Here is a 72,089-nt window from a genome sequence, read left to right on the forward strand (position 1 = left end):
CACCTAACGCTAAAGGTAACTTAATACGTACGGTATAAAGATCACACAGGGGGCTTTAGTACTCCTTTTTGTGCCACCGTTATTTTTTCTTCTTTCTATTTTTTACAGCTGCGCTCGCGTGAAAGAGTAAACATCAGATGTATTTCGAGTATCACCAAAGGTACTTTTATTAACGAAAATTGGACAATAAATGTGCTCCTGAAGGTTTGTAAGATTACATCAAAAATATTAATAATTAATTACTCGGAAAGACCCGGTGGAGACATTTCAACTTCATATGGAATTCCTGATTTTTCATCTTCGTGAAATTCAAGAAATTTTACTTTCTGTTCGAATTCACGTTTTCAATATACTTTAATTCATGACTTCATATCACTCTTGATTGAGTTCACTGGAGTTCCAACTGCACCAATTTCAACTTCGCAATTGTACATCTTGATAAATTCAAAATTTTAACTTTGTGAAATTCAGTTTTTCACATCCCGAATTCAAACGTTTTCAAAACTTCACGAATGCACTTCAAGTTCATTGGATTCATAAGCGTTGAAAAACGTGAATTTAATGAAGTTGAAAATCGTGAAGTTTTCGTGAGATCCGCATGTTGAATAACGTGAATTCAATGAAGTTAACATTGTAAAAATTGTATATAAGATGAAGCCGAGAATATCAAGTGAAGTTAAAACTGTCGCCACAGATCAATAGGTTTTTTTCGAAAATATAACTGTTACTGTTTTTTTTTTATAACTTAGTAATTTAATAAAGATAGCTAAATGTGTGTGTCCTATCTTTGAGATCATTGTTACTCTTGAACGTGGTGGTATTCAACACGGATTTTACACAAGTTAAAAATAAAAACAGAAGTCGTAACTGTGATATGTTTGTGGTAGCTGACACGGACCCGGTCCTATAAGATTTCCAGTTGTTTTTTTGTTTGTTTTGTTTTATTGTTTTGGGTTTTTTGGATTTTTTAAGGAGAGGCAATGCGTATGAAATTTTCCGAGAAATATAAATGAACAGGGAAGGGAGGCAAATATAGCCTTTACTGTGAATGCGTAGAATTTTGAGAAGTATATAATAGAACAAGGGAAGGGAGAAAATACGCTTTATTCCCTCTTATAAAAATTCGTACCTAAAGACATCAGGTTGCGGTTTCGGAATCTGGGACACGATGCATCTTACTAGTTGTTCGCGAGACGGAGGGGTGGGTGTATATTATGAGTCATTTTTGCATTAGTTTCTCTTTAATAGTGCGCTTTGAAAATTTTACAGCGAAACAATTTTAATAGCCAATTATTTACGTTCGTATTTTAGACGCCGATATCGGGACGGATGTAGGAAGGGCGTATGCGACAGATGCGACAGAGAAGACAGATCTGTTGTGAGGACCATCGCTTGTGTATTGGATGATTACTGGACTTTGGAAAAAGACAAAAGTTCTTATTTGAGTAAATATATATGTATCCGAACAATGGTTATTGTCACTCGAAGCATGTTGGTATGTTAACTACTTATGGTCAATTTTAAAGTGGCTTTTGTCTTCTAATGAGTGTGCTGTTTGTTGGGAAATTAAAAAAAAAGTTTAACCTTTTTTTTTAAAGTTTCACACTAAGTAAATCAAACTTTGTGGACTTGACAATTTGCAAAGCACAAGGAAAACACTTATCAAATAGCAAAAAGAAATGCAATTTCTTTTAAATAGCAACTAAACTCCGCACGTTAATGGATAGAAACTTGGTGAAAAAATAGTTAACTTTCGATCTATTGATTGTGAAATATTTGATAAAATTTGATCTAAGGATTCAAAAGCATTTTATTTCTTGTATATTTTTTTGATTTTTTCTTCGCTTTTTTTTCTTTTTTTCTTTTATTCAAACCATTAATTATCATACTTATATTATTCCGCCCATTGAATTTTCGACTTTACCCTTGTTAGTTTTTGGGAGTGCCTGCCTGAACTATTTAACAAGTATGATTAGCAAGACGACATTTCACCTGGAAAAAATACTCTCGTTATTGATGTCAAAGCTGATATATAGATATATATAATTAATCATTGTTTGTATTACTTTTTAAATAAATTTTTAATTGTTTTTAGCTAAAAATCAATCTTAATTAATAATAATAATTAGGGAAAGATGAAGTATGAAAAATATATCAAGTTTCTTCTATAAATACAGGTATCTTATTTTTCATCGGAATATAGGTTTTTGGGGGGTTTTTTGGCCATGAAAAACAAATATTTCACTGAGTGGCAGAAAACCAACGAGTGGAAAATAATGATAATTTTCATACCACAAGATGACATATAACTTGCTCTGGAGTAATTAATAGGAAAAAAGGACTTGAATTTTCTGTTTATTATATATTTTTTCTCTTTTTAACCTAATGAATAGGAAGAAATTTCCCCAGTTAATTTTGTATACTTTGCTGAAATTAGAAGAAAGTAGTCCGGCAAGACATCAGTGAAAAATACGGAAACGTGAGGGTATTTTCTGGCAATTGAAAATATTTATTTTACAATGAAAATACGGAAAATAAAATACGTATTTCATTTTGTCAATTTTTTTTTAATATTTTATTTATAAGTATATAATATATGTTTTTACTTTTCACCTGTAATTGATAAGGCTACACGTTCGGTTTACTCTCTCTTTTTTTTTTCAAACAGGTCGCCTTATATAACAAGGGCCAATCCAGAATACCGACTCTGTGCTGTGATATTCGGGGTGTGGCGGTTTGTTGTAGAATGGGACATACCCGTGAACTCGGAACTTCAAGAATGATTTGAAGAGAGATGCTATCTTTTGATAAACTGTTTAAAGGTGCAAAATATAGACATATGTTAACACTCATTCTTTTTCTATCTCATTTTGTAAGCCCCTATTAATTTGCAATGTTTGTGAGGCTTTTATAAAATATAAAGTATAACTACAGAAACATACAGGAAAGAGTACGATTGATATAATCGTATGTTTGTGCTATTCTGCTGTCCGATTCGAGTGAAAAGCGTTTTAAACGCTTTTCAACTTATGGGCCACTTTTATTTACAACTATTATAACTATTAATTTTGGAAAAAACGGAACAACGCTAATGAAATCTCATGGAATTTTGCACAATAGATTATTAGCAGGCAGATCTACATCAAATAGAGTAATAATTCTCAAAAAAATATTTTCCAGTTCCCGTCATGTCATAAAACCGTCCAGTGGGAGTCTCGCCTTTAAAGTATTAAGACATTTAATTGTCCATATAATGATATATGTCGATATTAATTCTGAAACTTATTTTAAAAATCTGTTTAAAGAGTTCTAGCTTGTGACGGGTTATATAAAATGTTTTATCTTCAAACTTGAATCTGTTTTGGTACAATGTAATATTATTTTGTACTGTTTTGCTATCATCTTAATGAGCCGTGTCATAACAAAACCAACATAATGAGTTTTGCGACCAGCATGGATCCAGACCAGCCTGCCGCATGCCGCTGCAGTCTGATCAGGAGCCATGCTTGTTCGTCTTACAAACCCTATTACAAGTAGAGAAACTGATGCGAACAGCATGAATCCTGATCAGAACTGCGCGGATGCGCAGGCTGGTCTGGGATCCATGCTTGTCGCAAACCCATTATGTTGGTTTTGGTACGTGACGCGGCTCATATATAATTTACTTGGATTGGAATATGCTTATAAGAACAACAATAGGAGGCTTGTTTAATTACCGTTTGCTATTTAGAAATTTCAATAGTATAAGACATAATTTATTAACTGTTTTACGGATAACGTATGCAGCAGTCCTTATACAATTAGTTATATTACATGCTCTTTTCGGTGGAGTTATAGATATATATCGGTGAAATAAAAACTGGTAATTTCACTGTTTGAAACAGTGAAATTATCAAATTGATAATTTCACTGTTTTGAATATTTGAGCCCGTTGCGTAGTTTCAATGAAATACAAGCGTTCACGGTACGTGAATGGCGTCACGTTGTATTATTATGTGGCGCCATTTTCATTTAGTACTAGGTTAAAATGTCTTTTTAAACGTTTTTTTGCATATAATAAAAAGAAAATTTGTCTAGTTTAATGTAAGATCGAAATATATTTCACCTCGTGAACACCAAAAGTTCATATTTCACTCGTGGCTGCGCCACTCGTGAAATATACCTTTTGGTGCTCACTCGGTGAAATATATTCCGATCTTACACTGAACTAAACAAATATCCTCTAATATAGTAATAGTAATAGAAAAAATAGGTTTTTTTCTTTGATATTTTGAAAATTTTCAGACAAAAACCTGAAATGCTATAATTTCATTGTTATTCAATCATAACTTGATTATTTCTTGAATGTTTGCACACCTTTTTACCAAAACACGTCATAATCTTTGCTGTAAAATTTACCATAATAAGATATATACCTGTTTTGCATAAAAATGGCGGCCATATTGGACGCCATCTTGGATTCTGACGCGTTGTGAAAGCAAAATTTTGTTAGATTTGGCTTTTTGTAGGAGAGACTATATATTGACTCTAGTGTAAGTTTCAGATTTGGACAAAACATTTGATTAAATTGCCCTTGGCTCTTAGGCTACTTTGTGTTTGTCCGTGTTCTCAACATAGGATTAAAGAGAAAGTAGCCGTGAATATTAAATTACGTTTTCTTTCCAGAAACAAAAATAATATGTAATAGATGGTGAACAGTTTTTTTACTTGTGACATTTAAAATTAAACATCACCTGGGGAATTCTTGAATGCCCATGTGCAATAACTAAGACCCCATTTCAGGTAAATCAATACTTTGAACAATATATTTTCAGACGACATGGATTAGGTTGGGAAGTTCATTTTTTTTTATAAAAATTGCATTACTTCCTGGTACCGAATTATATTCACAATAAAAAGGGCCGAAAAGCTGCTATGAGATTTTGAATAAAAATAAGAAAAGGCGTTCGTCCAGGCTTATATTCCAATTAATAATTAAAGTAAAAGAGCAACATTGACTGGACAGGTACCTATCTTTGTTCTAACAAATTACTCGTCCGTATATTTAATTTGTTTAAGCAGTAAACACAATCCTTCGTCCCAATGTCCTTATAAACATCATAACTATAAACATTTCACATAATCCTTGACCATCACAGCTAGGCGGTAAAAGAGCAGACGTCGCCGATATTGACAGGCATGATTTTTGTGTTTCGGGGTGTCAATCAATATCGCGTCGGGGTGTCAATCAATATCGCGTGACGAAAGAGGGCAGAGACATCTTGAAAGTGTTCAAAAATAATTTAAAACACTAAGCCGGTTAAAATTTATTAGTACGCATTTACAAAAATAAATTGGTCGCGCGGCTGCGCCGCGCCTGACCAATTTATTTTTGTAAATACGTACTAATAAACTTTAACCTATACTTGAGATCTTTGACATATATACTATATATAACAAGAACAAAGTTATCTTACAATGATTTTTATGCACAATGACCCCGAATGGAATCTTGAAATGCGCATTTACGTCAAAATCATAATCAACAAATATCTAAATACACTGTACGAGTGTATGCGTCACTGCCCTAGTGATTAAGGTATTTGACTTTAAACAGTTTGCCCCTCACCGCTGTGGGTTCGAATTATACCACCACACATCCATGTGAGTTAGCTGTCCATGTCGCATATGGAAAGTCGCTGATTCAATCTATGGAATGCCATGGCTGTCTGATATTGTTCTTTTTCAATTTATTTAACCATTTGGATAATGTATAAGTTCACTTCGACTATATATGAATTGAAAACATCTTCTTAGTTTACCGAAATCTATTATATCAATCCACAGTTGCAATATATGGAACCATGCCGTCAGTGTATGAAACCAAGGTAGCTATATATAAGTTGATTTTATCAATATATGATACCAATTCTTCTATTTATTATATACTTATAAATGAAATATTGAGAAATATTGATGAAATAAAATGCATATTTTCATTTTCCGTATTTTCATTGTAAAAATTTATTTTTCACTGCAGTGAAACATATTTTCCGTATTTTCACTGGTGTCTTGCCGGACTACTTTCTTTTAAATTCTGCCAGTACACAAAATTTAAGGGAAAGTCTTTCAAATTTTATCGCAAAAAAGAGAAAAATGTATATAATAAACAGAAAATTCAAGTTTTTTCTATAAATACATGATTTATTTTCATCTTGTGGCATGAAAATTACCATATTTCACTCGTGGCTACCGCCACTCATGAAATATTTATTTTCACACCACTCGATGAAAATAAATCATGTATTTATAGAAAAAACTTGAATATCCTCTATATATTGTACCAAAGTAGCCATGTATGAAACCGAATTATCAATATATTAATTCATTTTTACAATATATGAAACCATTTTATCAATGTATGGAGCCGAAGTATCAATATATAAATTGATTATCACATTATATGATACCAGATCTTCAATATATGGTAGCAATGTATGGAACCAGATGTCCTTATATGAAACCGAATTATCAATATAAAAATTCATTTTTACAATATATGAAACCATAATCAATGTATGGAACTAGAGTAGCAATATATCAGTTGATTATCATATTATATGATACCAGATCTTCAATATATGGATCATAGATAGTCATGTATGGAACCAGATGCACTAATATGAAACCGAATTATCAATATATTAATTCATTTTTACAATATATGAAACCATAATCAATGTATGGAACCAGAGTAGCAATATATCAGTTGATTATCATATTATATGATACCAGATCTCCAATATATGGATCATAGATAGTCATGTATGGAACCAGATGCACTAATATGAAACCGAATTATCTACAGTCGACTCCACTTATAACGAACTCGCTTATAACGAATTATCGTTAATAGCGAACTAAATCTGACATCCCCGGCCGATTCCTTCTTTATTTTATATTAAATCACATCGCTTAATACGTACTCGCTTATAGCGAATTTTCGGCTATAACGAACCATTTTTCAAGGCCCCAAATGACGGAAAACATTTAAATTTCCTCGGTTATAACAAACTGTAATAATTGAAATATCGGGATGCGCTCGATAAGGATCAGTTCACGAATAACACTATCCGATAATTAAACAATCGAATGATTGCACAGGTTAGTTATGGCTTCAGGGAAAATTTGCATTTCACACCCTCAGTTGATTGATGTAAATGCCCGATAATTGCCAAGTAATCGATTTTTTGTGTTTGCAATATTAACTAAACGATAATAAACAAATAGCAAAAGAAAACAAATGGTAAGAACTTCATAGACAATACATGAATAAATTTATGTACCATGTACATTATATATTGCTCAATAAAATGCCCTGCATTAAATAACCATTAAATAACCGCTGCACTAAAATTCCGGTTACACAGGTGAAGAGTATGGCTTTTTCACGGCATATTTCCCCATCCAAACAAGTCAGAAAATTGTTGCTAATTCGCGTTTAGCGAACATCGGATATAACGAACGATATTTTAATGTCCCAATGACTTCGTTATAACCGGAGTCGACTGTATATATTTATTCAATTTTACAATATATGAAACCATTTCATCGATGTATTGATCAAATATCAATTTATAAGTTGATCCGGCCCTGATGTGGTACCAGTTCTTCAATATATGGTACCAAAGTAGCAATATATGGAACCAGATGTCCTTATATGAAACCGAATTATCAATATATTTAATCGTTTTTACAATATATGAAACCATTTGATCAATGTATATGTTGTTTTTTACATTATATGGCACCAATTTCTCAATATATTGTCATAGGTTGCTAGTATATGAATCCACTTTTCCAATATATGGAACCAAATGAGCAATGCGTGGAACCAAAATGTCATTATACTGACGGGACTTTTTTTAAAAATGCACCGGTAGTACAGTTTCGCGCCAATATTCCTTATTGAACTGTCAAAAATCAGCGTGCTTCGCTGATGGCATACTGCCCATTTTCTAAATAAGGAAATATTTGAATTTAACATCACATTCACTTTGGCTTTAAAATGGGCTGGGCAGGCAAAACTTATCATCGTTATATATGTATGTAAAGTTTCAAAGTCATAATTTAAGCTACTGAGTCTTACCGACCATTAACAAAAACATATTTAAAAAATAAGTTCATCTCGACCTTTACCTTTGATAAAAAATGAGCATGGCCAGTAGGACACATAAAGATTAATCTACTCACAAAAGTCAAATAATTATTGATTTCATGAAAAAGTGTATGCATTGTAATTACAGAACCCAGTGACCTTGGCCTTTGACTTGTTGACTTGTTGACCATATATTGAAGAATTGGTATCATAATTTTAATGTAATAACCAACTTATATATTTCTATAGGCTATTTTGGTTCCATATAATGAAAATTGCTCTTATAGAATGTAACATCAACTTATATTCTGCTACTTTGGTTCCATACATTAATAAAATGGTTTCATATATTGTAATCAAAGCACTGAATGTACTGATCGGGAGGCTATGACAGAATGTTCCAGACTTATAGTTTCTTTTATTTTTGCTTCAAATGTGCTGTTATTTCAATTATTACCAAAATAAGAAGATATGCACATTGTGTCATTTATCCATACTGTTGTGTTCAACCATTCATATATATGGTTAATATGGTTGACTATTCATTTTGTTAATATTCCAGAACATTTCATTGAGGTCTACATTCGGACTGCTAATCCTGCAAATTTTGAAAAACCTAAACTGTCAATAATAATTAAATGACATACCAGAAAGTATGACGACTGTTCATTATAAGATAACAATAACATTTTACAACTGACTGTTCCTTATCAAAATATTCTAGGACTGTTCATCATAAATACTTAATGTCATTTTAATATCATTCAATGATAATAACAACTGCAAGTTATGCAACATTTTTTATTGAACATAAAAATTATACATGTTTACATGTCATGTACCATAATTGAGATCAATAAGATACTGTCTTGTGATGAGTATTAATATCGATGCTCTACGGACAGAAAGATGTCTTCTTCCGAAGCAAATCTGGAATAAAATCACGTTTCAGAAAATTATTCCCATTTCATTACTCGTCGCTGACTTTGACGGCTTCGGATATTTATTAAAACTAAATATTTCTTGAAAAAATACATATCTACAAAGCTTATTCAAAGTTGAATCAACCTAAGTGAAAATTGATCAGGACGTGATATCTTCTTTTTTTTACCGCCAACACTCAACCAACTTATGGTAGTTAATAGATAGATTCTACATGTATTTTTTAAACCTCACTAGCTTGAAATATAACTGCGGAAATTCTATTGTTAACAGGGTGTGCGGTTATTACGTAGGGTTTTCCCTGTCGACCATTTCCCGCAAATAGATGAGAACATCGAAGCGTCAGTGCTATGAATGGTGTTATAATTTATAAATAGCGTGTTTTGGAAGTTTTTTGTTGAAACTTCTCCAAATCCCTCCAGAGGCGTGCACGTCGCGGAGAATGCACACGGCAGGTCAAGGTCAAGTCATCTCAAGTACCAGAGGTGATTGGTTGTCCTTTCGTGACTTACTCTGGAGGTTTGGCGCTAATGAATGCCGTTTTTGTTGTCGTTAGTCAGGAAGTTGATGCCTTGCCAGTATTGTCGTCTCCTTTACCACCAACGAACGAAGAATGGGCTACCAGGAAGATTCGGCTTGAAAAAGACGTCCTCGATTCTATAATCTCGGACATATGGTTATTCCGGCCCCGAGTATAAATAAACTTAAAACACACACACTTTTGTTGAAAACAAAACAAAAAAACAACAACACATTTTCTGTAGTATTTTTTCAAGTGTTGTAAAATGAATACGAAATTCCTCTTATGCCGCCGATTATTTTTAGAACATAAACATATAAGTTTTTTTATTTGATTTATTCAAATAAACATTAATCACTTCAGCGCCCGCAAATATCGTTTTCAAATTAAAGTTTCGTAAGATATGTTGATGAATTCCCGATGCTAAACTGTAAGTCATTCGTATATATATATATGCGTTTTTTGTTGTTGTTTTTTAAGCCTCTTATTTTTTAATATTTTTTATGTATCTCATTATCTGTATTGAAAATTTGAATTTTATTACACATGGACTAGCAAATTATGATGCGTTGCCCTAGAATTGAATAATTTTTCTAATTACACAATACGGGATCATTCATTTGATTGAAGACTGATCTTTGCGTCTTTCTCTGAAATAATTATTTCCTTGTTAAAACATATTTGACCACATATTTCTGTCATTTAACTGTTCACTTTACAGCTATATGATATGGCGGTTTATGAGCGTTTTCCGCGTACAGCCTCCTAGGGTGTACTAATAAATTAGTTTTCCTTAGTTATCACGCAAGCACGATCCATGTCTCTGATGTAAGCGACAATTTACCATTATTTGTCTTTAAAAAATACTAAGGACTATTAATGGTTTATATCAACAAAAGAACATGCATGATATTGAGACTACGGTGTTGCAACGTTCTAGTTAATGACCCGTCATAAACAGTTGGTCGCTGCGTAGTAATTGGAAAATTGTTATCAAAAATAATAAAGAATATTTGCCACCTAATAAAAGCATTTACTTATAAATTTTCATTTATGCTTTTTGTTAAAAAATTATTGATAAAATTATTATGTAGAAGGGTTTTCATACCAGAACTATTTATTACAGACGTACGTATGCCTAAACCTGATTACCGAGGCAGTATGACGTCACGGAGTAGTGATTTTGAAAAAATAACAAACAAAAATCAAGAATTTTTCAGAGAATTATTATCTGATATGAAATTAAAGAATGAAAATATTTTCATATTGTAAATGTCTGTGATGAGTGATCAGTCAGCTTAGAAAAAATCAAGGTACTATTTTTTGACCTGATTACCGCGGCAGTAAGATTTGACAGATGGTATTAACATTGGGTCGGCATAGCCTCCCCAAAAACGATTAAATACATTGATAATTCGGTTTCATATAATGGCATCTGGTTCCATATATGGTTACTTTGGTACCATATATTGAAGAACTGGTATCATATATTGAAGAACTAGTATCATATAAAGTGATTATCAAGTCATATATTTCTACTTAGGTTCCATACATTGATAAATTGGTTTCATATATTGTAAAAATGAATTATATATTGATAATTCGGTTTCATATCAGGACATCTGGTTCCATATATTGTTATTTTGGTACCATATATTGAAGAATTGGTATAATATAATGTAATAACCAACTTATATATTTCTACTTTGGTTTCATAAATTGATACATTGGTTTCATATATTGAAAAATGAATCAATAGATTGATAATTCGGTTTCATATAAGGATATCTGGTTCCATACATGGCTACTTTGGTACAATATATTGAAGAAATGGAATCATATATTGAGAAAATCAACTTATATATTGCTAACTCGGTTTCATACACTGACGGTATGGTTTCATATATTGTAACTGTGGATTGATATAATGGATTCCGGTTAAATAAGAAGGTGTTTTCAATTCATATATAGTCGAAGTGAACTTATATATTATCCAAATGGTTACATGAAATGAAAAAGCACAATATCAGACAGCCATGGCTTTCCATCCCTGAGGTCTTTTTTCCACATGTTAGGCCAGAAAATCACCAAATGACCTTTAATGTGTCGGTCTGACGTAAAAACGAAACAAAACAATATGTGTATAGTTATTGTATTGGTGCATTTTAGTAATTCATTATATCCGTATGAAATGCAACACCCGGGCTTTATGTTGTCAAGTATAAACAATATAGTGTATGCAGATTTAGCTATAAATATTAACCACTGCTTGAAACGACAGGTACACAGCTGTTTCCAAGCAAATAACATTCAAAACATTAATTTGTATTCTGCAAGAAGAAAAGACAATATAAAAAAAACGATTTGTGTGTGATTCTTAGCCTGATTTGAGTGTAAAGCGTTGCAATGTTTTACTTTTTTTCAAACGCACAAATATATATATATATGTTATTTTGTCCCAGACACGTTATAAATCACTTCAACATTGTTGATTTCAACAAAGTAACAGATGTACACCGTGTAAATATATGTATAAACACGGAATATATTCATACTGCTGCAGCATTCACGTCAGTTTCCGGACTAGGACCTGTGCTTTCGGTTTTGAAGTAAGTTTGCGTTCTATTACATTTTTAATTATTTACGATAGATTATACATGTATTCATATTTTATTATTGAAATTTTTGCATACTGAACAGTAATCGTATGTTCCGATTTTATGATATACTTATATTGAGAAATATTTATGAAAAAAATGCGTATATTTATTTTCGGTATTTTCGCAGTAAAATTTTTTTTTTTCACTGGTGTCTGGCCGGACTAATCTCTTCTTAATTCAGTCAATACACAAAATTAAAGTATAAATCTTAAGAATTGTAAGGTCAAAACAGAGAAAAGTACACAATAAACAGAAAATTCAAGTTTTTTCTTTAAATACAGGATTTATTTTCATCTTGAGATATGAAAATTATCATATTTCACTTGTTGCTACCGCCACTAATTAACTATTTATTTTCATATCATTCGATGAAAATAAGCTCTGTATTTATTGGGAAAAAAACTTAAATATAATCTATTTATCTTATTTTTTTTTCTCACATTGTAAAATTCATATTTTATTTGACCTAAAATTTCAAATGAAAATCGCGCAAGTACTGTTATTACATGCCCGAAAGGGCATATTATGTTGTACCCCCTGGCGTCCGTCTGTCTGTCTGTCCGTCCGTCCGTCCGTTAGCAATTTGGTTTCCGGAGCATAACTTAAGTTCCATTTGGCCCACAATGATCAAACTTCATAGGATGATTGTCCATATTGGGTAGAAGACCCCTATTGATTTTGGGGTCAAAAGGTCAAAGGTCAAGGTCACTATTACCTTAAAACTGAAAACACTTTCCGGAGCATAACTTAAGTTCCAATTGGCCCACAATGTTCAAACTTCATAGGATGATTTCCATATTGGGTAGAAGACCCCTATTGATTTTGGGGTCAAAAGGTCAAAGGTCAAGGTCACTATTACCTTGATACTGAAAACAGTTTCCGCGCATAACTTAAGTTCCATTTGACCCACAATGTTCAAACTTCATAGAATGATTGTCCATATTGGGTAGAAGACCCCTATTGATTTTGGGGTCAAAAGGTCAAAGGTGAAGGTCACTATTACCTTGATACTGAAAACAGTTTCCGGAGCATATGTTAAGTTCCATTTGGCCCACAATGTTCAAACTTCATAGGATGATTGTCCATATTGGATAGAAACCCCTATTGATTTTGGGGTCAAAAGGTCAAATGTCAAGGTCATCCTTACTAAAAAAAATACTTTCGGGCCTAGCGGTGCTCTTGTTTTTCTTTTATTATTATTATAATTTTTATAATAATTATTATTATTTTTATTATTTCTATTATTATAATTATTACTATTATTATTATTATTATTGTCATTATTATTTTTATAATTATTATTATTATTATTATAATTATTATTATTATTGTCATTATTATTATTATTATTATTTTTATTATTATTGACATTATTGTTATTATTATTATTATTATTATTATTATTATTGTCATTATTATTATTATTTTTATTATTATTATTGACATTATTATTATTATTATTATTATTATTATTATTATTATTATTGTCATTATTATTATTATTGACATTATTATTATTGTTATTATAATACACAATTATTATATTAATAAAATACATTATATCGTTATATTTTGGCGAAATAACAGCACGAATTTAAAATAGTAATACTTTTTTAATTTTTGAAAAAAGATAGATAATTATATTCTTACAACTGAAACGAAAAGTTATGATGCCATTATTTTGAATTTTAATTACATCAATTTTTTTTGAATTTTAATAACATCATTATTTTGAATTCTAATTACAGAAAAGAGAAAGAAAACATGTCGAAACATCAACTTGTCGCGGCATTATTCCTTGTAGCACTAACAGCTAAAGTGGCACACGGATGCATGTGCATGGGGACATTGGAGGAACGAGTTCAAAGTGCTGATTTTGGTGCGATTTTTTGTTGTTGTTGTTGTTGTTTGGTTTTGTTGTTGTTTTTAAATTAAATCAAAGCCTCTTTAATTGGATGATGGCATGCATTATTTGCTACCTGTCCTTTCCTGCTAGAAATTCCTCTTGAACAATAAGCTGAAATCTTTAAGGAATGTGATTACACAGCAAACATTAAAATTTGGTCCGACAATACTTAAGCTAGCTAATTTTTCTTGTTTCCCCGCTGGAGAGGTTCTGTAGAGATATATAGATATGTTGGAAAGTGCTTTGAATGATTTATCTAAATATTTTGCATGTTTTTAGAATAATACCACAGAAACATTGTAAAGTGAAACTAAATTGGAGATCGTCGGCCTCGTTTTTTGAATTGCATGACCTTATGCCTATTTAAGGTCATGATAGGGATTACTTCATGTGGCTTGAATTTTCACCTGATAATTAAAGGTAACTAAATACGATACAGTATTAAGATCAACACACGGGGTTTAGGTACTTTATTTATGTCACTGTTATTTTTTCTTCTTCCTATTCTTACAGCTGCGCTCGCTAATGTAACGTCAGATGCGATTTCGTCACCAAAAGGACTTTATTACGAAATTGACAAGGAATGTGTCCTTAAGGTTTGTTACAATTATTAAAATATTAACAAATTATTACTACGAAAGACCGGTGGAGACATTTCAACTTCATGAATTCCCGATTTCATCTTCGTGAATTCAAAATTTTAACTTCGTGAATTCACGTTTTCAATATACTGAATTCATGATTTTCAAGAATTCACGACTTCAACTTATTGAGTTCACGATTCCAACTTCACCAATTCAACTTCGCAAATTTACGTCTTGAAATTCAAAATTTTAACTTTGTGAATTCACGTTTTCAACATCCCGAATTCACGTTTTCAACTTCACGAATGCACTTCAAGTTCATGGATTCATAACGTTGAAAACGTGAATTTATGAAGTTGAATCCGTGAATTCGTGAATCCGCATGTTGAAAACGTGAATTCAAGAAGTTAAAATTGTAAAATTGGTAAAGATGAAGCCGAGAATTCAAGAAGTTAAAATGTCGCCACAGGTTTTTCGAATATAACTGTTACTGTTTTTTTTTATAACTTAGTAATTTAATAAAAATAGCTAAATGTGTGTGTCTATCTTTGAGATCATTGTTACTCTTGAAATGTGGTGTATTCAACACGGATTTTAACGAAATAAAAACTGAAGTAACTGTGATATGTTTTTGGTACGACACGGACCGGTCTAAAGTTAAAACTAAGGGAGGTAAATGCGTAGACATTTCGAGAAGTATAATGAACAGGGAAGGGAGACAAATACGCTAACAGTGCAGATTATTCCCCTTTAAAAATCTTAACATTAAAAAAACATCAGGTGCGGTTTCAGGAATCGGGGACTGTTGCATCTTACTAGTTTTCGAGAGAGGTAGGGGTGGGGATTATGAGTCAAATTTTTGCATTAGTTCTCTTTTAATAGGGCGCTTTAAAAATGAAGGAACAATTTTAATACGCCAATATTTACGTTCGTATTTTAGACGCCGTACGGGACGGATGTAGGAAGGGCGTATGCGACAGACCGGCCGAGGCCCGATGGTGTGAGGACATCTTGTGATGGGTCGGACTTGGAAAAAGACAAAGTTTATTTGATAATAGGTAAGCGAAACATGGTTTGTTTCGAAGCATGTCGGTATGTTAACACTTTGGTCAATTTTAAAGTGGCTTGTCTCTAGATGAGTGTGCTGTTTTGTTGGGGAATTAAACAAAAAAGTTAACCTTTTTTTTTAAAGTTTATAAGTAATCAATTGTGGACTTGACATTTGCAAAGCACAAGGAAAACACTTATCAAAATAGCAAAAAAATGCAATTTTTTAAATAGCCCTAACTCCGCACGTTATGGGATAGAAACTTGGTGAGAAAATAGTTAACTTTCGATCTATTGATTGTGAATATTTGATAGAATTTTGTCTAAATCAAAAGCATTTTATTTCTTATTTTTGATTTTTTTTCTTCCCTTTTTTTTCTTTTTTCTTTTATTCAAACCATTATTATCATACTTATATCTATTCCGCCCATTGGATTTTCGAAATGGAATAATCCTGCTGTGAGTTTAGAACTTTCCATTGTTAGTTTTTGGGAGTGCCTGATGAAATTTACAGTAGATTAGCAGACGACATTTCACCTGGAAAAAATACCTCGTTATTGATATCAAAAAGTGTTTAGATAATATATATCATTGTTTGATATTACTTTTTTGAAAATTTTTAATGTTTAGCTAAAAATCCACTTTAATAATAATAATTAGGGAAAGATAGAAATAGAAAATATTCAAGTTTCTTCTATAAATACAGGATTTATTTTCATCGAGTGGCATGAAAACAAATATTTCACGAATGGCAGTAGCCACTCGTGAAATAATTATGATAATTTTCATACCACAAGATGAAAATCAAACCTATATTAATATAAATAACTTGAATTTTCTGTTTATTAAAAACATTTTCTCTATTTTAACCTTATGAATAGGAATTTCCTTTTAATTTTATATACAGTATTGGCTGAATTTAGAAGAAAGTAGTCCGGCAAGACACCAGTGAATACGGAAAATATGTTTCATTCAGTGAAAAATATTTTTTTTACAGTGAAAATACGGAACATAAAAATACGCATTTTCATTTTATCATTTTTTCTAAATATTTCATTTATAAGTATATAATAAATGTTTTATTTTCACCTGTAAATGAAAAGGCTACATGTTCGGTTATTTATATTTTTTTTTCAAACAGGTAGGTTATATAACAGGGCCAATCCAGATACCGACTCTGTGCTGTACTCGGGGTGTGGCGGCTTTGTTGTAGAATGGGACACCGTGCATTCGGACCTAAAGAATGATTTGAAAGAGATGCTATCTTTTGATAACTGTTAAAGAGAAAAATATAACTCATAAACCAATTTTTCTCGTCTCATTTGTAAGCCCCTATTTTTGCATGTTGTGAGGCTATATAAATAAAATATAACTAAGAAACATACAGGAAATACATTGAAAATCGTATGTTTGTGCTATTCTCTGTCCGATTCGAGTGAAAAGCGTTTTAACGCTTTTCAATTATGGGCCATTTTTCACTATTATAATTATTATTTTGGAAAAACGGAACGAGCTAGTGATCTGGAATTTTGCACATAAGTTATTAGCACAGATCTACATCAAATAGAGTAATAATCTCAAAAAAATATGTCCAGTCCCGTCATGTCAAAAAACCTCAGTGGACTCCCTTTAAAGTATTAAATATTTAATGTGTCATTAATATATTCATTTATTTGAAATTTTGAAAATCTGTTTAAAGAGTTCTAGCTTGTGACAGTTATATAAAATGTTTTATCTTCAAAATTTAATCTGTCTGGTACAGTGTAATATTATTTGTAGTGTTTTGCTATCATCTTAGCTTCATACCATTTATATGATATATAATTTACTTGGATTAGAATATGCTAATAAGAACAAATAGAAGGCTTGTTTCAATTACCGTTTGCTTTAGAAATGCAATAGTATAACATAATTATTAACTGTTTTATGGATAACGTATGCAGCAGTCTTATAAAATTAGTTTATTACATGCTTTTCGGTGGTTTATAGATATATATCGGTGAAATAAAAACTGGTATATTTCGATCTTACACTAAACTAAACAATTTTTTTTATTATTATATGCAAAGAAACGTTTTAAAAAGACATTAAACCTAATGCTGAATGAAAAGCGCGCCAAATAATAATACAACGTGACGTCATTTACAACGTCACGTCATTAAGTTGGTTCCTAGTACTGTGCACGCTGGTATTTCACTGAAACAACGTAAGGGGCTGAAATTCAAAACAGTGAAATTATCAAATTGATAATTTCACTGTTTAAAACAGTGAAATTACCAGTTTTATATCACTGATATATTTCTATAAACCACCGAAAAGCATGTAATAAATTTACATATTTCGGCGAAATTTTTTTTTCCGGTTTTTGGGTAGAAATTACCCCACCCACTTTAACCAAGTATAAAACTTACAAATTATGCAATTTCTTGCGTTTTTTATGATAAATACTTAAACGCACACAGTATTTATGAAAAACAAATCAATATTAGAATTTAAGTAGCTACTTGGAATATTTTTTGTTATTTCTAGGTAACCATCATAGAAAAGTCTGCAAAAAGTAGGGTTTTTTCTTTGAAATTTTGAAAATTTTAAGACAAAAACCTGAAATGCTATAATTTCATTGTTATTCAATCATAACTTGATTATTTCTTAAATGTTTGCACACCTTTTTACCAAAACACGTCATAATCTTTGCTGTAAAATTTACCATAATAAGATATATACCCGTTTTGCATAAAATTGGCGGCCATATTGGACGCCATTTTGGATTCTGAAGCGTTGTGAAAGCAAAATTTTGTTAGATTTGGCTTTTTGTAGGAGAGACTATATATTTACTCTGGTGTAAGTGTCAGATTCGGACAAAAAATTTGATTAAATTGCCCTTGGCTCTTAGGCTGCTTTGTGCTTGTCCGTGTTCTCAACATAGGATTAAAGAGAAAGTAGCCGTGAAAACAAACCTGATTATTAAATTACCTTTTCTTTCCAGAAACAAAAATAATATGTAATAGATGGTGAACAGTTTTTTTACTTGTGACATTTAAAATTAAACATCACCTGGGGAATTCTAGCTTGAATGCCCATGTGCAAATAACTAAGACCCCATTTCAGGTAAATCAATACTTTGAACAGACATGGAAAAGGTTGGGAAGTTCAATTTTTTGATAAAAGTAGCATTACTTACTGGAACCGAATTATATTCACAATAAAAAGGGCCGAAAAGCTGCTATGAGATTTTGAATAAAAATAAAGAAAGGTGTTACATCCAGGCTTATATTCCAATTGATAATTAAAATAGAAAAGCAACATTGACTGGACAGGTACCTAACTTTGTTCTAAAAAATGAGTCGTCCATAGATTTTATTTATTTAAGCAATAAACACAACCCTTCGTCATGAATGCGAATTCCAATGTCCTTATTAACATCATAACTATAAATATTTCAATAATGGGGTTGGAAAAGCTATACGGGAATGACCAATACAGAAAAACAATAGAAAATTTGTGGAAAATTAAATTAAGAATCTATAGACCATATGGAGTTAATACCAAAGAATAACGCACCAGACGGCGGCAAACTACGCCACGGCGGGCGTCGTTCATTGACGTCACGTCACTTCCATTGTTTTGTTTTGATATATTTGTATGTGTAATAGATTACCAAATTTACTTTATATAAGTACTATACTTCTATTTAATTCTGATATCTTAATTTCCATTATGCTAGTACTGATACTTTACAATCAGTTTTGAAACACTAAACGATCACCTTTGAAACACTATACGATCACTTTTCTTGTTTAAAGTTAGGCAATATTATTACGCTACTAAACAATAAGTATTTGGAATCATTTGGCACTTTTGCCAACTTCAATTTATCCCATCCTGTATGTTAATTGCTATTAACAAGTGTTCTGTTAATGAACACGTTTATGACGTCACTTAATGACGTCAAACTTGAACGAACACTTGGACGTGAAGGTTTGACGTCATAAACAGGAGAAGCGCTCTGACCACCATTGCGGTAAGCCGTTGTTTTTATTTCTCGGAAGTTTTCCGATTTTCTTTTATTTCCCCTACCTTATTTATTTTATATGTCTGATAATTATGAAATATGATGACTTAAATACTTAATACAATACATAAAACTTACATTTGCCTTTATTCTCATTTCTTTTGTTTAATTTACACAAACGGTCCTGTGATATCGAACCGAAAGACTGTTCCCCGTTTACAATATACATATAAATGAAATATTGCAAATATTGATAGAATAAGATGCTTATATTCATGTTTGGTATTTTCACTGTAAAAATTTATTTTTTCACTGGTGTCTGGCCGGACTAATCTCTTTTTAATTCAGTCAATACACAAAATTAAAGTATAAGTCTTCAGAATTGTAATGTCAAAACAGAGAAAAAGTACATAATAAACAGAAAATTCAAGTTTTTTCTTTAAATACAGGATTTATTTTCATCTTGTGATATGAAAATTATCATATTTCACTTGTTGCTACCGCCACTTATTAACTATTTATTTTCATACCATTCGATGAAAATAAGTTCTGTATTTATTGGGGGAAAAAAACTTTCTATATAATCTATCTATCTTATTTTTTTTTCTCACATTTTATTTGACCTACAATTACATATTGAAAATCGCGCAAGTGCTGTTATTTTTTTCTTTTATTATTATTATTATTATTGTCATTATTATTATTATTATTATTATTATTATAATCACATCATTATTTTGAATTCTAATTACAGAAAAGAGAAAGAAAACATGTCGAAACATCAACTTCTTGCAGCATTATTTCTTGTAGCACTAACAGCTAAAGTGGCACACGGATGCTCGTGCATGGGGGCATCGGGACGTTGGATGACATTGGAGGAACGAGTTGCAACAGCTGAATTTGGTGCGTTTTTTGTTGTTGTGGTTATTGTTTTTTTAATTTAATTAAATCAAAGCCCCTTTAATTGGATGCTCGAAATTCCTCTTGAACAATATGCTGAAACAGAAAGAATTTAAAAAAAAAAAGAATTAAAAAAAAAAGAAGAATTAAGCTAGCTAAATATTCTTGTTTCTCCGCTGGAGTGTGTCTGTAGAGATACATACATATAATGAAAACTTTTTTAAAAGATTTATCTAAATATTTGCATGATTTTAGTATCATATCACAGAAACTTGTAAATTGAAACTAACTTAGAGCTCGTCGACCTTATTTTTAAGTCGCATGACCTGATACTTATTTAAGGTCATTATAGGGATTACATGTACTACATGTAGCTTGGGTCTGATAATAAAAGATAACTAAATATGATACAGTATTTAGGTTCCGGGGGTTTAGGTACTATATTTATGCCACTGTTATTTTCCTTCTTTCTATGTTTACAGCTGCGCTCGCTAATGTAACGTCAGATGTGATTTCGTCACCAAAAGGACTTTATTACGAAATTAACAAGGAATGTGTCCTTAAGGTTTGTTACAATTATAAAAATATTAACAGATTATTACTACGAAAGACCGGTGGAGACATTTCAATTTCTTGAAATCCCGATTTCATTTTCGTCAATTCACAATTTTAACTTCGTGAATTCAAGTTTTTTAGTAATTATACGAAATTCACGATTCCAACTTAACGAATTCACAATTTCAACTTCACGAGTTCATGATTTCAATTTCACAAATTCAACTTCGCAAATTCACGTTTTGAACTTCACGATTTCAGATTCGTGAATTCATGATTTCAACTTCCCAAATTCACGTTTTCAACTTCACGAATTCACTTCAATTTCATAAATTCATGAAGATGAAATTTTTAATTCATGAAGTTGAAAACGTGAATTCATGAAGTTGAAAACGTGAATCCATGAAGTTGAAAACGTGAATTCGTAAATTCCGTATGTTGAAAACGTGAATTCAAGAATTTAAAATTATGAATTCGTAAAGATTTAAGAAGTTGAAATGTCACCACCGGTCTTCCGTATATTACTGTTTTTCATACCAAATAATTTAATGAAAATTGTATACATGTAATTAAGTGTGTCTGTCTGTCTGTCTTTGAGATCATTGTTACTCGGAAAATGTAGTGAATTCGACACGGATTTTAACTAAACAAAGTTATTCCCTGCGGTCTAGAGACCGCAGGGTATTGGTACGCGTTTAACTTTTGAGGCATGGAGGAGCACGTGACCTGTTTTCGGTACATGGAGGAGCATGTGATCTGTAAACCGTACATGATTGGTTAATTGACCTTTTCGAAAACCTAGCTAAATACCGTGTGCCGGTACGTTACGGATTTACCTCTAGGATCAGTCCGGATGTAACCTAATAAAGAACAAAAACTATTACGTTTCATATTTCTAATTTTCTATAATTATTTTACCGTTTAAGGTGGAAAAACTTGAATGATGTGTTTGAAAATTTCAATGTTTCTATAATATCTATCTCAAATTTTACAAACAATAAATTGTTTATACTGAAAATCTACAAAATTAAAATATTCGTAGTGGCATCTGCCATAATAAATTGAGATATTTTCTGCGTAAACTTGTGTTTTTAAATTAATTTTTTTTGCTCGGAATAATTCATAAAATGGTAGGCATATTTAATTATTTTCTTAAAAAGAAATAATTGTTTTTATGTTCGGCCTTCTCCGGTCTTTAACGATCACCAGTTTCCAAAGACCTTCTTCTATATTGATCGATTATTGTCAACTATATTCCTGATACAAACGTTTATTTACCCCCCACTCCCCAAACAATGTTGAAAATAGTTAAATGAAATATCTTTATATCATTAAAAATGTTCCCCGCAGGTAACCATTTTACTTGTATTTATGTGGAACGACACAGACCGGTTAAACTAAGAGAGGCAAATGCGAAGTATAGTGAACAATGAAGGGAGACAAATGCGTTTAACTTAACACTTAACTGTGTAAATTATTCCCCTCAGAAAAGCGTCTTGCTTATACTAATAAAAACAATAAAAAAATCAAAGGGCTGCAAAGCACTGTGGTATTTTCTGATCTTTGCAATCTAAATCATTACAGCGACTGCGTTTAGATTTTTTTTCTATAACAGTTTGGGATTGATACATATGGAATTTTGCATGACTAGAGTTGCATCAAAAAATCATTTTTCATTTTTTATGACAGCCACACTTTATCCTTGCATATCGTGGCTACTTCCTTAAAAAAGACACTTCAAAAAAAAAAAAGTTGCCTCGACTAGGATTTGAACATTAGGCCTCTCACACCCTAAACGAGCGCGCTACCTCTGCACCACGGTGAAGTAATACGTATGTAGCTTGAATAAAAACAAATACATTGTAATTCTAAATTGAGAATTTCCATTTCGTGTTTGTAATCCTTATTAATTTCGAGGTATTTTGTTCACGATAAACCTGTTGTTTAACACTGATGAAAATAATTTAGCGAAAATCTTCTCGCCAAAACAGTCCGACATGTATATATTCCACTACTCGACAGTCAGATTTATTTGTGTACTACGCTCTGGAGTATTCGGTAATCGACATAGCTAAAAATAGCATTTTCATTGATTAATCTTTACAGAACTAGCCGAACATTTTTCATTGGGTAAAAAAGATAATCATCCGCGAAATTTGTGATTGTAACCTCATATTTCTATTGACTAATCTAAACTTTTAATGCACTGTAATTCGTTTAATGCCTACATTAAAAATGATTCTTTCTTTTAAATTGCTGGGTTTTAAGCAGTTTTGAGTGAGAACTACTTTGCGTTGTTACGACTGTTAGGAAATTTTGTGTTAGGTCGTGGATGTTAGTTTTGTATTTACTGATCTTGCGATCAGAAAATACAAAAACATCACGTGCGGTTCAGGTATTTTTTTTAAGTGGGATACCAAAAAAGGGGTAAAAGCATATTTCAGGGTGGGTGGTGTTGGCATCTAACTAGTTTTCGGGAGAGGTAGAGGTAGGGATAATGAGTCAAATTTTTGTTTAAGTTCAATTTTAATAGGGCGCTTTAAATATGAAGGAACAATTTTAAAATTACGCCAATAATTACGTTCGCATTTCAGACGCCGAACGGGACGGATGTAGGAAGGGCGTATGCGACAAGTCGGCTGAAGCCCGAAGGTATGAGGACATCCTGTGATGGGGCGGACTTGGCAAAAGACAAAGTTTATTTGATAATAGGTGAGCGAAACATGGTTTCTCTGATCAAATTAAAAGTGGCTTGATGAGTGTGCTGTTTCGTTGAGGAATTTAGATAATGTAAATGTGCCGCGTCACGACAAAACCAATATAATGGGTTTGCGACCAGCATGGATCCAGACAAGCCTGCGCAGGCGCGCAGTCTGATCAGGATCCATGCTGTTCGCTTACCAACTCTATTACAAGTGGAGAAACTGATAACGAACAGCATGGGTCCTGATCAGACTGCGCGGAAGCGCAGGCTGGTCTGGATCCATGCTGGTCGCAAACGCATTATGTTGGTTTTATCGTGACGCGGCTCAAATGTTAATACATTTAAGTTTATTTGGAATCAATAGTGGTCTTGACGTTTACAAGGCACAAGGAAAACACTTATCAAAATAGCCAATTTTTCCCCTTTTTTAAAAATAGCCCTAACAACGTACGTAACTTGATAGAAACTTGGTGAAAAAATTGTTTAATTTCGATCAATTGATTGTGAATATTTAATAAAATTGTGTCTTAATTAAAAGCATTTTAATTTATAAGTTTCCTTTTTTTCCCCTTTTTCTTTTATACTTTTTTTTCTTTTCCTTTTTTTGGGGGGGGGGGGGGGCGTTTTGTGGGGTTGGGTGGGGGCATATCAAATATATCGCATCAATTTAAACATTCATGTATTTCAAACCGTTATCATACTGATATCAATTTCGCCCATCGGATTCTCGAAATGGAAAAGTCATGTTTTTATTTTCACCTGTAACTGAGAAGGCTACACATAATGGGTTATATATTTTTTATTTTTTCAAACAGGTGGCTTATATAACAGGGACAATCCAGATACCGACTCTGTGCTGTATTCGGGGTGTGGCGGATTTGTTGTAGAATGGGACAGAGTGACCTCGGACTTCAAGAATGATTTGAAAAAGATGCTATCGTTTGATAACTGTTAAAGTGAAAAATATAACACATATAGCAATTTTTTCCGTCTCATTTGTAAGCCAAACAAACAAACATTTAGATTGTTTGATTGGTGCATTTTGATTGTACTCGTATTTCTAAAATAAACCATATATTAGTTAAAATTTGTTTAAGCAAAATTACTTTGTTGTGTAAGCATGTTTGTTTGTTTTGGTTTTTCGGCGCACCAACGCAATATAAGTCGTATGGCGCAAACTGTGTTACAAACTTTAAAGCAACATTCGTGTTTAAAACCACCTCACCCGCTGGAGCTAATAGATGCATATACTTCAGTAATTTGAACCCATTTTAGTCGCCTCTTATGATCACCAGGGACAAATGGTCCTCAGCCATTTGACGGCAACTCCTCAGCCACAATTGCATATCAAAAAGTCTGCCTTGAACATAATCTTCTTCATCTTACGAGTATATAATTATTTTGTAATTCAAGGAGCTACATTCATCATAAGGTCGTAAATTAGTATATTTCTTCTTCTAATTGATGCATATTAATGAGCGTTGGTAAGACTTAGAACAACATAATCATGTCTGCCCAAACGCTCTTTATCAACAATATGGTACACATTTGGTGTACCCGCCATTTATTGTATGTAGGGAATTCGATATATTTACGAACCCAGTTGCATGTCCCTTCACTGAAGGTCAATTTTGGCCGCCATTTTTTCATAGCTACATTCGGTAAGTATAACTGGACTCGTAAGATCCCAATTTCAATTCAATTCGCAATATTAAATACATAGCTCATTAACCTTAACTTTAATTATAACACCCTGTGTGACAATAACATCATTTGAGTCGATTCTTGACAAATGTCCACGCCTTAATGATGTAATTACGATTAAATATCAAGTTTCTTTTTGTTATAACAATAGACTTAAAGTGGTAACAGCGCCGGGATTGGTGATCCTTCTTTGCTTTGCTCTTCATTTTGAGAATGTCTGCGCGAGATTATGCACTCGTTAAATAAAACAATTATATTGTTAAAAGCTAAATAAACAATGTCGAGTTTTATATGATTAGTTTGCACTTTTTATTTTCATTTTGTGTTCAGCATTTCTTCCTCTTTTTATTTTTTTTTCATTGAACAAGTGCAATTTTAATAACGTCAATAAGCGTTTACAGCTTTTTTGAAGCCGATTGAATAAATTCTGGACCGTAGTGCGAACCCATAAAATAGATTTTCACATAAAGCGACGCCGAAACGCTTTAAAACAGTTTGTTCTTAATAAGGTTTAAATCTTTGTTGACATTTTTATAACTAAAAAAGCAGTGTACATGGAGTCATTATTCTTATAGAGGTGACCGAGTTATATAACTGTGTTTTTACATATTTCTTCAACGATGACGTTAAATATAGAATATTGAGTGTTAGTGCAATACTGAATTTATTGAACGAGTTGAATAAAATTATATTATGCGAGCCTAACGAGTTGAATGAAATTATATTATACGAGCCTCTAATAATATAATTTTATTCAACTCGTTCAATAAACTCAATATTGAACTTACACTCATTCAATATCCTCTATTTGTTGATACCTTTTCCCCCCTGTTTTTCGGATTTAAATATGTTATTTGAATAAACGAAATGTTCATCTCATTTCTAAGTTTTCAAATCTGTATATCACTTAATATTGAGAAGGATTTAACTAATATAGTAGAAATATTTTAAAATGAAGTTGAGTTCTTCAAATCGTTGTTTCCTGGAGTATTTCTGTTACGTCACTATACTTTCATGCTATACATACTAATATATACTTATATTATCGCGTAGACTTATACATGTTAACATGTTAAGAACGGTTCTTGTACATGTAAAGCATTTTACCAAAATTAGATACATGTATAACTTTATCTTTTGAAGATGCACTTTTATTAAAGGGACTGCCACGGTTTTTATTTTGAAATGAAAGGACTGGAAATATTTTTCCGAGATTTTTGTTCCAATTGATGTAAGTCTTGACCAGTTATTTGTGTGCACACTTTCAGCTCATTCCTTCCAGAATGATCATTTCTATAGTGCAAAAAGACCAAAAAAAAAAAAAAAAAGCAAAACATTGCAACGTGCAACTCTTTTTACTCTAAACCTGCAAAGGACTGTACAAAAAAAATCGATTTTTCAAATTTAGTTCCGAGTCAATTTCATTTGTTATCCTTTGCAGAATTATTCATTTGAAGTGCTTCACTTGGTATTAGTTAGATTTTGATATTTTATGGTTATAGGCATTTTGGACCTCAGTGGAGTTCCTTTAACCAATTTTCATATTTTGTATACAAACACGTTTAGTTATCAGGTGATATCAAGTTTTTATTGTATATCAAACACAATAGAGTTATATATAGACTTTGCATGAATAAAGAATTTAACCAACATGAACAAAATATAACATACTGTCAAATACAAATTTGTACTATTTCGCAGCAGTTTTTCTTAGAGAAATTACCATTTTCCGCTTTTATTTAGACTGTACATTTGTGACGCAATTGTCTACTCGTAAGTCCTCACAAATCCCACTCAGTCCCAAAAGTCAATTTGACCTCTCATTTGTAAACGTCACTCAAGAACCCGAGTTTGCATTAAGAACATTAACAGTTTAGTTTCGTGTTTGTTTGTTTAATGAAAAATTTTCCAGTGAAATATATTTCTATTGTAGAATAAAAATGTTATTGTTGTATCGTATTATCACAAATGCGTACGCACAGTTTACCAAATGGCTATCTCATTTTTACACATGATCATTTTCATTTGTCACCATAAAAAATAAATGAATTTAGGTAAAAATTATAGAGTAATTTAATGAACGCAGTTCTTATTTGCTAGTCTATCACGATTCTTCAGTTTCGGACTTCTTGCCCAGTCTGAGTAATCTTAATGCTCGTTTTTCCTCATCCATATCACCGCCTCTGCCCATGCGCAACATAGCAAATCGTGGACGCTTTCCTAATCTGAGTAGTCGCAACGCTCGTTTATCAGCTTCCGTAACCTCTTCAGACATATCGGAGTCCATTGGACGCTTTCCTAATCTAAGCATTCTCATTCCTCTTCCTAAGCGTAACATACGCATGGCTCTTTTGTCTACTTCATTATCATAACCGTATTGATTCTCGTGATCTTTACCGTATCTCATAAGGGGAGCAACTCTCACAGAAAGGTCATCATCATATAGTTCATCAGCCTCAGGAATGTAGTCGTAAACTTGTTTATCATCGGCGTATGATTTGTCGTCACTTCCGGTTGGCATTTTGTCGGCTGAGCGTCTGTATCGGTATTTACCGGGGCGGGGTGCTGGACGAATTTGTCTTTCGGGAGCAGATTCAAGATCGTAACCAAATCCATAAGGTGATTCAATGTCATCGTCATATTCACCTAATTCAGCGTTTTTTAAAGCATTCATTAACATATACTGAAGGGCAAGGTCTTTTCCATAACGAGGCAGGGGTACCTGTCTGTTGTTTCTCATTAAGCTGAACAGATATTGTAAATCTTCGTCAGATAAAGAGTCTGCACCGGATCTACCCATTCTCAGCATAGGTAAAGCTCTTTTACCAAGTCGTAGCATTTGTAAACCACGGCCCAGTCTAAGCATGCTGAAACCCCCTCGTCGTACTCTGCTAAAGGACTCGTCATTTGTAGATTCTGAGTTGGATATCTCTTCGGTTCCTGAAATATAAAAATGTATTATGTTACATTATGAATGAATACTATGGCTTGTATATACGTGTATCGTATATACGTTTTTTTGTATGTGGTACCTGCATAAGAAACAAAATGATAACCACAAATATCCTTTTAAAGAAAATAAACAGAAATTATAGTACATGACTTAATATCAAAATATATCTGTTTCAGCAAAATTTGAATTTATTTAACTGATTTATATATTAATTTGAATTCATTTTGTATGTTTCGATCACATTCCGCCTTGACTTCAATAAAGCATGCACGCACATTGGACAATTTCTTCTCACATTTATTTTTTATTTCAAAGTAAACTTTCACTGAAATTAATTGCAGAAAGATCTCCATAACATTTTTATCTTTTAAATATCATGGTCTTAAGACTTATTTCTGTTTTTCCGGAGTACTTAGCTCTTCAGTACGTAAGAATATAATGTTGACATCATACGACGTAATAAATGGCGTCAATTATTCAAATAACATATTTACTGCTTGCATAACTATAAAAAACAATGATTGTATTTTTATTAGGATCTAGCAACCACATTACTTTTGAATGATTTTCTTTCTTGAGTTTTTTCTCTGGTACGGCATGAATTTATTTATATATTGAAGTTCATTTTAAAACAATAGGTTCTCAATCGCTGATAAAACTGATATCTTAAGGCTATTAATGGCTATGTTACTTGTTGCTAAACATTTTATATTGCTTGTACACTATCCGCCCGTGTATGGCATTGTGTACATAACCAAACTTGCGCCAAGTTTCCCCGCCACCCTCACTCCTTATCTAAACCATCAACACATACCAGAAAAAATGCCAAGTGGAATGTCATTCTAACATTTATCAAGACAAACCGTAACTAAAACAGATACTTTTTCCAGAGCCGATTTTTTTCATCAAAAACCAAGGCAATAAGACCTAATAAGATCTCATAAGACTATGCAAACATAATAATAATGTTTTGTTATCCGTAATGAACGAGATCTGCAAATATTTGCTCGTATGATGTGATACCTAAATAATGTGTGAAATCACCAATTTTACGGTAACGCAAATATAAACATATGTTTGTCATATGAAAAAATTCCATATACTGTTATTTACTTTGAATTCAGACTTTCCAATGTAGCAAAGCACTTTTGAATAAATGAAACTCTGGAAATGAGAATATAAGCCAACGTAAATACACATTTGGGCGGAATGACATTCTTTATTACCAAAATTATTGGTGACAGCTGTTATTTGAGATGTCTAGAAATGAAGGGTTTAAAATCAAACATTTATATAACAAAAAAGATTGTTTAATGAAAATATTCTAGGTTGATTTTTGAACAATGATGTTTTTCGTACTAATCATTATGTGGCATTTACACGTTGAAGGCGAAAATCATTAAACAAATTCGAACTATAAACGGAATCTAGGACATTTGCCCTCCGGACAGTTACCCCCCCACCCCAACAGACATTTGCCCCCTTTTTGAAGGCGGACATTTGCTCCCAGGTATGTTTTGAAAGGGCGGACATTTGCGGCCCCCTTAAAATTTCTTAAGGACGAACATATACCCTATATAAATGTATACCTTTTTTCATTTAAGACCTGAGTTGGCCCTTATTGCAAAAGAGTCATGGAATTGCATTCCGTATGCAATACATTAACATAATTAATTTCAGACTTTGAAGATTATATGGAATGATAATACAACATACATATTTTCATAACAGAAAATATAAAAACAACCTTAAAAACGACACTTAATAAAGTACTAATAACTTAACATTTAATAGAGTCTACTAGCGAAAGGTCTTTCCCCACAAAAACATTTTAACCCTTTAAGCATGTTGGCGGCAATCGATTGCGCGCTTGCAACCAGTGCCGACCATGATCAGCCGACACACCCGTGCCGCCTGATCATGACCTGCATTGTTCGCTATTAATTCAGGACCGATTTAGAAATTGAATGGTATTGTCCATAATTAAAGACGGACAAGTCAATTGACAATTATACTTAGCGAAGTAAGGTTTAAAGTAAAGCATTTTAATTTATCAAAGTATCGTTCAAAGTCAGACCAAGTTAACTAACTTAGTTTTACTAATATTGTATTTAAGTTGGAACTTGTTAATAAATATTCTTAGCAGTGAATCGTTGTTTGGTTCGATTAACAATCGATTGGTTAAATATGAATCACATCAAAAAGAACTAGGTCATCAAACGTGTGTAAAATTGGCCTGTTTGTCACTGTCGCCTATTAAGTATTACAAACCTACGCAAGAAAATATAGTTCTATAATAAAATGCTTCATAGAGCGGATATTAAAAAGTTATGCCCGTATGACAAAATAATAATGTAATAAATAGGTAACAACAGAAAATATAAAAGATTTAATTATGATTGATAAATCGGGTACGGCCGCTTTATTGTGGAAAATTGGAGTTATTACGTTCGTGCATGGCGGGGTTTCTAAGAGCAGCAACTGCGATAAAGGTTGAATTTCTCGCTTGATTTTTAACCAATAGAAAAGAGACAAAACATTAACTTCAATGGAATTCATGCTCCATTACAGTTATAGTACATAATGTACATTTTTCATAACGTGATCGTCTCCGAAATAGTATTTGAAAAGTCAGGTCTTGGTAACATATGTATTTACTTTAAATTTACAAAGTTTCAGTCGAAAGTATGTGAAAGAGTTTTTTTTAAGTAGTTTGATTTTCTAAGTATCAAATTTCACACCATTCACATTTTCAGCGTATCAAGATTTTTTTTTCAATTGATGATTTTGAATAATTATGTGATAGATCATCATTCATGGTCAGAAATTATCACCAATTCATTTGAAATGTATATTCATCGCGGATAAAGGCCAGTTCCTGATGCGAGGTAGACGTTATTCTAGACATTTTAATAAACTTCCTTCCCTATTATTTCCTCATATCGCACTTAAAATAAAAATCCCAAACATAAATGTGATTGATTTATGAACGGTTAAAAAGATACAAAATTTGTTACAAAATGACACCATTGAAGAGTTAACAAAGCAAATTGAATGTGTTTGATTTGTTAATATGAGAAAATAAATTTTATCATTAGATACATTGACGCTTTGTCTAGTTGTCGATGAAATGTCTACTAATTCAAGAATTGTTGGACATGGTCCCGACTCCCCGCTAAGGACACACCGTTATTTGTTATCAAATTTAAGGCAAGTGCTAGTGAAAATAAAAGTATAAAAGTGAAGTTCAACAGATGTTACTGAACCCAGCTCTAATAAAACCATTCAGCCTAAAAATACGAAGAAAAAAGAAAAAGAAAAACATTACCAACCGGACACAACATGAACGACACCCAGCTGGGCACCGCACAGCAATGGGGCATGAGGTAACACGGAAAAGTTAACACACATGCGAGAGAGAGAAATGGTAAAACCTGAATGAAATTAGCGAGATAACCAAATAAGGGATAACCAAAGATGTACAACTCGGAATGGAGTGCAAAAAAATAAATAAATAAAAAACAAGGAAGGAATTGGTTAGGTGTAATGGGAGAGACCAAATTAAATAGCGAAAATATGAATCCCTAAAAAATGCCCAAAACGGCAAAATTAAAAATGTTGCAGGCTAGGTTTGATTGAGCCTGTTCATAGACGATACTGACAAGTGCAAAGTACCGTCCACGCCCCACACCCCTTTAGCACCGGCTGAAGCAGACATGAAATGGTAAACTTTTGAATTTAGAATCATATGCAGATGTATTCAAGATGGGGATGTCTTTGTTACAGATCACAGTGTTTTCTTTACTTTCAAGATAATTACATGTAAACGGGTTCATTGTCTTATTAACTAAAAACAAGCAGGTAAGTCGCTGTGAAAATAGCTTCGTCATAGAAAATATACAATTTCTTAATGATATAATTACCTGTTTATACAATAAAATATTTGTTATTGGAATTGTTTCCTCCATTTCTTGAACAGATAATGTTACAATGGTAACGTAATTAGGCAAAAAAAGTTCGAATATCTAGTTACAGTTGCAAACAAAAAACAAACAAAAAACAAAACAAAACACGAAATCAATGTTCAAAAATTCAAAGCTAGTTCGTTAAATAGTTTTTTCATTCCATTATAAATGATACATTATTTAGTTTCAAAAAAATAAATAGCTGAACCGTCCTTAACTTTAAGGCAAAAAGGACAGTTATAGTGATTTGTAATTTAGTATTTTGTATGGAGGTTAAAATATCATTTTGCTTACATCTTGTTACTTTTATGACAAATTATTACACAACCAGGGCTATTTTCTTCAGGTGATACAAAATACTAAATCACAAGAACTTTACCAAATTCCAAAATGAAAAAGAAGCAAACGACGACACAGCTTTAAGGTCGATGAGTCACAACAAAATAAAAGGGTTTTGTGAAGTAAAGAAAACATATTGTTTTAGCTTAATGGGCCTTTAAGAATCTGAGCTCTTTCTTGCACCCCACATAAACTTCACCATTCAAACATGTTTATATCTGTCCATGTCTGGATAAAAACCACTGCCTATAAACATATAAAAGCGTAGGAATTTTGACCGCATATTAGTCAAATTTATACTTTGATTTATTGTATAAACGATACAGTAATTGGGTTTTAATGCTTTGACGCCCAATAAGGTAATAAGGTATTTCAGTGATTTATATATTTGTACCCAAATGTAGGGTCACTTTAGAAGTATCTAAGAATTCTTTCTTAAACAAACCATTTTGGTAAAATTCTCGACTGTTGTCTTACACATCATGGAATTTTCTGCCTTTGATAACCAATTTTCAGTACATCTGTTTCCCCCATTAAAGCTATCAAAGCTTTCCAAGAAAAAGAATCACAAAAAACAACAGCAAAGAAATCAACGTCAAATATAATTCAATGAAACATCAAATATGTTCCTCTTTAAATGAAACAGTTTCACATTCACTGATTGAAATTAACAAAAAAACAAGAGTCTTTAAGAGGTTAAGTCATTTTTCAAAATAAACAATCAAATATAGTAATGACGCAAGTCAAAATAGCGACATTTCCACGTGATTGAATGTTTTTCTTTTTTACAATAAAAGATCATCATTTAAAAGGATGACACCAAGGAGAAAATAACGATGTCGATATGGTGCCAATTATAAATGTGATAAGAGAATTATCACGCATATGGTTGACATGCACGGGTAACTTTATGATGAATTATTGCGCGCATTATTGATATCCTGTCAGAAGAAGAAAGTACATGGTGAAAAGAGAAAAAAAAATAATCTTGATTATTTTCGTCATAGACATTCCATGAGTGTAAACAAAAAGCTGGTAGATAAAGAAATATAATATTATAAAAGCATTACAATTTAAAAGTATCTATACATAAATATATCCTCGTAATATTATTTTAAAGCATTTTAGATAGTTACAGACGTTTTCCTATATTAGATTTTAAGAGACTGGTTTAAACGCATTTCTTTGCTACGTACACACATATAGAGAGATGTTTTAAGTATTCAAAAAAGCAAATCGTTTGAGCATCATTAGAGATCTAGCCCTTCCACACCTTGATAAAGTCCTTTTAAGTTGAGAGACGCAGGATGGATGCAAAACAGAGGCATGGTTCAAATATTTGCTAATATATTGTTACAACATATATTAAATTTAAGTGACTTGCTCAGCTGTCAACGTTTTAATTGTCCATACATTGTCAATTTAGGGCACATAAAGACGATCATTTAAAATTGATCAGCCAACTGTGTAGACCTTGGTCAAGCTGCAAAGGCGTTCAAGAAGGCCTGGCTTTGTAAAGGTTGCAAAGGCTAATTATTTCCGTTAAGTGTTAATTGTAAGTCCGTATCAAACAATTCAACAAGGATCACTAAGTATATTGTGCTTATCCATGACCTTCCATTTAATGACGAAACGTCTGTGCATTTGCCACTTTGCTTCTGCAGTCTAATTTATAGTTCGTATTACAAGTCAACTCATGTCTTTAATTGCCAATTAAGTTAATCCATGTAGATTTATGTTGTTAAACAAAGAGCAATTAACAGCAATTGATTTAAACCATGTTTACTGGAAAGCCATATTCTAACAACAAGAGCAAACTTTCTCTATAATCTAATATTCAGTCTGAGGTATTGGTTTTCTAGTTGGGCTAGGCAATTTTTACATGTGTTATTTAAGCGTTCAGATGTGCCATCATCGCCTGGCTTAGGCGGGATAACAGATTGATATGTTTCAATAATGGTTTTAGAGGATTTTACAGAGTTGAAACATGCTGATTTGTCCCATTAACCCGTCAAGTACAATTTTCATCAAGTTGTACACTTTGTTAAGTATATGGTTGTATGGAGAAGGAAAATAAGGCAAACGTCTCACCAGAGAACAAAAATTACTGTGGGAGATTACTAAATCGTCTGTAAAATTTGTGGCCAAATTGTATTTAATCTTTTTCTTTTCTCGTTATTTTAGGATATTTTAATCAATGTATGGTAAAATAACGTATGTTGAAATTGCTATATAATAATGACCTTTAGAAGAGTGTAGTCATACAAATTGATATGAATGCTTATCGTGTGCATATCAGGTTTAGAACATATTTAAATTATGTATTTGTCTATTATAACAGAGGTTAATGAAACTTTCAATAGTTTCTGAATATCTAAATTTAAGATCGGTATTATATATACACATACCATAAAAGTTTCCTATCACATGCGACAGCTACATTATATAACAAAAAGCTTAATTACATGCATTAGTCGTATAAATGGCAGGCATGTTAGAGCTCCTGTTACTTTTACCACGCAATAAGATGTTTAACGAGTAACAAGAAATAAAGAAAACCCCATTGTCATTTAAATATCAATAATATGAATTTACCAACATTACATTTTTAGTACTTATAAACCAAACATTCTAAAAAACACAGAGCCGTTTATTATATCTCTTAACTTAGGTTTTGTATGAATTTGAATTAGACTAGGTTATGCAGCGCACAGTCCTGAAAAGGTGATGTAATCAAGTTTCAGGAAATTAAAGGGTAAGTTTTTATAAAATTGACCACACTAGTCACACTATTAATGATGTCGTATAACCGACAGGCAGTTTTAAGAAATGCACCAAACAGTTTTAACTAATGGGCGATATTATATTATCGCCACACATTTTAAAGTACTTTGCGATGTGTTAAAATCGCCAAAAAAAATTAAGTGAAAGGCAGTATTTAAGTATAGCCAAAAAGTTTGGAGTAACGGGCGATATTTTGCAATCACAACATAGCTTTAAAACTTTTGCAGTTTCTTTAAACCGCCAAACATTTTGAAATACTAAGCGATATTCTATTTCCTCCAAACATTTTGGAAAAATGGGCGATATTCTATAACCGCCACACTGTTTAAAATGAGGGGCGAAATTTTATTCCCACTACCCAGTTACTTTAAAATCATTCTAAAATTGGTGTCTGGTTATAATGGATGTATGAAATTTTTACGGGTAAGGAAAAACGAAACTTAACCAATCCATATTTTACGTCAGTACTAACGAAAGCATATTATCTATTAAGTCAGATGAAACTTCTGATCTTCGTTATAGAGTTATCATCGGTTCCCTACTCATACATGTTTGCAAAGGTTACAAAGTTAATCAAAATGGCAAAGTGGTAAAACTGACCCACTTCAAAAAGACCACTTTCATTGTCCCGCTTTGATACAAGCAAACTCCATAAATACTGATATAATAATATTGATGCGGCGTTTCTCCCGGAAACATTATTTGTACGCAAAATCATCGGTATTTTCCACAGATCTAATCGCTGCGTTGATAAGCAATAAACTTTTCTTTTATAAGGGTACATGTTTATTAATTGATGCAATTAAACGGCCGTCGGAATGAGTAACAGTGAAGCTTATAAATCTATGGCCATCTCTTTCAGTATTAAGCGTATTATTGTATGTAAATGCAAGGTTATCTAAAATTAATTCACGCCCGAATTGTAATAAAGAATTACGGCAATCATACCGACAATTGATATAATCGATTGCAAGTTTCGTTGGCCATTAAGCTTAATTATGATTTTATAGATTAATATGGGATATCTTCTGATCAACCTTTTTTTCTTTTTATCTATCATGGTATTTCAAGAGATATTGATGATGGTATTTGAACAGTTAAAAACAAAATTGTCGTGGCGAGAAGTAAGATTAGGCTTTTTCTTAAACATGGTTCCAAATTTAGTATGTAGATTTAGTTGTAGGCGGATTTGATTAGTATTTGTTGTTAGTAACAGGAAATTTTGAACGAAATAGTACCACCTGTGTGTATGATTTAATTGAATACAATTTCGTACGAGTATATTGTAATTTCGACTTAGACAGTGACATATATAGTGTAAGCTATATACATTTGACTTAAAAGAATATAACATTCAATATGAGTAAAATGAAGATACAATTTCGACTTAAACAGTGGCATGAGTTATCAAAGCTATATACCTTTGTATTAAGAGTATAAGATCGAATATGAGTACAAAGCAGGTTCAATTTCGACTTCAACAGTGGCATATGTAATGCAAACTATATAATTTTGATTTAGGTATACAAGTACAAATGAAGACCAAATTTCGGCTTATTCAGTGACATAAATAATGCAAGCTATTTGACCTAAGAGTATAAGATCCAATATTTTCAATTTCGACTGAAACTGTGGTATGGGTGGTAGTGTAAATTATATACTTTGAATTACTTATATTAGATCCAATATGAGTAAAATGGAGTTACAATTTCGACTTTAACAGTGACATATGTAATGCAAGCTATATACCTTTTACTTAGGAATATAAGATTCATTATAAGCACAATGCAGTTTCAATTTCGACTCAAACAAGTAGTGTATGAAGAGTACTCGATCCAATATGAGTACAATGCAGTTTCAATTTCGACTTATTTCGACTCAAAGAGTGGAATATATAGTACAATTTACATATTTTTGACTTGCTAACATAAGTTTATTTTTACTTATCTATTCAGACTATAAGAAATGTTTGTGTATCTTTTACTCATTTAAAATTTCAAAACATTTCTTAATCTCCTACAATATAGTAACCTTTGATTCAATTCGTTTAATTATCTCTTTTCATACAATACATGACATAATGAGGACTTTAAATATTTTGTGACGATGTTGTACTTTTATACAAACTCTCTCACAGCTTTACTCTTTATTATCGTACAATAACAAAAGTAGCTCGTGCAATTTAATCCCGAGTACATTTTTTTAGTAATTTCCGTAAGCGTGATTGGGTAAATTTTATAAAATGGCTGTTACATTTTACTCCCTTATTTGCCTATTTATGGTAGCTATCTTAACAGATTATTGTTATTTTTGTAATAATGCATTGTTTAATTATATATTATATCATACATTATCAGTAAAAAATTGATTAGTAAACTCAAATGAAATCATTTTGCTAAACATCCGTGCGACTGACCCATATTTTAAATCTTGATAAAATCATAGACAGCTTTAAAAGAATTAAATCTATCGAACTACTTAATTTATGCAAATGAGGGGCGTATTGATTTAAACAATTAGTCAAAATATTCAAGGCTTAACCGAGTAACTCCTGTTTCATTAGGCTTACGCACTTTTGCCAAGGTATAAAAACGACTTTATATAAACATAAAAACAGCTCAATACTTGTCTGCATTGACGTAGTCTTAAAATAATATTTACGTTCAGTTTAGTGTCTCGTTATCATTTATATACCTAATACATAGAAAATTAATTCGAAAAACTGTCAATCACAAAACACATCTGGGATTCGTCTCATAGACAGTTGATTATTAAGAAGTAAGTAAAAATGAATCTTCTACCAAAAACTGTCATATCGTTTTGTACATAATATAGAAAAACGGACGCGGTTTACAATTTTAGTATTTCCCATGGTTACATAAAGTCGAAAATATTAGCGTCTAGTGCGAGATATTTCCCATATCCATACAATTTGCATATGTCATTGGAAACAAAAACCAAAGAAAACGGCATACTAACTCTAAAATTAGAGTGCGGTAGAATCAAAGAATTGATCATTAATATGTCTGTCAAAGTCTTGTGGATAGCGGTTTATTACAAACATTACAAGAATATTTCTCTTAGATTTTGCACAAAGAGTGTCTTGTTTGAAGTCGTTCCCGATATAAAATGATAACGTTGGTATAAAATATGATTTATTTTCATATCAGAAGAGCTAAATTTGGACCACTTTCTGTCTTATCTCATGGCATAATAGTAATAATTGATATTTCTTTGGTGTGAATATGTCGATACGGATGATTGAGGTTGTCTTGATATATTTTTTTCATAGACAGGTTAAACAAGATCGATTTTTACGGCCCCTTCCTACAACACCCCTCCCCAAACCATGCAGCAAAAACAAACAAAAAACCAACCGAACGATCGATTGATATAGCGAACGAACAATTGATCGGACAAACAACAAAAGAAGAAACGGTCGAACGAGCGAGTGAACGAACGGACAAAACATACAAACCCTTCCTCCCCCGCGCCCTACCCCAACAAGAGACAATATCTTTTAGTGACAGTCAGTGTGATCATATCTTAACCTAATAAATATCAAACTTCACATTCTTTCATTTCATTTTCCGATTCACTTCATTTTGCTCATGTAATCTACATAACCCGTCACTTTGCCTGATTACATACATTATTTTTTTCAAAGGGTTTTGGTTTCAGGTTCGGTTAAAAATTCATCCAGTTATTCCGATCGACGTAGTGCTTTGTTTCATAATTAGTATGACATTAAAAAATATGCATATCAGATTCATAAGTTTTATTGACTGGTAAAAGAAACTTTTGATGGCGAACAGATTAATCCTACGCGCAAATGCTTTTTTGGTTTAATACAATACGCAGGTCGAAATTTAAATAATAGAATTGCATTTCAAAGTAATAAACAAACCGGCCAAAAGTAAATAACCATCAGACGAAACAAAAAAAAAACAATATTCTTTTCACTTAATAATAATTATATCCTATATAAGTGACAAAAATTAAGAGCCAAACAAACCCGTCTCTTTAATAACTGAAAAGAGTGACCGAACGATTTTTTTCTTAAGTCGCCCAATTGTTTTAAACCCAATTAAACGTGCAAGAGTTGGCATTATTTTAATTCTTAGTTCTTTTGCAAATGATCGTTAATTCCAACGTGGGATGAATGGATAAAGGCACCTGCTGGGATGCCCTTGGCTCTGAAATCCAATTAAGTTCGGTAATATTAAAGACATTGGCGATTCTTTAATTTCAACCGAAAGGAACATTGATTTAAAGATTCACTGAAATGTAGCATTGGATAAACATTAAACTAGGAACCAATCTTCACTTGTATTAAAATCGTCAACGCAATGGTCTGGTCAACTCAAATATCTTTGATGGAACTTGAATTAAAAAAATTCAAAATAAAACATGCCAAACATAATTATACTGGTGTATAATGCTACACAGCTATCTTTTTTTATTAATACGTAAAAATTGTAGTTTATATATTTGCATCGGTCGTGAAGGTATGGTATATAGATAATATAACAATTCCTATTGTCCAATGAGAACCAAGGTTACAAACTTGCAGTTATACAAGCCTTGTTAGGTTGATTTAAGTTGTATACTGCCGTGATCCGGAGGCTAAAATATCACCTATACCACCATAAACAACAACACCATCAAATTGCATAGAATAGCTCAAGATAAGCTTTCGTTGTCTTAATAAAGGGTGTGGAAAGCGGTTTGTAGAACACATAGAATACTGTATTTATATTAAAATTTATAAGTTCACACGATATTAACAATCATGATTTTACGGAAATATTTGGGGAACATATGTTTGACAAAAAAATGTAACATTTTGAAGTAACATTATTACACAATAAAACACAGAACATTTTCTCCCTGCCAATCAAGTACAACACTTTAAGAAATTCGTTTACCGACTAATAGCTTATAATAAGTGCATTTAAAAATCGCTTGTTGACATTTCGGAAACAGAAATGCGGACCTGTCAAATCACACGCTTTAATATTTATCGAATAACTATAAAAAGAGACAAACAGCCGACACTAATTCAATTTCTCTTGGAGACGGAGCTAGTATATGATCACACAACGAGTGGTTGTAACTCGATAAGTTTAATCGAATTTTATAAAGCAAAGCAAAGTGAACGAACGTGTAAAGTAAAACTGTTATTTTCTTATTTAACCATGTATCTTTTTTATATCAAATTGTATGCGTTCATTTAAACCTGTGGTACGAATAATAATAAATATTAAAATTTATATACAATTTCAAAAGATAGCCAGTGTATCACCATTTGGAATCATGTATTTATATATTTATTCATTTAAAATTACTGTATAGACCTTGTTACGACGCAGTCTGCGATAAAAAATTGACCGGATGTAGTATTTTCACTCGCATGCGCAATCTGCGCATGAAAAAAGATCTTCGTCCTACATAGAAATGTAGTAGCAGTCCAATGACAATTCTAAACAATAGTTGACGGTAAAAAGTGAAAAATTACATTAAATAGCTTTTACAAAAAAAAGCAAAAGATGCTTTTTATAGCTTTGTCGCCAAGATCACAAAATGGTCATGGTCGGGCACACACATACTCCAGTATCTACATATATAAGTGCAGCTGAAATTCATATCGGACGGTCTTAAGCATGCCTGAAAATTCATACTTATTTTCATGAACATTTCGAAAATAAATTAAAAAATATGAAGAAAAAAAAACAACAAAAAACACAAAAACCAGTCATTTATCACACATAACGAGTAAATGTACTTGAATCTTGAATCTTGTTTACAATTCTTAAAACCTTAAGTTAGTATATTTTTCTCAAATTTTATTTTGGATGAAATATTTGGCTCATCTGGAAGCACGCTGCTTTAAGGTCGCGTTATGTATTTGCAAAGAAACGATTCACACAACGTTCGTTTAATAAACTCTTAATTCATTAAGAGAGTTTTCCGCTTATTTGAACCTGCAACTAACCAGTATTAATGACGTATGAAGAAAGACGGTCTTGACCACAGTACGGCTCGAATCCATGGTACCTGAATTTAGAGGCAGATATAGTAATAATAATGGGTTCGAGCCTTAAGAGACATTAACCCACAATAGCACCAGATTTTTACGTACTTAAGTACTTAAATATTTCTGAGTTCTTTTTTAAATCTTGAAATAATGTTGCAGAAAGGACAATATTTGAGTAGGAACCGGAGAAGTCCTTAAACGTTTTATTTGTTTTTTCGCAGCGTTTAATTTCAGAGTTGAATCATTAAAGTGCCATACTGTACTGCCATGCGCAGAAATAAAAAAAAATAGTTCGCACACAGCGCGTTAATTGTTCGGTGAAGAAAAAAAAGTTCGTTGTATAAATACTGGTGTGTGTAGGCTTGCCATTTATAACAAAGAAAAGCAATAACGAGGCCACAAAATAGCATTAATTATAGCAGTTTATTGGAGGCACTCTATCGTTCCTAAGATAATGAAAAAACAAAAGCTCAATCAATGAGGTATTAAAGAAAACTTCCCTACAAACAGCTCTTATCAAATTATATGACAAGATTTGATTAATTTGAGTTACCATGCATTAGTTATGCCTCAGTTACGTCGATATACGGCGAAACATACTATCTTTGTCAATAATAACAAAACAAATCTGTAGAGGTCAAATGAAAGGTCAATAACAACATGTGAAATTAAAGGGACTCAGCTGAGGTTTCTTTTTCCCATATGACAGGATTCGAATGTTTTTTTTTAAGATTTGTATACCAATTGATGTAGATCAGGACCAATAAGGTGTGTGCAAATTTTCAGATAATTCCATCACTCCGTTTTTTCCAGAATCGTCATTTTTGAGTGTGCAAAATGACTCTAAAATGTAAAGCGTTGCAACGCTTTTCACTCGATTCCAGCTAAGAAGCGTCACAGAAAAAAAAATCGATTTTCAATTCAACTCGGAGCAAATCTTTTTATTTTAACTTGAACTATGTAAAAAGTTATGTGTTAAGGCTTTTTTTATACCTCAATTGAGCTCCTTTAAAATCGCAGCAGTCGTTACATTTGAATGTGTTTTTTGTGTATTTCGTGGGTTGAGAAACTGCTATGTTAGTAATGTATTTTGACATATTCTTTGAATTTAAAATAGAGGCAAACATAATACCTAAAGAATGCCAAAAACTCGGCATTGAAAATATTGCTTTGAGGCTTTACAAGGACGTTAAAGGCTAAGCGTAAGCTACCGTTCACATCCCATACCACCGGCTTATGCAGAAATTTACATTTACATTTAAACATGAAGTTTTGAAATTTAATATCATAATATCATTTGACATTAATTTGCAAACCTTACATACGCTTGTTCTCGGGAAAGTTCTCAAAACGCCATTGTTAATCAATTTAGTAAGTTTCGTTTGATTTATACCTCGTTCAGCCAATTACATCAATCTAATATTGCTTTATTCCCTTTAATTTATACGTTTGAAAATGATTAATTTCTTATCTAAATTATCATGTGCTATTTTTTTTTATTATTAGTAATGTTTATTGATTTAAATAATTCAAATGTATCAAATTAGTTTCGTAAACAAAAGATATACTTTGTACATATCTGACGCAACATTTTGAAACAGTGCATGTTAATTACTAAGATTGAGACAATATTAACGTACTCCTAGAAATGAAAACCGCAAAGTAAAAAACTATATTTCCTACAACTTCCCCAATAACCAGTAAACCAAAGTTTCAGCAGGTGCATATTTGACCTTACTGCTGACTTTTTACGTTTTTAAGCAAAAAAATCGTCAGACAAAATGTCTGTTAATATTTTTCTAAGTCTACGTGACTGTCATAAACTTAAAACATAATAAAGTGTCTAGCCAGTTTGTAAGATACATTTGTTTCTTCATGATAACAATACATAATAATGAAATGCAGGACGTGTTTTTGTGCATGACAGAAGCAAAACACTGCCATAAATTCTTGTATCGTGCTTCATGTTTTGTAACGACGATTTTGAATGGACAATCGTGATATCTATATAATGAATATAAACGGCTGCTTCAAGAAAAACAATTATAAACAAAAGATAACAAAAAGCAAACCAGCCCTAGTTATGAAAGCTTACTCCTGTATATATTGAACTACATCATTTGTCAAAATAATCTTTATTTAAACTTAAAGTGTAAATAATGTTTAAGTATTATAAATTTATGTTTTTGATTGATCCCTTTTCTATTTCAATAGTTTATTTAAATAGTTTATTTAAATAAAATCAAACATTCTGAAGTTATGAACGTATATGTTTCTTCTTCAAATTACGAACGACTTTTTTCAACCAAACATAGTTTGTCTTCGGAAAACTGCGAGACAAGACTCAAGGTACCATCTTATTTTGTCTTTTCATAAAAAAAATTCAAGACGTACTAGTTCCAATACAGTGCAAAACAGATGTAGTTTATTGTTTACACTTTCGTCTAAATTCATACTTACTTCCAAGAAAACTGAAATAATTTTAGACATCAGCTAATCTCTTGAGCTTACTTCACGTGAAATTAGCTCGTTTCATGGAATATATTTCGGGGTAAATCAGGAATAAGCCGCCGTAATAACCTATTTGCCAGCAAAGTTTCAAAACTTGCAGTCACTTGCAACGACAATTAGAACTCAAGCCAGACACCATGAAAAAAGAAAACCCATGAAGACTTATCTTGAACAATTGTATATTGAAAAAAACAAAGCACACGTGTCAGAAAAAATATCAACATCGGAATAAAATAAATCCTGATTTTGTGTTCATTGCAAATTTGTTGTCTCATTGGTACTTTTTTGTTTCGGTTTAAGTTAAGTCACGCAGACTCTACTAATGTGACATGGTGACTTAAAGAAGTTAAAATTTTAAAATAATTATATGAATTTTTGCCGGTTAAATATTGGCATTGTTTTTTCTTTGTTTTTTTTTGTGGACAGAATATTTTATGTTCTGCATGAAACCAAGGTAGATTTTCATTTAATATAGTATGTGTGTTTAATAACGAGCTTTATTATCTTAAGGTATAAGCCCCTTAAAGCGCACTATAAGAAACTGTAAAATAGACAACATAGAGAGATCTGAGAGATAAATGAATAAAAAAATAATTAATTAATTTAAAAAGTTGACATTTCCGGTGTTTGAGCCCACCTTACTGACTTTCATTGTAGTGGAATGTATTTCTAGCCTATTTGAATACTTTTCAAAGCGGAGGTAAAGCATAAGGCCTAATTGACAAATTGCTTCACTCTACGAAACTGCAAACATGCAATTTTTGTACAAGTTTTAATAACTATGATAACACAACCGTTAGTTGTGTTTTTTTTCTTCAGAAATCTATATAAAATAATGAAAAGGACAACAGTTGCTTTATAACACGATAGCATGCTAATAAGGTATTGTTTGTACTTGCAATGATTGCGTATGTCAGAAGGAAAGTCCGTACGCTTTGATTAACGAGTATTTGTCTTTCTTATTAGAGCTCTTTTTGGCAGTGTAAGGATACTAGTTTACCGAAAATAGTGCCAGTATTTATCATATTGTATCTCATGGCAAATAGTTAAAATTGTACTTTAAGATGTTAAAGTCATGACATATCCATAATACATGTTTAAAACAGACGCCAAAGAATTATATATGATATTTATGTAAATTGCATTGCTTTCCTATCATTTTGTTCAGAAGTTAAACATCATATCTTCTAAATCAAGCTCAACGTTAAATAGCGACTTCATTATAGTTGTAACTATGTTTAACTTGCTTGGTTTATTAAACACAGCTTTTGGCCAAGCGACTTTGCAAAGATGATAAATGGACATTCCCTTAAGTTCCTAGCGTTAAACCAGCCCGAATGTGCACCCATCGACCTTTAGTAATCTACCCTTAGAGCTCCCTAACTTTAACGAACTACCCGACAGTTACCGACAGGATTCGAACTCAAAACGGCTCTGGCAATTGATTCAAAATGCGCGAACTTAAACCACTCTTCTATATAGGTTTCTATAAAATATTTAGTAGTTTAAACTTTATTTATTCAATAAATTGTACATAAAATGACATTTAAAATATATATTAAAGCGTAATATACATTTATGATAAAACTTAATCAGTTTGATACGAAATGACATATTTCTTCTATACCATGTACAGATTGTAAAGCAATAAACTAATTGATTGTTATTGTTCTATCTTAAATTAGCCATTTGTTTCTATGCAATCTGAAATACCCTCGTGGGAACTAGCAAATCACTTAATTGATCTATAAAATTCATTCTGTTTCTGAGATTTTCTTTTACTAACATTCAGTATATTTATGCATTAAGTGCAATGTCTATAACTTTCTTTTATTTTAAAGGCACATTTGCTTACAGGACTAATATTTCTTTTAAAATTCTTTAGAAGTTAGAATGTAAACTGTTGCAAAATTATAATGTTCTAATAATGGAAAAGCCGTTGAACGTTTTCGTTACAGAACCTAGTTTGTCCATAGTATGAGCATTCAAATTTCCGGTACATATTTCATTAAGTACATTTAAATGGTTTTTGATCTTTACTACCTTAATACGGGATCAAATGTAAAAATATCAAAATATCTTTTTTGATGATTTTAATTTTATAACTCAGTTCCTTTAAATCGAAAATGTTCAATTCAAAGTGAAACATAAAAGTTTATTTAAAATAAGTTTAAAACAGCTTTATTGTACTATATTCAGTACAATAACATTATTTAAAGTCGCCGTACCGGAAGTAGAACTCGTGGCTAAAAGTTCAACATTCGTGCAATTGTATTGTTATATTATGGAACTCATTCACTGAAACGAAACAGTATACACTGTCACAGTATAATCCCGACATCTGTACAATCCGTATCTCTTTACCTGGTATGTTTTTATTTTTAATCCCTGTAGATTTTGAATGGACTGTTCCAAATTCAAAGCTGGGCGAATCCATTACAGCTTCTTATATTAATTAATGGGGTAATATTAGTTCAAAAACAGCTCTGGTACCCATGTGCATCATATTTTAGGCACCAGTGAGCAATTATCTTGAAAGACTTCAACATTCGTGGCGGTATTGAAAAATGTATATATTGTATATTTTGTATATTATGTAAGCTAATTGCAATTGATGACGAATACCAGTTAATAACAGCTCCGTATCAGTTTATAATCACCTCTGCGACATCAACTTACAAATTTAACCGTCATCTATCCTGAAAATGATCTGTCTAAAAGATTTATGCAAATAAGAATCATTATGTTATAATATATAAAAAACCTCATACGTCTGGGTTTAATACATCATGTTAAATTTACTATTGTGCAAAAACGTGAACCTTTAAATGGAAGAATGACACGACGATTTTAATCTACACAATCTGATGCAAATATATAATTACACGTTTAATTACATTCTTAATTATGAAAAAAAAGTTCTTAATAAAAGTATCTGGGGAAAATATTTGGCTGTATATTTAAAAAAACATTTTTATACATAAATAATAACGTCTACAATTTAAGTTACAACTGAATAAAGGTTTTTTAAACTTCTTACATTCTTACTTTTATATTTGAAAATATTAATATTAATATTCAGCTTAAATATTCTATATTAGAATAAAGATTCGCCAACCTTAAATCAAAATCATATATTTTTTGCCGCATTATTTCTTGCCACTGCGATTACATAACAATAACATAATATATAATGTAAAATGTGATGCTTAATACAAAAGCAAAAAAAGAGCAAAACTTTATTTCTTTGATGTATTAATTTAGATAAATTGATCTTAGGCAAAATTGTTTCAAATTGCATTGCCCTGCAGCTGATCGTTTCATGAAGTTTGCACATCGAATAACGTTAACGTAAAGAAATATCAAAACTTTCTAATATATAACAATGTCTTGATCGGGGATTCATTTGATGTAGGAAGAACGTCTTGCCCAACTCTTTTGATTTATTTTGTATTTATACTGGCATAGCATGCATTTGAAGCAATATTATACAATTCGTTTAAACAAAGACAATAAATTAATATTTCATCATCAAATAACCGAATTACCGACATTATTGAATCACACAAAAATTGACAGGCAATTTGCGCAGACATACATCCTTATTTAACCAAGATTAGAAAATGACTTATTGACAAGCCGTTATTTGTCTTGAATAAACAATTAATTTGATTCCTGGCATTTATGATTTATTTTGGCATTTACTGCGAAGGTGTTATATTCAAAAGATACATTTAGAACCATGCATCTAAATAGATATGATACGCGCAGTAATTTACGCACGAGCCCGCACGTGCGTACAACCTTACAACCGTACAATTCGCTCGACAGCTTTCTTTCAATCGCAATTTTACTTTCAGGAATATAATCCTTTTTAAATTATATGAAACATGATTGTTTCGGGTTGTTAACTTATCGCTTTAAAATGTGACGTAATAATGTAGTAAATGACATCAGAATAAGACTTTCATAAGTTTAAAATCCAATTTAAAAATCTACTTTTTTGCCAAACATGACATGAAGTGCTTAATTACGACCACGTTGATAATGTTCACGTTCCATTCCTATTTTTCTTCGTTTACGCGGTAACATTTATGAAACAAAGTGCCACAAATTGGATTTATTTAGTAACCAGGACTTATATAAATGACAATTAACCTATTTATAGGACTTAATTCGATTTTGATTGACCCTTTTAGAGAAATTTGAAGACGTTCAACAAGATTTAAAAAAAAAAAATTAATATATTCTAGTTTTAATTTCATATCACTCTGTGCTGTGTAATTCAGATGTGGATGTCTTTTCAAAACTTAAAAAACTCGTTGATTCAAATGTTTACATTCATATATTTCACAGAAATGAGTTTTCAATTATATTTTTTCATTTTTATAAACAATCAACGCGCTTCAATATTGCCTTACTCTTTTCCTTTTTAAATTTTAATATAAAGACAAAATACGCGTCCTCACAAATTATATAACTGAATTGTTTTGTTTTTTGTTCAGAAGTAAGATGCAGAAATGGTCTCTATGGAAAAGATGCAAGATTTATAGCTTTGATTCGTAATCTATTGCAAATCTATTTACTCAATTTATGAGACATTATGTCAATCAGATTTTTCTTTTCCTTTCAGACAAAACCATTCATTTTATACGACTGGATTCCTTGTTTTGCCTAAATATCATGAAAACAAATAACATTCTGTATAGTATTTGAAGCCTCTTTGGAAACAGTTGCTCTTTGTAAAGTATGTTGCCTTTAAGGCATACCGAGTCTATTTATTAATTTGTTTAAAGAAGTTTGTCACAACAACGGTGATATTGTTACTACAATCGCATCTTCTCGGCCCTTTCCGCCAAACTCCGAATAAGAATTGATAATACCCGAGATGTTCCGACTGGTCTTTGCAATACACTTGCTTAAATCGAGCTGTCTATTACTTACAAGTAAAAACAAATAACATAGCAGTTTTAAAAAGTTTCAGAGAAAGTGCACCATCTTAAATAACGAAGAGAATTGTTCCCCTCAATTCTATTTACTTTTCCAATAGCCATTTTCCAATTTGTCATGCCTACATAAATAGGAATATACGAGGAAAAATTATCTTTAAAAAGAGATAAATAAAAAAAAGCCATTTTGAAAGATACTGTTAAATTTCTTTATGGATTAATGAATTATTTATAGATTATGAATAAAGCTTTACTAATACTGAGTAACGTTCAAAGAAAGTAGCCCCTTTAATACTCGCGGAAGGTTAAAGAATGGAATATATATACTGGATAGACAAACGTTGTTTTGAGTCATTATTTGCTGATATCGCATTTTGATACTCGTGAAATGTCAACAGAAAGAGTCTCTTGAATAGACAAACAAATCTTTGAGTTATTATAACTGATATCGCATTTTGATACTTTCGGAATATAAAAGTACGGAATATACTGAAAGAGTCTTGAATAGACAAACAAATCTTTAAAAAATTGAATATATAAACTGAAAGAGACTCTTGAATAGACATACAAATCTTTGAGTCATTATAACTGATATCGCATTTTGATACTTGCGGAACGTAAAGGAACGGAATATACTGAAAGAGTCTTGAATAGACAAACAAATCTTTAAGAAATTGAATATATAAACTGAAAGAGTCTGCGGAGTAGATAAAGGAATCCTTAAGTAAAAATATGCTGATATCTCATTTGACATTCGCGAAATGTAAAGAAAGAAAATATACTGGAAAGACAAAAATATCTTTGGATAAAAACAATATACTGATATCGCATGTTGATACTCGCGGAATGTTAAGGACTCTCTTAAATAGATAAACAAATCTTTGAGTCATTACATAATCATATCGCATTTTAACAGTCTTTTGAGTATAAAAACGAGTCTTTAAGTCATTATAAATTGATATCGCATTTTGATACTCGCGCAAATATCCTGAAGTAAATGTAGACAAATGTATCTAAGATGTTACCTAAAGCAGAAAGTTCTCAAATTCATTTTCAAATTTCATGAAAATTAAGATATTTTAAATAGTAACAAGTATTATTAAACAGGAAAGTATAGTGATTTCATCGTGATGTTCAATTTATCCAAGCAATACGTTGTTGCGGAATTGTAATTTCTTTTTCTCCCCTCGCACACGTGTGATTTAGTCATACAATCTTCGACTGTTAATTGTGACGCGTTTAATGCATATTAATGAATGTAATAATTCATCTTATTAATTATTAAAATGCCATGTAATCATTTGAATGCCATATTATCATTTAGTATTTCTGCTTTAATTAACATCTCAAATATATTTTTTGTCTATTCATGAGACTCTTCCAGTATATTCTGTTACTTGACAATAGGAATTGAGTATCAAAATGCGATATCAGTAAATAATGACTCAAAGATTTATCATTTAGTTTTAAGAAATGTTTATAAAGACATCCCAAAAAAGTAAATTGATAAATTAAAATATATATACAAATAAGAAATAAAACAATAAACATTTAAGAAATGTTTCAATATTCAAAATGCAAGTGACAATATCTTTGTTTTATGACAAATACTACTGATGCTGCAATAAACATTTCAATTTCTTATACTATAGCAAACCCGTTACTAACGCAATACGCACAATTCCTTCATTTTATGGAACATTGTAGGTAAATGATGAATCTGGAAACTTGCTGCTTTAAATAAAACTTTGGATTTCCTTTTACAATAGTAAAACTAACACAGAACTTTGACTTATTCAAATTTCTAAAATCGTAATTCAACAAATGGAATAATTTAGTATCATAATTATCTTTAAAATAATATTCGTCCTCTATTTCGATTGAGCAACACTAGTTACAATTAACAACTAACATGCTTTAATAAAAATAATTGAGACATTTCTGTTGCGATATTATGATTGTAATGAAACTCGTCCTCTATTTCGATTTATCAACAATATTTACTATCAACAAATAACATGCTTTAATGCATATAATAAAGTAATTGACACGAGATATGGTTGAACTGGTTTAAACGGAGAAAGCAAATTGTGTTACCGTACACTTAATAAACTCTTTATTTTGAATTATTAAGATTTATTGTCCATACTCAAAGCCAGACTCTTTCATTACATAAAGAATTCAGGTTTAAGCTAATTTACTGCTACAATATAAGGAAATATCTTAAATGCTTTGATTGAGAAGAAACCAAATTCATCGTATAGAGTTAATATGCGTTCCTTGTAAAGATCCTATCTGTACAGACTAATAAATATCAGCTTTAATATGGCGACATAAACTTATTTTTCATTATTGCTGCATAATATACGAGGGAAAAAATCAACATCACTTAAGGTAGCCACTCCATTGATAAATCTAATAAATATTTCAGTAAACTTTACTTGCTTATGCATTTATGTTTTGAAAAAAGTTTTATCTGCATTTTCATGTTTTGGTTAGTTTACGTATGCATTGCGGAGTTTGCGACCCTACTCATGTAACAATTCACGTCGTTTTAAGTCAAAGGGATTAAATTCTTTGCAAATTTCATAAGAAAACAAATTTCAATCTAGTAGCCAAAGAAGTTCATTTTACGTAGCTAAAACCTGGGTCAAAAAATTAAAGGTTATTTTTCGTCCCAGCCAAAACGGATTTTTTTTCTCATCATTTAAGATAAATGTCAACTTCTGATTTTTACCGAGTTATGGACCAAGAACCTTAAAAAAGTATAGATCTAGATATGTTTGACATTAAGAAGAAATTTTGCAGAGTCATTTCTTTGAATTTATAACATTGCATACCCCTTTTCACCGTCGTGATGAAGACGTTTTTACATGATTATTGAATATTACGAGGCAAACAAAACTAATAAGCATAAATCTTTTTTATTTTTACTTTTAAAAGGCCAATTTTCTTACATAACGACACGTGTGTTTATGTATAAACTTGTAAAATTGTCTGGTCGACTGATGCGAAAGTACGTTTATCTTAAGATATATTGACTTGATATTAAATACCCGACAAAAAGGAAAGAAAACAAAGAAAAACAAAACAAGGAAACAAAACACTTCTTTACTACAAATTACGAAAAACTTTCTTTGTTATGCTTATTTAAATTTGAAAATAATCTAGTTGAAGCTTTTGCATTTACTAAGTTGCACAGATAAAGAAGGATCAAATCATCTTATCGTTTTAAATAAAAAAATGACAACATTCAGTGTATATTTATTGAAAATATTTCCTGCCTTACTTTGAAACTGATTCTGACAAGTCAAATACTCGTACTTTTTCCCCCCAATATAAATCAAATTTAGTCGCCGGTAAATTTGATTAGTATTTATAAAAGAATAAACCCGGCTCTACTCTAGCGTCACAGAGAAACGAAACTTTCTTATCTAATGAAACTGAATTGGACTAAAGTGTTCGATTAATCTAATAAATTGTCCCTGACTAAAACATTAAACAACGCTAACGTTTTAATGAAGGCGTAATGATACTCAATCTAGACATTTTAACAATGATAGCGAGAAAAAGAAAACACGGTTATAATATAGAATTATATTGCATATTATTCTATATTAATATGCTATTCTATAGCTATTCTATATCAATGCTGTCATTTTAGTTACATTGAATATATTTGAAAATTATAAGGTAAATAACAAATACTTTTGTGATAACAATTTATAGAATAGCAAACATTTTGAAGCAAGACTATGCTACTAGGAAATTCGATTAAGTATTGAAATGCAATGGCTTAAACAGGCAATAAAAATATTACCCTTAAAAAAGTAAAAATCATAATTGAAATGCAATCGCTTAAACAACTTATAAAATATATTTTCTTAACCCTTAAAGATAATTATGATATTATAATTGAGAACGATTTATAGAAAAACATTCTTTACCCTTTAAATAATTATGATATTATAATTGAGTACGATTTATAGAAAAACATATTTTCTAAACGCTTATTAAAGTTTATAATAAACCGTTTTCCACACATTTGTAAAAGAAAATTTCTTCGATTAAAAAAAGAAAATAAAAAGAAAATACTCTTACCTGATGCAGTATATAAACTTAATAAAACAACTGCTAGTGAAATTCTGTAATACATTGTTCGTCTGTCTCTAAAAAACTAAGTAACTGTTTATTGTAAATATCGAAATCTCATACGAATTGTTATTTTTTTCCACAAGTATCAGAGAAGTCTGAAATTTTAAACCTAACCGAAACCAATGTCCACAAGTTCTGCTGTAAAATAAAATGCGATCCGGTCTTTTATCTTATTAGCTCTCCGTCCTTCACGAAATTCTGCAGAGCTTAAATTACCGAAGCTGTGACGTATTCGGCTTGCCCGGTCTTTTCTCCCACACGAAGTCACGCCTTATAGCATTAGAATGCACTCTTTACTTTTCAAATAAACGCTCGCATACCGGAAATCAATTCTGTGGTCGTTTCCGTTCCGTTCTCTGGAAATCCTTATTTTATGCCAGCCAAAAGAGAAAATTGATGCCGATTGAATGTAATTATTACAGCAGGTATTTAAACACCAAAATAAGAGTAATTACCAAGGATGTCTATAAATGTAAAGCTCCACCTCGCGTTCGGCCAATCAATCAATTTCCCGCGCTTAATGTCCCACTGTCTGATTGACAGACGCGGAGAAAAATATCCGAACTCGACCGATTATAACAGAATCAACAAGGTTATTTGCAAGACGCAATTTCAGAGAAGGGGATAGCCGTATTGCTTTCTATATGACCATGTAATTTGAAAAAAGAACGCAGCACGTGTACTTGAGCAGACGACATTTGAGATTTTAAAACTATTTAAGGTTAATGGCTTTTCTTGTTATTGAATTTCATTTATATCATACCATGATTTGAAACAAAAAGACTTAACTACATATACGTTATATGATTATCATAAGAAAAAAATTGTTGAAAAAATGATTATGATTGAAATCGACTTGAAGTGACACAACATGCAATTAATTAAACCCACAGCATACCATTTATTCAGTTAAAGATAAAGTTTTTTTTTAATGAAAAGTAAATTCCGTATTTTCTTATCATAAAATTCAACCACAAAACCGCTATGAAACATAAATTGAATTAAAGTGTGTAATATTAATACTTTTCCAACAAGAAATAACAATAAAAACAAATAAAAAAATGAAAACAGAAAAAAGCAACAACAAACATAATAATGCAAGATTCATTATTAGATCTTCCCCGTTACATCGTCTATGGAACTAAAATATAATTGCGGCAGTTAATATAAAAAATGCGAACATATTTTTGCTTTTGCTTTTCAAGACATTTCAATGCCGTCGACATTTCAATAATATCTCTCTGGAGGACAAAAACTACGGAACATATTCTTTTGCTAATATAGGCATGTAAATACAGACTATTTAAAACTTGTTTGCAATATAACAAAAATAGTAAAAGGGTTAGACCAAATTTCTTACAATACGCATCTTAAACGGTAGGCTAGGATGGATGTATTTATAATTAACTTCAAGGAAAAAAAAACAACAACAAAAAAACAGCTTTCATTATCTGACAACATCTTGTATCGAGAGACGAAATGATGACTTTTGCTTATATTATTAAGTTTTTGTATTTTTTGTTGTTGATACTTTATTTAGCAGAATAGCATGTTACATTGAAGACGACGAAGTAATTGTATGAGCTTATGGGCAGCAATAGCAGCAGCAACAACAATAAAAATAATTATAAAATATAAAATATAGATAAAAAGTAATATAAGTAATCAAAGTGACAAAAGTAGTGATGACGGGATGATTAAAATGATGATGATGTTATTGATGATGATTATAACGATGACGATGATGATGTTAATTATGATGATGATTATGTTAATGAAGATGATGATGATGATGTGGATGATGTTGATGATAATGATCATGATGATAATGATAATAATAATAATAATAATAATAATAATAATAATAATGATAATAATAATAATAATAATAATAATAATAATAATAATAATAATAATAATAATAATAATAATAATAATAATAATAATAATAATGATAAAGATAATGATAATAATAAGGATAATTATGTAATTATAAAATGAGGAAGAGAATAATTATATAAAATAGTGATAAGAATATAATGATAATAAAATCGATGGTGGGGATAATAATAATAATAATAATAATAATAATAATAATAATTAGAAGAGGAAGAAGAATAACAATAACAATAATAATAATAATGATAATGATAATAATAATTATAATAATGATAACGGTGATGATGATCATGATGATGATAATAATAATAATAATAATAATAATAATAATAATAATTATGATAATAATGATAATACTAATTGGAAAAAATAATAACAATAGTAATGATAAGAATCATAATGATAAAAATAATAATAATAATAATAATACCACTACCACCACTACTACCACTATTACTTCTACTACTACCACTACTTAAAATTATAATTGATTAAAAATAGTTATAATAATGATAATGATGATGATAATAATAATAATAATAATAATAATAATAATAATAATAATAATAATAATAAAATAAAAATAATAATAATAATAATAATAATAATAATAAATAATAATAATAAATATATTTCAAACATGTCATACTACTCCCTGGCTTATTAAGGTGTAATCCTTTGGTTAATGAAAACTTGTATATTGGTATTTCAATATGACAAAAACTGGTTATATTTTAGAATATTCTATGATATGTGATAACTGCGATATCAAGTAAGCTTTATAGTTTCTAATAATGGTACAAAAATAATTTTTCATAGACGCAAAACGAAAAGCACGATCCCTATTGTTTCAAATAATAGTACATTTGTATCACTAAAAAGAAATATATTTCTGTCTTGCAGACAGACCTAAAATTCAATTCAATTCAATGTTTATTTTCTCAGAATTACAATGTCTATCGCCAATACCTATAGTACAGTGTAATACAATACATATTTTGAACATAAAAAGCATGATAATATACCGGGTCCTTCCCTGAAGTCATTTAAATTAAGCTTAAAGTATTTTAATGCGGTTTTGTGATATCAAATTTCAATGATATTTAATTTAAAGTAAAGTTTCAGGAACTAATTTAGGTTCTAATTTAAACAAATTCTTCTATAATTGACAGCGTATACTAAATATTAAATTTGGGGTGATATTTTTGTATCTACTTTTAACACATTTGCTGACAACGTGTAAGTAAATTAAAACACGGCTTGTTTTATAAATGCTATTAATCTAATAACATACAGAATCTTGACAATTTATTTACAACTTCTGCTTTTAAATAAATACATTACTAAATAGATACAACGTGTTAAAAGAGCTAACATTAACGATATTAATAAATAAAACGATAAAGTTTAAAGGCCTATAATGCCTATAATTTCTCAGAAACTGTTTACTTCTGGTATATTGCCACAGTCTTAAAATACACATTTGCCATATACATGATCTATCATTTGCTTATTTTGCCATGTTTTACAATTGGTATATATATTGAATAAGTATTTTGTATTGAAATAAAAATTCTACTTTGTTTACATTTTGCTACTGCATGTTTAGCGCGACTTCTTCTAATATGTCCTGAATCCATTATCAACACATTATTAAACACATGTTTGACATTTCTAAAGAATAAAGAAATACGGATTTCTGAGTCATTATGGTACATTATGCATTAGAAAAGATTTTCCCTTTTTTTGAAAGGGTAAATGTCATTAAATACGTCTAAATAGGGGTTTAACATTATGTTAGAAGCTTGTCGCCTGTAGAATGTAGCAATGCATGTGAAATTATTTGCCATAAAAGTACCAAAACGTAAACAAAGTGGTTTTCACTATAACTATACTTACTGCCAAATATGAACAGAAGCAATAGACGGTTCAGGTATTGACCAATGAGTAAAACTTCCAAAACTTTAACAGAACACCAAACAAAGGTAAAGACCATTCCTAGGCGTGATGGGGCTTTAAACATTCATTAACGTCTAAAAGTCAAGAAACTAGAAACCATTATATTTTGTCATACGAAAGTGCCCGACACCTATTATACTTTCAATAATTCGGATATATGGAAAACGTTATTGTGATTAAATCTCAAATTTCTAAATCAGTTAATAAAGTTGATCAAATTATCAAATCTTGTCTAGTTACTCACAATTTAGTCCCGTCTTCTTTTACAGGTTTAACGTGACCATTGGAATACAGTAAGTTTGTGAGTTTCAATTTTCATAGCTCTATAATCATGGCGTTTATATACTGTGTTGAAAATGTGTGTGTTTAGTTACAGAGAAATTTTGTTTACTTATTTAAACAAAATATTTAATGGCGGCATAGCCGAGTGGTTTACGCGTCGGTCATCTATCATTGTAATCTAATGATTGCTAGCCTCATGGGTTCAAATCCGTCCAAGTCGTTGTTTCATTGAGCAAGAAACTTTATACTCATTGTTCTGTACTGGTTGAGTCACGGAACGGACTCAAAAATGTGTCTATAAGCTTATAGCTTTCTTCACAATCGAACTAAAATAAAAATAAGCACAATATTAACTTGTCTGGTATCAAAATTTACAAAAAAGGTATTGACTTCACAATGATTTACTTTTCATTGAAATTCGATTATTACCAAAACTTTTTTTTATACACAAAGAGCAGAAGGGTGAAAAGTAAAAGTATCAGATTTGCTATTTTTATGCTTTTTTATGCCTGTGGATACTTAGATACCTGATTGGAAAGCCCTTTGGGCCGGCTCTATAAGAAGTCACTTTTATCCATGCGGTCTTGAACACTTGTGTTGATACTTTTTTCCATGCGTTTTGAACACTTGTGTTGGTATTTATATTCATGCGGTATTGAATAATTGTGTTAAGAGGAAGATGATTAGCTGTAACTTAATGCAATTATCGTTTACAAATAAAAAATATTTGTCACTTTATCATATAATCAAATCTCATTCGAAAGTTAATACATTTTAGGAAAGTTCGTAACCAAGTGAGCAACTGTTTTGCTTATATTAAAAGGTATGCAAAACTACCCCCCTTTGAGAATTTGGCATAAGAATTGCAGCTGCCGTTTAACCCTGCTTGATCGTAAGAGGTGACTTAATGTGTTCGAATAACTGTTAGTCTGTGCATTTCTTAGCTCTGTGTATCTCTTAGCTCCCTCATGTGATTTCGTTTTGACCTCTAATGTTGCTTTAAGTTTGTAACACCCTAGGTTAGCCAAAATCGTGTTTCCTATTTCGGCGCGACTTGACCTAAACTGTGTTCCTGTGCCGTAAAAAACCAAAACTTTCCTGTAAACATGTGCTCACTTTCTTTTGCAACTCATCATCGGTGGATTTTCTACATATTTTGTAAATTGCTCTTTTCAGCAGAAAATGAAATTATGCTATATTATTATTTCGTTACAAATTTTTTTTCCTTTGAACTATGGACGGGGATGTGACTTAAACTTTTTAATACCGATGAAAACCGAAAGAGCCTTATACTATGACTTATGACATAGTCAGACACCATAGAAAGGATTGTAACGTTTTGCAAAACAGCTTTATGATAATCTCTTTCTTAAAACTAACTGCTAAAAACATTGTTGCTATAAAGTCCTGAATGTTTTTACTAAAGATCATTTATTACAATTTAGTTAATTTCAATTACATTTGTTATAACTTATAATTTTCAAAGCTTTGTATGAGAATGACCCAGGCATTTTTTAACACATATTTTTCAACAGTAGGACACAACATATATAGAAACATTCATATTTAAAAGTTTCTTTGATAATTTTTATTTAAATCTTACTGTGTTTTTACTATTATATTTATTATTTAGATAATGTCGTTTCCTATTTCCTAAAATGTTAATATTTATAACATCAGTATCTGCTTTGATTTTTATCAGTAAGTTTAGATATATTGTATGTATTTTTTACAAATGCCTATTTTTAAAGATCCATAAGCGTTCACCGATACCATTTTATCATAAAAACGCCATCAGCCCTAAAAATCCTCAGTCAAAGTGTATACGCTATAATTAGAACATAGACAAACGTCTGTAAGAAGAAAATGCAAAAAAGTAACAAAAAAAAAAAAAGGGCTCAAAGTTTTGCACCAAAATCATCGCCGAACATTTTTATGGATAATCCCGAGTTATGATCGGATTCTGTCGGCTCGTTCTTCATTTGCATAATTTATGGCAAGTTATTTCCCAAATGCAGCGCGAAGCTTAAAATCAACAACAACATTGATGTCAACTGAAAAAAATCACATGTTAACTACGCTATTGTCTTCGTCTTCTTCAGTAAGTAAATAATTGTTTGATCTATGTGGTCATTATTGTTTCAATTGTATTAATATATTTTTGATATTGTCTATATTTTATATATCTTGATATTATACCCAAAGAGACGGCAAAACATTTAGTTTCGAGGAATGATGTAAAGTTCGGATGCGAAAGTTTTGGACAGAATGTTACGATCGATGATCGTTTGATCGTTTGACTTTTCATTCTCTGGCTAAATAAGTTGTTTCATACAAAAATGTTACATTAAAATGTTGTTTTTTTATCAAAATATTTTTTTATCTTTGTAACTAATTTTCAAAACAAGCACGCAATAAAAATGTACTATTTCATCTTTACAAAGTCTTTGTTGCAAAATATGAGCTCATTCTTTATCTTCATTGTTTTTTATAAACACCGCTTAAATAACTCCACTAAGATATTTCGACATGATGGGACTCGAAATTATTTTACCAGATATGTATTTCCACCTGATGCAGGTCCATATCAATAATTTGTGTGCAAAATGTCAGGTAATTCTTTCTAGCCGTTTTTTCCAGAATGATCTTTTTTATAATGCAAAATTATCAAAAGATGAAAGCGTTGCAACACTTTTACCTGAAATCAGGCTATGAATCAAGAAACACATTCTTTTCGATTTAATTCGTAGTATAATTCTATTATCGCTTGCAGTTTGTCCATTTTAAATGCTTCAATTGATCTATTTGCGATTTTCAAATGTTATAGTTTAAGGCCATTGTACCTCAGTGGAGTACATTTAAAGAGGTTTAGAAAAAAGTAACCGATGTTCACGCTAAAACTGCTTTGTCTCAATCTTTCCAATTCAAAGACCAACTGCGTAACGTAGAGACAAAATTGCCAGTTGTTTATGCAAATTGCCACAATTATGAACACATAATAAATTAGAAATAGACTGCTTAACCTAAAATCAATGTGATTATATGAAGCAAATCGTTGTTCTTAGCAGCGCAGCAATGCATTATTTTAACTATAACAAGCAGATGTCAAACACTTCCGGTAAGTCGGAAACCTTAGGAAGGAAGTCCAATCAAACTTGAGACGGTGATGACATAATTTTCTACTCGTCATATTTTCAATTATCAGCTCTTTTAGTAATTAAAGGTTTGATCACTGGGACATACAACTATTCTATTTGTCTTATTTGCAGAGATTTGGTATAAGATCAAAGAAAATAGAATAAAAATAGGCAAAGGCTATGAACATGCAAGTCAGATTAAAAAAATCGTGCATTCTTTATTTTACATTTTTTGCGTTTTACAGGTGTCATTCGATATTTCATGTACTGCTTCCGTTTTCAATCGGAACACTACGATGATTATTCCTCATAAAGGGGGTAAAAAAAGGCAATGAGGCAGTCGCTTATAGATGTATATTGTTATATACATGAAAGCCGGAACTGCGTAAACCAAAAAAAAAAAAATTAATCGAGGCAAAAGAGAACCGTCGTCACAGAATCCTTCAAAATAACCTATTGCAAATATTTTTGACACATTTTAAAACAAACTTACTTTTTTCACTCATTTAATCTGTTTTATAACTTAAACGTTAATTATTTTCATGAATAAGCAGAAGTTTTGCCTGTTTTGCAAAAAAATATTTGCGTTGCGCTCGTAGCGCCCAAACAATCTCCCTTGCATATTTTAGTCATACCCCTTGTTCCCAGTCTAAATTTGGTTCCCGTCTTTAGAATACAGGCTGGCTCATTGGCACGTTATTTATTAGGTGATGATAAAAAGAATATTATATTCAAACATGTTACTATCACTTCAGTTAAACGTTTACTTTAATTTCTTAAAGCTTGGTGATATGTTGTACATGTACAAGCTTTTTTTATAAGGAAATTTGAAAATGGTCGAATTTTGTTAAAACAACAACAACAACAACAACAATATAAATAAAAAAGATAAAAATAAGCAAAGGCAAGACAAAGGAAGACTAAAATTTTCCCTATTGCTGAATAGACGAATGCAATTCTATTTGACTGCGACTTATAAACAGAACAGAACATATAATTTATTTAGAATTAAGCATATACAGCTCATCTTCATATACAACAAATATATACATGCAAGGATATAAAAAATGGTAAACGCATAATAAACTAGTGAAAGTGTAATACAACACATGTAATATATACAATCCTTATTTAACTTTAAACAATACAAACAACGTGGTCTTATATAAGAATTTAAAGAGTTTATTTCATATATCATTTTCCGGCATTCAATGAATCAAATTTTTATTTAAAAGCTTTATTACAATATATATAATATAATAAAGATCAAATCTTTTCTTCAACCTGACTTTTCTCCCATAACTTGTAATGAAACTATGTTTAAGTATAGAGCAGTTTATATTTTTAAGGAGTCCGTTCTTCGTTACAAGTGTAAACATTTAGTGCCAAAATTAGATATTTATAACTGAACTACAAAGGAAAGTTCTATATATTATGACTTGACAACATAAAATTAATATTTTTTGTTTGTTCTTTGTTTTATTTTGATTGCATAACCGTTAACGCTCAATATATAGTATTGTATGTATTCAAATTGTTTCTGTTTACTATTTTTAAAACAATGTTATTTGCATAACAGATATGATAATCTGAGTATGATGGAACAGTTTTTCTTTGAACATTCTAAACTGTCTTATAAATTGAACCTTAGCAAGATACACCCGATTAGTTTTTTGGCCATACAATTTTGCAAGTACCACCGAAATTATAGACATATTTTCATATAAAATTCTAAGCATTATCTATAAATATTCACACAATTATAAATTATCTCGTATGATTCACTTCTTAACCTTCAAATTATAAGTTACGATATGCTTCAGGTTACAATATAGCATAGAAAACAATTCTTCTCTAACCATATAAATACTAAATATATCTTAATTACAAAATGTGAACAGAAAAGGGCAGTAATATTTGACAATTTGCAAATATACAATATCAAGAGTGTTTGTTCTTTTCTACTCAGGAACATGCTTTTTGGAGTTTGACTGAAATTAAGAAATTTAAAGATTCTGACTAGATTAGTTAATTGGAACGCTATTTTCCCCAGTTACATTAAAGGCCCATAAAAATTTCACCCTTACCCCTGGTCCTGTTTCAGCTTCAAAAAAAGTAACTCATCGGCATCTTTTGAGTCTTTTGCATATTGGCAATAAGTACAGGTATTGTGATTTAGTTTAGGTGATAACTATAGAAGTTATAGTTTTTGTATAGTGGTTATAGTTTTTGTTTAGTGGTTATAGTTTTTGTATAGGGGTTATAGTTTTTGTATAGTGGTTATAGTTTTGTATTTGGGTTATAGTTTTTGTATAGGGGTTATAGTGTTTGTATAGTGGTAATATTTTTTGTATAGTGGTTATAGTTTTTGTATAGTTGTTAAAGTTTTTGTATAGTGGTTATAGTTTTTGTATAGGGGTTATAGTTTTTGTATAGGGGTTATAGTTTTTGTATAGTGGTTATAGTTTTTGTAAAGTGGTTATAGCTTTTGTATAGGGGCCAGAATACCACTTTGTTAACATTTTGTTACCTTTATCAGAAATTATTTTACATTCAGAAAATTTCTTTTAGGTGATCGCATCCTACAAGTTTTAAATCTATTTTAATTGCATTGTGAAACACACGTTTGTCTTTTCTACATGTAGAACATTATCATTTCTGAGACTTTAAGATATAAGTCGAATAAAGGAGTATACAAGGAAATGTAATTAGCTGCCTAAAGGACTAATTGATACCACTCAAGTTCCAATGGGAATGGTTTATACTTTTATAGCAAATATTCTCTATCAACTCCACATCTGTACTTACAATATACAATGTACATTTATATTCTGTAAACATTATATTCTTTTATTTAGAATACTATCATTGTATAAACCTTAACAGACTGGACTAATCAAACAAGGGAATCATAATTCTCATGTTTAATTATGAATGTCATTTTAAATCTACGTCCTTTTATATATATTTTGATATATTATAAAAGTTGCCCAACATCTTTGTTGTTAATCATATAAAATGCATTCGTTTTGGTCACTTTGTTGTTAATTATATGAAAAAAAAACAACAACATTAATTTTGGTCGCTGTTGTTGATTAAATGAAATAGCCTTAATTTTGTAAATAAATTGAAATTGAAATTGGTCACTTTGTTGTTAATTAAACAAAAAACATTAATTTTGGTTTTGATGTCAATTTTGATGTCAATTAAATCAAGTAGCATTAATTTTGGTCGCTTTGTTAATTATATGAAAAAGCATTAATTTTGGTCGCTGTTGTTGATTATATGAAAAAGCATTAATTTTGGTCAATTCTTGAACATAATATAATGGAAAATTAATTGATTGTTTGGTTTTCATTTAAAAAACTTTCACAAAACAGGGGGAAAACCTAAGTAATTTTTTTTAAGGTGGCATTCCTGAGTGTTATGAAAACCGAATTGTGTCCGTCATTCGTCATTGTGAAAATTTTAAAAGTTAAAAAAGTTTTCGTGAAAAAAATTTAAATATTTTTTTTTTATTTTCCCCCCTCAATTTTTCCCAAATATTTTGATATTTTCTACGATTTTCTGACGCAAATCGTCTATATTATGACTTTTTCACGCATTGACATTATATTTAAACAAAATTCGTTTATGTTATTTTGATTTTTGTGTATAAATGATGTACGTGTCTGATATATAGCATTAATTAATCTTTGAAATGAAGTAATAAAAGATGCAAAATTTTATCAAAATATTCACACGCGACAGTTTACGGCACACTAAATCACTGCGATATATTTATTCTACAAATTTAATATATTAAAATTTACATAACATTTGTATGTATGATGTTGATGATGAAATAAATCTTCCATTTGTAAATCAACCGATTTGCTTCAAATATAAAGTTTATGGCACCCAATCTATGAATTTTACGACTTGCCGTAAATAATTGCAAAAAACGGGCAAAACAATCAACCAAAATTACGTCATGAATGAATAAACATTCGCTCGTTCATTTTCTGAGACAACCTCCTCTATCTTTATATCATCAACAGACAAATATAACTATTCCAGATTACACTAATATGGAAAGTCTTATCTGTAAATATTGCTATTACCAGGAGCGCGGAAAAAATGAAATATTGACGAATCAGAGATTAAATCATCATCGTCTATTGAACGATTAGACTTCCTTCCGAAGGTTTCCGAATAACCGGAAGTTTCTGACAGCAAGTTGTTATGGTTAAAATGATGTATTGTTGTGCCGGTAAAATTTACCTTTTGCTCCCCATAATTGTATTGATTTCGGGTCGAGTAGTCTTTTTCAGATTTATTATGTGTTTCGTAATTGGTATAATTTGCCAGAAAAATCTGACTGGTAAATAGATACAAAGCTGTATTTGGAACTGAGATAAATGATGTTTTCTTTGTACCTAACCCCACCCACTCGTATTATTTTTATTTTTTTTTCTTTTGAGGGCATCTTTAAAGAAAACTAAAACGTAATGGGAAATTTTTTTAAATTTATTTCGGGAATTATTTGGTTTTCCGGGGTAATTCGTTTAATCGATAAGCCCTAAGGAAAAAAAGTTTTAACATAAGAAAGCAGTCGTTGAAACAATTGATGAAACAAGGGGGAAAAACAACAACAAAAGTTTTCATCGATATATTTCTGGTTTTTACGATTAAATACATTTGTATTTGTTAAAAATGTTAAGTAATTTTTTTGAGACTTTTAAAATAGTGGTAAAACTCGATGAAAATGCCAAGCCAGACCATAAGTTGTAATGCATAGAAACTTGAGTTAGTCAATTATTATACTTTCACTAACATGAATTCAATTACCATATTATCCTATATATATTGTCTAAATATGTCAATTATCCAGATGAGCTATTATAAATGTAATAATTAAATGAAAACAAATATTAACATTACTTTTGATCTAACCAATTGTATAAAAGCCTCAGGTATAGATACAGCTTTTCTTCTTTAAAAGGGGAAATTTGTTTTGACTGTGGACTTGGAGCATGGTACGTGATTACCACCTGAAGAAAGTAGCGCTGAATTTGATATTTTATCTAAAAGTAGACAAATATAAAAAAGAAGTAGTTTTACTTCTATACAAAATGCTAATATAAATCATTATAACTGAACCAATTGTCAAAATGCAAAAGAAATGGATTGTTATGCTCTATATCCAATGATTGATTTTATGGAAACTGTAATAAAGCTCCCATTTAATAGATGAATTTTTGTCTCTAAGATTAATACTATTAATCATTATTACAATATTTTTACAATATATGGATGTGCAGCATCTAACTCTATTATATAAAATAAGTCAAAAGAGTACAATTGATAATCAAACATGCATTTTCTTTGCCGGAAACGCTTATAAATTTCTGTTATATAATTAATATATGACGTAATCAGTAGTAATTATTTTTAGAAAAAAAGGTTTTATTATTTCATGCCTAAAACAATTATGTATCTTTTGTCTCCCCCACTAAGTCTAATTTATGAGAACCTCAAGACACACCCGGCTTGCACCTTTAGCAAATACAGTAGTCCATAATAACAATTTCCTTGTAATTACACTAAATGAAACACACTATTCTGCATTCCAGAATGGCATCGGAGAAGTTCAAAGAAATGTTTTTGCTAACGGCGCCATTAAAAGCAAATCAACCGCATGTAAAGTGCCAAATTATGGGCCATCTTGTTGTTGTTTTTTTATTTTGCAAGAGCACTAATATGCCGAGCATATGCAACTTCAAAGAGCCTATGGCACAATGACATAATTTTAATGTTCAATATAAAAATATTATTGCCCAAATTACAAAAAACAACGTATTCCTGACGTTATTGGTATTGTTAATAAAAACATATAATATAATAAAACCATTTAATAATTGTTTTTCTTTGCACGCTATACTAGTATCTGTGAAATTCGAACGAATCCGCCAGAAGCATTATGATCATACTTCCACCAAACGTAGTTTTCATATAGTTATGTCATTTAAAATAAAGGTTTTGGATTGTTCAAAGTTTAGAACGCAGTACAAAATACTTGTAATAATTGCCAAACGCAACATAAACAAAATATGGTTAAGGTATTTTTAAATGAGAACCTTTTTAGAAACCTTAATTGAGAAAATAAAGATAAATGCATTTCTTAGGCATAATGGGCCTTTAAAATAAATATGATATCCTTACATATTGCAATCAAATAATTATTTGATTGAATTATTTTCATATAGAATCAATTGTATGTATAATTATTGTAAAATGTATGTGCTCTCTGTGATGTTCTAGTTTTCAAATATTCTTTTTACCAATGAACCACCATTTAGTTGAGTTTGTATTAATGAGTTAAAATACCAAAACATGTCCAAACATGTTGGCTGAATCATCATATCAATAAAGTTATCTTACTGTAGCATGTTCTATGATGAGTAACCCATTCACTGTATCATATGTAATGGCCTTTTGACTGTATCTAATAAAATAATTGAATTATCAAAATTAATGTTCTTATAGAAAGTCGATTTGAGGCATGAGATGTCCTTGCTCTATAAGGCAGTTTTGTGTCGCAAATTCGAACCATATTTGGTCTCAACCAATTTTCCACATATACATTAATGTACAATGTAGGCCCTATGTCACCACACATGAAACATTATTAGAAGGGGACTCGAGAGGGGTTAAAAAAACCTTCAATGTATGTTCACAATTGAGCGTAAAATAGATATGTTTGAACTTAAAGGGCTTTGTTGATATTTCGATAATCATGGCAAAGGTATGGCATTTTTATGGCGTGTTGCGTTATTGCTTATTATCAAGAACAAATGCAAACCAAAAAAATCTTTCCACCTGCATGGTAATTAACCGATAAACAGTGCTTAACGGTAGCAGATACAAATAGGGCAACGGTGTTAAACAATCATCAAAATTATGTATGAAGACGGCTTCAAAGATGAGCAAAACGATACTATAGAGTATGACGTAATTGATATAGGTATGACGTCATCGAAAGGGAAACGTTTATTTAGTTTATACTTATTTATGTCTGTTCGCTAAAAGCTTATTGAAACACTCTCGGATCCGTTCCTTGAACCAACTAACACTAAGCAATGCGTATGGTGGCTGATTTGGCACCCTTTTGTGCGTCTAGTTGGCGCTTGCAACAAGACGACAAAGCGCCAAACCGCGCGTTGTCGCGCTGTCGTTTTGTCGTCCTGTCTCTAGCGCGGCACGCCAAACGGCGCGTTGTCGTGCGGCGCGTTGTCGCGATGTCGCCCTGTCGCTTGGCTTATATGCCAATCCTTCAATTTGGACCGAGCGACAATGTGACATCGCGATAACGCGCGCTACGACAACATGCCGTTTGGCGTGCCGCCCTAGAGACAGGACGACAAGACGACAGCGCGCCGCTTGGCTCTTTTGTCGTGTTATCGCTAGCGCCAACGCGACGCCCAAAAGCGTACCAAATCAGCCACCATAAATGAGTGTTAAGTTCCTTGCTACGACAAAATTCAGGATGCTGTCGATTTTGTTTATGAAATGGAATCCTGATAGAATATACAAAGCTTATTAATAAATGATTCATCTTAAATCCTTCCTATATTTTTTCTTCGTGAAACAACAAAACTTTTACATCTAGTTTCGTCAATTATCATTCAATTTAAGAGTAAGATGACGTAAAAACTACGTGTTTGAATTTCTAATGTGCAAAATTGTTTCGTTTAGTTTACATTTAAGGATATTGCTCATTAGCTGTGTGATTGATTTCTGACGGCCGCCACATGAACAACGGCTTAAACTTTCCCCCGAACACTTATCTATAGCTTTAACAAAACCTGATGTGTTGTGTGTGGTTTTGTTGGGGTTTTTTTTCTTTTCATTTATTCATTTACTCTTCCTTACTTACTTCCTTTTTTACAAAAAGAAGTACGTTTACTTAAAGTTTTACATATGAAATGGAAATATGGATACCAAGTTAAATTAGTTTTACTTTTAAATTAAATTGGTTTTACTTTTAAAATTATTTTTTTTTTTTTGTATTTTCTGTCGATTTTTTCATAACAGAATAAATGTTAACGAATGTGAAATGCTATTTTATAAAACTGAATCTTAAAACTTTACTGTAGGTTTAATAAAACATGTTAGTGCAATAAAATCTGAAGATTTTAAGCACAAGACAGCAACGCGAATATTAATGATTTAATATTTCCGAACGTTTCTGCAGATGTTATAATATGATATTACTAAAAACTAAAAAAAAATGTGCATTTATATAAATAAAAGAATGATTTGTGTTATATATTCGTATAAAGAAACGGAAGAAAATTTTATCATGATTTTCAGGTGCAAGTGCCTTTGCTTTGACAGTAATGTTTTAGAGTTAAGTTCCGGGACCGTTATAGACATGACTGATTTTAAGAAAATATGAATGCTAGAGACCTTTTATAGTACAAGTAATATCTTGAGTGTTTTAACCTAATATGAGTATGCTGAAGACCATGAGGGTGGATACCAAGAAAATAAAATTAATTATAAGTATTTATGGTTTAAAATTAATATTAAAAAAATATTTTGGAATGTCAAAAAATGTGATTTCAATGCCATAAATACAACACAAACCGAGACAAAAAGTGTTTACAATCTATACTGTAACCTCCCCCCCCCCCCAAAAAAAAAGAAAAAAAGTAGGTCTTAAAAAAAGGCAACAATAGGAATCGAACCATAGACCTCTCACAAAATTCGACTCATATATGTACATAACAGAGGCTATCATTTGGAAAACAGATTTTAATATTAAAGTTGATATCAAGGAAGTTTCGTTTTAACCTATTTTTAAGCATAAAATAAAAAGAAAATGTGTTTGTTTGTTGTGTCAGATGTAACTTTATTTCATCTCGTGAACTTTAAAAACAGTATTCTCGCTCGAGGCAACGCCACTCGTAGGAATACTGTTTTAAAGCCCACTCGATGAAATAAAACTTCATCTTACACACAAACAAACAAATATCCTCTATATACTCCATATTAATTCTCGTAAACTTTACTAACGAAATCGAAGTGGAATCTAATATTTCAATGAGTGCTGTAATGTATTCATAATTGACAGGTCAATAAAATAAGACTATACAAAATAAGCAATTAGGCTGTGTATACAAACAAATAAAATATTGTTGTTCCAACATGCAAAAGCGGGATTAAGTATGCGCAAAATCACCACAAAATCTTTTTAAAGGCGACATGTGACACATTATAAAATGTATCTATAAAATAAAAGATAGCACCTTTGTGAAGCCTTTTCTCCCGAAACTATCTAAAAACATAATAATTACATAATTGCATGTACTTAAAAAGAAATTAAATTAAGGCATTACAAAATTTTAAGAATATAAGCTTGTATTATGTTTATCCTACTTTAAACATTATCAGGATCAAAAACTCCTTTTGTAACCAAAATATCTACGACATTATGGCTCTATCTCAATCTATGAAAGCTGTTTTCTGTCTATTTTCTGTACCTCAGGTTTATATATAAAAATGTATTAATTGAGTGTTTAGCAAACTAGGTAAAAAATATCCAACTTACAAATTTGCAAATCCTACTTTTTAAATGGTTACAACAACAATTCTGTCCCATTCTTTTATAAAATGTGTCACTTGCTGAATAAAGAGCCTTTTTTCCGCGCATAGTGAACATTACACATGTATGCTGCATGTAAGTTTTTTGTGTGTTGTTTTGTTTGTATTTGCTGTTTTCTGCCGAAAATAATATCTGCATAATTCATTTTTTGAACTGCATTAAGGTATACGATGGATAATCGATAATATTAAAAAGTCATCTTAAACATAAAAGTATATACTTTATCACATTCTTAACAAAAATACAGAAAACAACAAATGTTTACAATCTTGTTTAAAAATAAGTGGCGATTTAATTTGAAATTTAAAGTTAAAGTAAAAAACAATAACAACACCATATTTTCATCAAGTCATAAAATGTCTGAAACCGGGAGATTGCTACGTGTGCTTGCTTTACCGTGGCAGCTCTCGAAAATTTTGGAATTCAGTCACGATTTTGAGAAAATTCTACAAGAAGATTATCACATCATTTGATATACAATAGAATATCGGGTACCCCCCAATAAATTTCCAGGATATCTTAAAGTAACAGCAAAGGTATCTATAAAAATATTACTTGTAATATATCGAGTTATATTTTCTTTGACTATATATAAAAGTCACGTGGGTTTGCTACATAATAAAGGTGTTAAAATATAATTGTAATACACCCTTTGTTAGCCATTGAAATAGTATTTAATGTATAAAGGACTTTCAAAAATGGTTATTATTCAGAGCGGGCGCTATGGTGCAGTGGTAACACTGTCTGCCTACAAATCAAGGGGTCGTGAGTTCGATCCCCCGCTACTCCACTGAACGAATAAATGACTACAAGACTGACAAAACTAGGACATCGACACAGAATGACGTCAACGATAGATAAAAGAGAAGACCTTAACGGATCAGGATACAAGTACCGAAAGTACAAGACCGAAAACGACGACCGATAACAGAAGGAAGAACGGAGACAAGAACTGACAACAAGCGAACAGAGACGGGGACCGATAACAGAAGAACTGACAACAAACGAAGAGAGACAGGGACCGATAACAGAAAAACTGACAACAAGCGAACAGAGACGAGGACCGCTAACAGAAGAACAGGACAGGGACCGATAAGAGGAGGACTGACAACAAACGAACAGAAAAATCGACCGATAACAGAAGAATAGAGACAGGGACCGATAACAGAACTGACGGAGACGAGGACTTATAGCAGAAAAATAGAGACGAGGACCGATAACAGAGACGGGAACCAATCACAGAAGATATGACAACAAGAAAACGAGACCAGGACTGTTTACAGAAGAAAAAAGACGAGAACCGATGACAGAAAAACAGAGAAGAACGAAGACGAGAACCGATAAAAGAACAGGACAGGGACAGACAGCAGAAGAACTGACAACAAGACAACAGAAACGAGGACCGATAACAGAGCATCTGACAACAAAAGAACTGAGACCAGGACCGATTTCAGAAGAACGAAGATCACGACCAATAACAAAAGTACTCACGACAAGAGAACTGCGACGATGACCGATAACAGAAGAATGAAGACGACGTCCGACGACCGATAACAGGAAAACGAACACCAACACCCAAGAGTAATCAGAGAAAGATGCCTTTAATAGGAATCTGAGTAGCCACTCCATATGCTTGCATAGACTGCCAGATAAAATACATGAAGACTCTACTATATCTAGCGTAAATGCCTTAAAATTTTCAGTACTATCTTTTGATATTACATCTATATTACTATTAAATTGGCCTATAAAAAATGTCCGCCATCATGGATTTTTTGGCAATATTGGATTGTTTTGTT

The 72,089-nt window shown here is 31.2% G+C and overlaps 3 protein-coding genes across 3 annotated transcripts; 2 read left to right on the forward strand and 1 right to left on the reverse strand.

Moving 5' to 3' along the window:
• Positions 1-12,049: 12,049 nt before the first annotated feature.
• LOC132745480 (uncharacterized) lies at positions 12,050-17,090 on the forward strand. Its single transcript, XM_060734429.1, has 5 exons — positions 12,050-12,208; positions 14,008-14,138; positions 14,679-14,761; positions 15,690-15,807; positions 16,938-17,090. The coding sequence occupies exons 2-5, from the start codon at positions 14,024-14,026 to the stop codon at positions 17,075-17,077; spliced, it is 456 nt and encodes a 151-aa protein (XP_060590412.1). The 5' UTR covers positions 12,050-12,208; positions 14,008-14,023; the 3' UTR covers positions 17,078-17,090.
• A 2,657-nt stretch (positions 17,091-19,747) lies between these two features.
• On the forward strand, positions 19,748-25,961 carry LOC132745481 (uncharacterized). Its single transcript, XM_060734431.1, has 5 exons — positions 19,748-19,817; positions 20,563-20,711; positions 21,191-21,273; positions 23,858-23,975; positions 24,783-25,961. The coding sequence occupies exons 2-5, from the start codon at positions 20,579-20,581 to the stop codon at positions 24,920-24,922; spliced, it is 474 nt and encodes a 157-aa protein (XP_060590414.1). The 5' UTR covers positions 19,748-19,817; positions 20,563-20,578; the 3' UTR covers positions 24,923-25,961.
• Positions 25,962-27,245: 1,284 nt separating this feature from the next.
• On the reverse strand, positions 27,246-53,719 carry LOC132745482 (myomodulin neuropeptides 1-like). The gene is made up of 2 exons (XM_060734432.1): positions 53,311-53,719; positions 27,246-28,611 (listed from the first exon to the last, which is right to left on the reverse strand). The coding sequence occupies exons 1-2, from the start codon at positions 53,363-53,365 to the stop codon at positions 27,776-27,778; spliced, it is 891 nt and encodes a 296-aa protein (XP_060590415.1). The 5' UTR covers positions 53,366-53,719; the 3' UTR covers positions 27,246-27,775.
• Between the last annotated feature and the right edge of the window lie 18,370 nt (positions 53,720-72,089).

This window comes from Ruditapes philippinarum, unplaced genomic scaffold (genome assembly GCF_026571515.1).
Source record: "Ruditapes philippinarum isolate M1 unplaced genomic scaffold, ASM2657151v2 ctg2613_1_1_1_1, whole genome shotgun sequence".
In the NCBI taxonomy this organism is placed as follows: Eukaryota; Metazoa; Mollusca; class Bivalvia; order Venerida; family Veneridae; genus Ruditapes; species Ruditapes philippinarum.

Coding starts and splice junctions, on each gene's coding strand:
- LOC132745480 (XM_060734429.1), top strand. CDS start 14,024: ATGTCGAAACATCAACTTGTCGCGGCATTATTCCTTGTAGCACTAACA. Junction 14,139..14,678: donor AGTTCAAAGTGCTGATTTTG/GTGCGATTTTTT, acceptor CTATTCTTACAG/CTGCGCTCGCTAATGTAACG. Junction 14,762..15,689: donor ACAAGGAATGTGTCCTTAAG/GTTTGTTACAAT, acceptor TTCGTATTTTAG/ACGCCGTACGGGACGGATGT.
- LOC132745481 (XM_060734431.1), top strand. CDS start 20,579: ATGTCGAAACATCAACTTCTTGCAGCATTATTTCTTGTAGCACTAACA. Junction 20,712..21,190: donor AGTTGCAACAGCTGAATTTG/GTGCGTTTTTTG, acceptor CTATGTTTACAG/CTGCGCTCGCTAATGTAACG. Junction 21,274..23,857: donor ACAAGGAATGTGTCCTTAAG/GTTTGTTACAAT, acceptor TTCGCATTTCAG/ACGCCGAACGGGACGGATGT.
- LOC132745482 (XM_060734432.1), bottom strand. CDS start 53,365: ATGTATTACAGAATTTCACTAGCAGTTGTTTTATTAAGTTTATATACT. Junction 28,612..53,310: donor AAGTTTATATACTGCATCAG/GTAAGAGTATTT, acceptor TTTATATTTCAG/GAACCGAAGAGATATCCAAC.